Source organism: Salmo trutta, chromosome 29, assembly GCF_901001165.1.
Source record: "Salmo trutta chromosome 29, fSalTru1.1, whole genome shotgun sequence".
In the NCBI taxonomy this organism is placed as follows: Eukaryota; Metazoa; Chordata; class Actinopteri; order Salmoniformes; family Salmonidae; genus Salmo; species Salmo trutta.
The window spans coordinates 28,851,001-28,922,734 of record NC_042985.1 but is presented as its reverse complement, the minus strand read 5'-3'; the positions used below and the strand labels follow the sequence as shown (position 1 = coordinate 28,922,734).

The 71,734-nt window shown below is 44.4% G+C and overlaps 4 protein-coding genes across 6 annotated transcripts in view; 3 read left to right on the top strand and 1 right to left on the bottom strand.

The window, feature by feature from the left end:
- The window catches only part of LOC115167318 (potassium/sodium hyperpolarization-activated cyclic nucleotide-gated channel 3), an 86,018-nt gene extending 79,977 nt beyond the window's left edge, over nt 1-6,041 (top strand). Inside the window, exons 7-8 of the mRNA XM_029721647.1 lie at nt 922-1,086; nt 3,498-6,041. Of these exons, the coding sequence (XP_029577507.1) occupies nt 922-1,086; nt 3,498-5,467 (2,135 nt within the window). The 3' untranslated portion in view covers nt 5,468-6,041. The remainder of the gene's footprint in view (nt 1-921; nt 1,087-3,497) is intronic.
- Nucleotides 6,042-37,241: 31,200 nt separating this feature from the next.
- Nucleotides 37,242-41,701, top strand: dhdh.1 (dihydrodiol dehydrogenase, tandem duplicate 1). Its single transcript, XM_029721646.1, has 7 exons — nt 37,242-37,517; nt 37,694-37,805; nt 37,917-38,080; nt 38,695-38,947; nt 40,246-40,370; nt 40,587-40,737; nt 41,282-41,701. The coding sequence occupies exons 1-7, from the start codon at nt 37,428-37,430 to the stop codon at nt 41,389-41,391; spliced, it is 1,005 nt and encodes a 334-aa protein (XP_029577506.1). The 5' UTR covers nt 37,242-37,427; the 3' UTR covers nt 41,392-41,701.
- A 788-nt stretch (nt 41,702-42,489) lies between these two features.
- Nucleotides 42,490-47,942, top strand: dhdh.2 (dihydrodiol dehydrogenase, tandem duplicate 2). The gene is made up of 7 exons (XM_029721644.1): nt 42,490-42,616; nt 43,136-43,247; nt 43,455-43,618; nt 43,798-44,050; nt 45,943-46,067; nt 46,206-46,356; nt 47,798-47,942. Exons 1-7 carry the CDS (start codon nt 42,527-42,529, stop codon nt 47,905-47,907), a joined length of 1,005 nt encoding a protein of 334 aa, XP_029577504.1. The 5' UTR covers nt 42,490-42,526; the 3' UTR covers nt 47,908-47,942.
- Nucleotides 47,943-48,181: 239 nt separating this feature from the next.
- On the bottom strand, nt 48,182-68,369 carry LOC115167314 (pyruvate kinase PKM). Of its 3 annotated transcripts, none has more exons than XM_029721643.1 (11): nt 68,266-68,369; nt 62,866-63,044; nt 62,147-62,238; nt 55,484-55,615; nt 54,780-54,966; nt 54,317-54,587; nt 53,953-54,103; nt 53,635-53,787; nt 52,331-52,497; nt 50,835-51,016; nt 48,182-49,284 (listed from the first exon to the last, which is right to left on the bottom strand). In XM_029721643.1, exons 2-11 carry the CDS (start codon nt 63,020-63,022, stop codon nt 49,178-49,180), a joined length of 1,599 nt encoding a protein of 532 aa, XP_029577503.1. In that variant the 5' UTR covers nt 63,023-63,044; nt 68,266-68,369; the 3' UTR covers nt 48,182-49,177. The 3 variants fall into 3 exon arrangements, with proteins under 3 accessions (XP_029577503.1, XP_029577502.1, XP_029577501.1); XM_029721642.1 differs by lacking the exons at nt 52,331-52,497; nt 68,266-68,369 and adding exons at nt 51,833-51,999; nt 65,720-66,062; XM_029721641.1 differs by lacking the exon at nt 68,266-68,369 and adding an exon at nt 65,720-66,060.
- Nucleotides 68,370-71,734: the final 3,365 nt, after the last annotated feature.

Here is a 71,734-nt window from a genome sequence, read left to right as displayed (position 1 = left end):
GCTTCAGCTGTGGATTACAGAAAATTCTAATTTGTAATGCTAAAAAGGAGAGACAAAAAACAGTTCAGCACAGGGGTATAGGCATCCCTGGTTCTGGCGTGCCGCAAGCGCTTCATGTTTTTGACCTGGAAGACCAGGTGTGTTGAATTTAGGCAATCACTGAACTGATCGATTAGCTCAGTTGTTCAGGTGTGGTGCCTAGTTGGAACCTAATCCTGCAGTACCTGTGGCACTCCAGGAACACGGTTACCTACCCCTGGTTCCTAATCCTGCAGTACCTGTGGCACTCCAGGAACACGGTTACCTACCCCTGGTTCCTAATCCTGCAGTACCTGCGGCACTCCAGGAACACGGTTACCTACCCCTGGTTCCTAATCCTGCAGTACCTGTGGCACTCCAGGAACACGGTTACCTACCCCTGGTTCCTAATCCTGCAGTACCTGTGGCACTCCAGGAACACGGTTACCTACCCCTGGTTCCTAATCCTGCAGTACCTGTGGCACTCCAGGAACACGGTTACCTACCCCTGGTTCCTAATCCTGCAGTACCTGTGGCACTCCAGGAACACGGTTACCTACCCCTGGTTCAGCGGTTCACTTTTTTGTTCCCCATTTTCACCATCATAAATGGTAAGTGGGACAATAGTGATATTTATCTATTTTTCACAGCAGCATGCGTAATCCCTTCAGGTCAAGTTCACACATGAGAGAATTCAGCCGAGGGGATACATGTCATAGGAAACATTAGGTCTTAATACTTCTGTCAGCCTTCACAAAGATTTCCCTGACGTTTGATAAGAAGTGGAGCAACGTTGACATAACATCAGCCCTGCACGACAACAGGATCTCTACCTTGACCATAGTGAACATGTCATCATGTCGTCATAGTGTCGATTTTCCTCTCTTCCTGTGTCCTGTGCAGAGATCTGTCTGTTGACGCGGGGTAGAAGAACAGCCAGCGTCAGAGCAGACACCTACTGCCGTCTGTACTCTCTGTCTGTGGACAACTTCAACGAGGTCCTGGAAGAGTACCCCATGATGAGACGGGCCTTCGAGACCGTGGCTCTGGACCGGCTGGACCGCATAGGTAAGAGACCACATAGTACAACATTACTTTCAACTCCATATGTATCACTGGAATTGAGCTGATCGTTACAGCCAATCATCTGCCTCTCCATTGTCAAGTATTGTGAAGTATGAATGTATTCAGAGACTTGTTACAGTCCCCAGGTAGCTCTCTGTACTAGATTGCCACTGGTTAAAATCCCGAATGGAACAAATGAAACGTGATGTTGTAGTAAATGGATATGGTTTGGCTGAGTAAATTACAAAGTGAGTCAGCTGCCAGTCACTGTACTGTACATAGAGGTGTCTTTCTGGGAATCAAACACAGACGTGCCAAAGCTGAGGAATCCTCTGGAGGGGAGCCGTTTCCAGCTAAGTGAGCAGCCAGCGAAGAGGAGAGGAGGCCATGGAGTCAGTGTTTGTGTATGTTAGTGACCTGCTCAGGGCCAGTTGGACCAGTAGGCCAAGCAAACAGATATGTCATATTAGCTCAGATGTCTCCACCCCTCCCACGCTGGCCTCCACACATCTGGCACCGTGGGCCCTGGCTGCCAGGGAGGAGGGACGGATGGGCACCACAGAGAGAAGAGAGGAGAGAACTCTCTGTTCTACAGGATGTTGTTTTATCATCGTATGTGATAATCTCTCCAGGCAGGGACAGGGATGTAAGCTAAAGAGAGGAAAACCCCATGATGGTGGTGAAGAACTCACTATATATAGCTCACCTAGTTGACCTAGTGAAAAGTAGTGTATTTAGTTTGGTTAGTTATATACAATTTACATAACAGACAGTGAGAGATAACATGTCCGGTGCTAACAGTAAGAATGGATCAACTCACCTCTGTTGTATTTACCTGAAGAACAGGGGAGGTGTTTGGAATGCAGTAGTTATGGTTAAGTACATAGAATACTGGATCTTTTCATTCTAGCACCATTTCAGTGATGTGTACAGCGTGTGCACTGATATGACACTTCATTCAGTTCTCAACCAGCCCAGACAAGTAAAAGATTCACAATGAACGTCAGCACGCCTCTATCATAACTGAACTATCTCTGCATGCTTCATTATGGCCCTGGGAATGTCTCTAATGAAATGTTGAAAAATGGCTGCAGGCAGGGGGCTCTTTCTTTGGTGAAAATGGTGTTCACCTTTCCCCAGCCCTCCTGCATAATGAAGTCATTCACACAGCGATGCCCTATTAATTAATTACTGTCTTAATGGACCCTGTGCAATCGGATCAGTGCTGGGCCTGCTACGGCGGCGTGCGAGCGGCATCAGGGTCAGGGCGGACCGAGAGACAGCCCCCAGCACTGCTCCCCCTAATCGCTAGCCTCTCATATCTGAAATGGAGAGAGATTGATCTGGGCCTAATTGCATTGACAGTAGTGAGCTGAGCGTGCGGGTACTGTACGATTTCAACCCTTTCAGGATTAGTGCTTTAGAACAAACGGCCGTGCGAATTAACCCTGTCAATGCTGGCACGTCCACCCAAGAGGGATAGGGCCAGAGTTGAGTTCACCTTTTTCCGAAGAAAGGCTATTTGTTACTTAACTCGTCATAGTGAGCTATTTCAGGCCATCCCCATCCTGTCTCTGTAATCTGGTGAGTGGCTGACCCCTGACCCCTCCACCACTGGCCATGGAGCTCTGGCCATCCAATGACAGCAGAGGAGCACTGCCCTACACTGTGAAATCACTGACGTTAGTGTGAACACTGACCAGTCCCTCATTCTTTCCATATCAGTCAGCCATGTCCCCGTTCAGAGACATGGTTCATCTGCATTCACTTTGCCTCTTATCTACGGCTCCACAGTAAGAGCTAGTCAAACAAACACACCCACACACACAGCCTGCTGGAGCTATCATGCTTCCTCTGTGTTATTCCCCTTGGTAGGCTACGTTCCATCCCTCCCTCCCACCCTCCCTCTCTCTATCTCCCTCCTCCAAATTTCAGCCAGGGTTTCTCTTTTCAAGCTCTGTCCTTGTGCTCGGTGCTGTTAGGGAGAAGTGCTTCAGAATGCAGCGACCATGTGAAATAGGAATCAAAGAGGAGTCTGGGAGTAGGCTGATCACAGCCACTCTGACGCCCTTTAATAGTCAATGTGCAGCCTAGGGGCTAAAACTCAGTAACACTCAGTGGCCTTTGTTGGCAAATGTGTTGCTTGTTCACAGGATCAGGGGTGATTATGATGTAGCTGGTTATTGTGCAGTAGGGCCAGGCAGTGTGTGGCTAACTGTAGAGTGAAAAAAATTATCTTTAAATCAGATGCAATTCCAGAGTGTTTAGCTAACTAACTGGACGATCTGTCTGTCTGTCTGTCTGTCTGTCTGTCTGTCTGTCTGTCTGTCTGTCTGTCTGTCTGTCTGTCTGTCTGTCTGTCTGTCTGTCTGTCTGTCTGTCTGTCTGTCTGTCTGTCTCTCTCTCTCTCACAGGGAAGAAGAACTCCCTCCTGCAGCACAAGGTGCAGCATGACCTGAGCTCCGGCGTTCTCAACTACCAGGAGAACGAGATCATCCAGCAGATTGTGCAGCATGACAGAGACATGGCCACCTGCGCCCACCTCCTCCAGAACATTCCTCCACCTCAGCCCCCGTCTCCGGGGCACACCCCCGTCATCTGGGCTCCCCTCATCCAGGCACCCTTGCAGGCTGCTGCCGCCACCACCTCTGTGGCCATCGCCTTGACACACCACCCCCACCTCCCACACCTCCCCGCCGCGCTCTTCCGCCCGCCGGTCACGGTCCTGGGCTCCAGGAACCTCCAGGACCCTCCCCCCGGCCGGCTGAAGAAGTTCCACACATCGGCGCCCACCTCCTTCATGGGGCCTGACTCCCCCTCCAGCACCCCGTCTAAACTGCACTGCTCTGGGATGGACACAGCCCTGCTGGCCTCCTTCCGGGCCCACCACACAACTCAGGGGTCAGGGGCAGCCAGCTCCAGTCAGCAGGCGTCCAGCAGCAGTGGAACCCAGCCTGGGCCTAGCGGAGCCTCCGCCTTTCCCTTTGGGCCTTTCTCCTCCTCCGGGGGCTCTCCGTCCCACAGCACGGCCCAGCTCCACTCACAGCCCCAGACGCAGCAGCCATTCCGCTGCACCACCCCGCCTCTTGCTGCCCTCTTCCAGCAGGGAGCCATGGGGGGAGCAGGTATGGGTGGAGCAACAGGGGGAGCTACTGGGGGGGCTACAGGTTGGTCTTCAGGAGGTGCTACCGGAGGTGAAATAGGAGGAGCAATAGGACGGGCTGATGAGGGGGCCACGGGTGGGACAATAAGAAGGGCCACTGGTTGGGGTAGACGTGGATCTATAGAAGGATATGCTTCTGGTGGGCATATAGGAGGAGCCACTGGGGGGTACTCAGGGAGGGCTAGTGGTGGGCACATTAGAGGAACTAGTGGAGGCCATATAGGAGCTACTGGTGGAGCAATGGGAGGGGCAGCTGGAGGGCATATAGGAGGGGCAATGGGAGGGGCTATAGGTGGAATGACAATTGGAGTTCTGGGTACCTCTAGTTCTGGTTGTAGTATCAGCCCCCAGTCCACTGGTTCATCCAGCAACATTCAGCCCTGTCAACTGCTCCACAGCCAGCTGCCCCTAAAGCCTCCACATGTGGGCTCCCTGCAGCAGTTTGCAGGCGGGGGCAGGACTCCTAGTGGGTTCTACCACTCCCCCCCTCCAGGCTCCCCATCCTCCTCCTCCACCCAGCAGGCCCCAGAGGGCTCCCCGTCTCCCCTGGCCCAGTTCAGCCTGGCAGGCTTACAGTCTGGACTTCAGTCTGGCCTCCAGTCTGGCCTGGTCCCTCAGCTGTCCCTGGAGAGGTCTGCCCTGGCCTCGTTGGCCCAATACGGCTCAGCTAACGGCTCACCCTGCTACACCCCCCTGGGGCCTAGCCCCACGGTCCAAAGCCCAGTCACAGGAAGGACTTTCCACTACAGCGACTCGTCCAGTACCACGGGGTCCCACAGCTCTCTGCTCATGCCCCAGACCTCTCTCCCCAGCCAGCAGCACGCAGCCGGCAGTGAGTCTCTGCTGGGGCTGGGCAGCTTCTCTGAGGAGATGAAACTATTGTCCTGTTCTAACCCCTCCCTGCCCCAGGATGTGGCCCAGGCCATGGGATACTCCTCACTCCCACGTTCCTCACCCCCTCACACCTCGCCCCCACGCCCCTCTTCCATGGAGCCAGGATACTGCCTCTCCTCGCCCTACTCCTCCCCCATCCTAGTGCCCAAACCCTGTAGCTCGGTGTCAGGTCACATGGCTCCTCCTGTCCCTGCCCAGATGTCTCCAGGACACCTGCAGCACCAGACTCAGTCCCCCGTGGCCTCCCTGGCCCTGCCGCCACGGAAAGGCTCGGCAGCCCACTCTGAACTAGAACCTGTCCGCTCCAAACTAACCTCCAATTTGTGAGGTTTGATCACACCCTCCTGTGCACCCTCCCTGGACTAGTACACAAACAATCTTCCTGTATGATGTCATTCTCTTTTAGGCTTCACTGTGTTCTAATCGTTATCATTTCCACCATCTTAATATTACTGTGATTTAAAAGATGACACTTAACCAGGTAACTCCGAGCTCCCTAGACTACTACTCTTTCTTTGTTTTTGTTTTGTCCTCTTCCCTTTTTTATTCATGCGTATATACATAGAAATATATTTAAAAGATATGCTAATCAAGGGACAGGAGGGTGTGAACAGAAAATGATTTCCATTTAAGAGATGGTCATTTCTTTCTTTCTAACTATGCCAAATTCATATGATGGGGTTTGGTTTGATGGTTAGATGGACAACACAATAGTACTTTTTTGCAGGAACCTATGCACTAATACCTGCATGTATAGATGCTTTTTTGTGTGTTTTAAAAGAACAGAATCAACCTTTTCAGCGGAAATACATGCTTCAATAAGAGCAGACTGACATATTTTTTCATCCCATACAGGATCACATATTGTTGATCCTTAATCATCTATTATCAATTAGATTACTTATTTATCCACTGTATAGACTTTACGAAACCTTCCGAGGTGGAGAAGAGATTTTAGGAAACCAAAAAGAATTTGCCTCCCCTTTGGCCTGTGTGTCATTGTTGTATTGTCGTAATATTGGGGGGTGTTGAGTGGGCTACAGGCCCTCCATCCCTGTAGTGAGACAGACATCAAGTATTATGTGTTAGTGATAGGCTTCCTGCAGTGTCTTCAACCCTGTCCTAACAAATTCACTTTGTCTTCCAAGCTCATCATGCCGCAAATGTTTTGGATGGACAAGGACAAGTTGAGCCCTGCAATCTGTGTGCTAGTGGACAGAGTGTGTGCATTTATGTGTGTGTGTGATAGTGACTGAGTGTGAGTGTGTGTTTGAGTGTGTGTCTGTGTGTTTAAGAGAGAGAGAGAGAAAGAGAGGGAGAGGGGTCTAATGCAAGGGAAGATCTTGCCGGACTAACCAAGGGGGGTTTTGCCTTTTCACAAAACTAGGACTACCATCCCAACTTGTGTGTGGACTTGTGTACCTCCAGGACCCTTCAATCTCTCAATGCTAGAAAACACTACACTCACTAGTGCTCCCAGAGCCGTTAATCACACATACTTCACAGTCAGATAATGTAGCAAATACACAGGAAATAGACAATTTGGACATAAGCAATTACGTTTGTTATTGTAATGATATCAGATACCTGTTGAAGTGCTGCTTGAGAGAAAGATCTTACCACTCCACATTACTACCCACAGCTGCTATAAGGTCAACATAGACATTCTCCCACATTGAATGCCAGTGTTGAGTTGAACATGTTGAATGTATGCGCATTTCATTTATTTTTATTTAGAATAAATATGGGTTATGCGGTTTTACATCAAGGAGGTACAGACAGAAAGATGGGTCATGACGGAATAGAAATGGTAGTTGTGGACAATTTCATAGTCCTGTATGTTGAGCTTAATCCCAAGAATGGTTGAATGGTTGAAATGACATCATTCCAGCCAGATAGCGTGACATCATTTCAACTAACCAGCTGTAAGCCTGGCTGTGTGTTCTGTAAAGATAGGTAGCAGTAATCACCTCTGCTTCTCTCCACAGCCCATCCCTCTCCTGCTCTCCTGCCCATCATAAGGAGCAGCATGTTACCCTGGGTTCAGACAGCTGGGTCCATCTCTATCTCAGTCACACCACTCAGCCACAACAATCTTTTTTTAACAGCACAGCCCCTGACCTCTGACCCGTGTTGGCCAGCATGGGCTAGTTGACAGAAGTGCACAGTGATCACACTCTAGTCCCTCATTACTACCTCTCTCAGCAGGCCTGTAACAAGGGCTAACCACACACACACACACACACACACACACACACACACACACACACACACACACACACACACAGGAACGCACGCACATGGGCATGCACACACTCATGCACATGCATACACACACACACAAGCCATGGTAGTCTCCCAGTGCAAATTGCAGTGCTGAATTGAATTAATTTGAACAGGACAGTAAGATTTCTATTGATTAAAAGGGCTTTTAAAATTAGTTCTGTTCTCCCATTGGAGTGATTGCAGATCTAAAGTATCGGTTTTAAATCGTCTCTCTTTTTCTCCCTCCCTCTGTTTGTTGTTGTTGTTTTTGTTTTACACCTGGTCTTCTTCTGCAGCGAGGCGCTATCTATCTAGAAATCTCTGAAATATTTATTCACTGTCGGTGTTTGTCTGACATGTGGCACCTGACTCCCTGACAGGCCGGCTGACGGTGGGAAACTCACAGACATCACCACAGACAGACAGACAGACAGACAGACAGGGAGGGAGGGAGGGAGGGAGGCGTTTATTCTCTCAGAACACTCAGCAGCATGATTGGCAGTGCACAGGGAGGGAACAGGGAAGTGATCAGCTCCAGTGGAGGAATATTAATGTCTGTAGTGTGTACAGTGCAATCGTTAAAGCCTGTGACTGCTGGAGCTGTTAAAACACGAAGCCAATAGACTGCAGTGGCTGTTTCACATCTGAACAAAAAAACAACAAGAACCTCAACCGGTTTGTTTATTTTCCACAATATGACCTTATTAAGTCAAAGAGTTGGGAAATGTGACTACTTTGGATCGGGGTAGAGGGAGCTGGTGGTTGAGACAGATGAGTAAATGTGAGGAGACACTGATAGATTGAAGGAATGACGTGGTTGGACAGACGGTCAGGGCGCTGACAGGTAGACAGGCAGCCCATGGGGTTCGCAGGCTGACGAGCTGCTTGTTTTCTGGGGGACGTTGAAGGCATGTCACCCCTGCCTTATGATTGTTCCTGAGCGCTCGTGTAGGTTCGTGGGAGGGAGGGGGATATTGATTTGTGGGAATTTGAGGCAGCTTTTGGGTGTTGCTGAGGTAACGGTGTGTGTGCCTGTGCATTTGTACGTGTGTGTCTGTAGGAGAGATCGCAGCCTAGCGTGCTCAACCCAGTGCCAGGGTCGATGTCTGGGAGTGGTCGGTGTCTGAAGATGGGTGGGCAGGGGAGGCACAGGTCATGGCTTAAAGAGAGATAGGCATGAGACAGTGATCGATTAGCTGTGTCTGGACCTGACCTGGAAGACCTGGGGCATTATCACAGATAAGGAGGTGCATAGTGTGTCAATCATTCCAGTCTGCCGCTGTCATTCAGGGAGCTGTCAGTTTCCCGTTTGAATGTACATGACTCTGTCTCTCACCTAGGCCACACCTCCCTAACACCGAACTGTCTGGTCTTCCTTTGATGCTATTTGTTCTTCAAGTGGATTGTGTTATCTTTGGCCATGTCCACACTTGACACTTACATGCAACTTCTGCTATCAGGATAGGAAGATCGCATTGAAAAGTCCCATTGTGGCCCGATTGTGTTCAGATCTGGCTGACCACTTCAGGAGGTGGTCAGGGATGTATTGTGTGCAGATTTCTCCTCAGTCTGGACACAATCAGGCTACCGAAAGTGCATGCAGTGGGCGACGTCATCAGCACTCTGCCCATAAGTCTCCAGAAAACGTGTGTTTTGGGTGCGAGAGGCACCTTTTCATAATAATGTTGGAGGAAATACATACCTAGCATGGGAGGAACGTGTTTACTGGCTTCATAAATGCTAGCCAGCTAGCTAATATAAAAAAACACAATGATTTGTTTGGCTAGAGTTATGCTAACCCGTTTGCAATCGCTTTAGCTTTGCTAGCTAGCTTGCTGGCTAGTTACAGAGGTTAGTTGGCTAGCTACAGTAGTTGGCTACTGCCATCAAGTTGTTTTGTTAATATCAGATTTAGCCAGTTCCACCATTTGCAGAATGTATACTGCATTTGAAAAGGGGAATCCGGACACATTGTGGACACGGTAGACGCATTTAAATGTAGGCGTAGACGCATGAGGTGTTCGGAATTGGTCAGAACTCCATGATCAGAATACAAAAGCTGCATAAACTGTCAAGTCTTGACATGGCCTTTGATTAATTGCTGCTGATATATTTGTAGCTTTCTATAGATTGTCTTTAAGGATGTCTGTGGGGAACAGAGGCATAGCAACTTTATGTCCTTGGAGATTACAGAGCTCATCCATAAAGACCATCTATAGTAGACTATAAATAGACTTAATGCTACAAAACAGTGAACCGTGTTTGAATTCTACATATCAGAGACTGACTCAATATACAGTAGAGCTATTTCCATTCCATTTCCCTTTTACCATCCATCCAACATGAGAAGGTTGTGTTGTGGAATGCCAGAGAAAGCATATGAAGGACATATCAAGGACAGTGAGAGCATGGCAACTAAAGACTACTCAATCCAAATACAAACAGCCCCTCCATTCTGAATACATTTCAGGATAGGCAGACATAACCCTTGGATGTTGTCTTTCTGTAATTCAGTAAAAACAGACTAAACAAGTTTACTGTAGAATGGCAGGGTGGAAGTTTGTTCTCCTTCCTTCCTTCCTTCTGCCTGCAGATGCATGTCATTGTGTTCACCTCTGTCCAGATCACTCCAGGGCCTTAGTGTGTTAGCATGCTCTGGTCCTAGCACTTTCCAGGGCTGGAGAGCTGGAGGGAGTGGAGGGAATGGGATTCTGTGCTGCTGTTGTAATGCTTCATACTGGACTCTTGTCTGTATGGGAGACTTGGAGAAGCTCCTGGCATACCCAGCAGCATTTCCAATTCATGGCGGTCTCTGTAACACAACACATTTTGATTCCGTTTGGGCCACTCCCAATTTCCGAACCTAATCTTTGCCTCCCCACTTCCCTTTGTGCTGTATTACTGGGCCGTGAATGTGGGTGGGGGAATCCAGTGGTGCACACTAAAAGGAAATCAGCTGCAGTGATTGAGGATTAGATGTAACAGCAGCAGAATTGAACCTGTTATTTCAGAGGCTGGGGGGAGAAGCCGTTATGTTTACTAGAACCCTTCATAACTCATTTAGAACCACAGATTCATTCTTAACCTTCAACAAACAAACCATCCCAGCCTATGTAGGCATCTGAGGCAGGGACACATGTAGCAACATATTTCAAATCGAGAAATCGCATGTGGTTAAAACTACTGTTTATGGCAGGGCCTGATGCAACTGACCTCTTTTCCCCTCTACTTCGGTCAGATAGAATAACATGAAAATGATGTGAGTTTAATCCCAACGTATGCTGTTGGGAGCAGTTTTAAGGGTGCAACCCGGATATGGCCCAGTTTAGTGAGAGTGTAGCAAATATGAGTGCGTCAAATCAAGGATGGGTGGTACGCATGAGTGTGCAATTCAGAACCGCATCACCTAGCAACACAGAGGCGTCATGGGTGTTAGTCAAACAAGGCTGCTTTGGAGCAAGACCCTCCAGAGTCCTCCTCACTGGCTTAGGGGGGAAAGGGCATACAGTACATGGAGTGGAGGTGAGGGCTCAGAACTCTTACTGTAGCTTTAGTTTTTGCTGAACTATGTATATCTCACATACTCTGATGATACTTAGGATAATATGTCAATGTATATTTACGTATACAGATTTATATATTTCCATAGGACCTATTTATATTTCTGTATTTATTTTAGATTCTTAAGTGGCGTCATCATCACCATGATAAAGATAAGCAATTTTCACCAAACTGTGTGTATGTACAGATTCATATCATTATTATAGTTTTTAAAAGAAACATATTGTTTGCATTGTATAATCTCTTTGACTTTGGTAATGTGCAGGAGTGGGACACGACGCGCTACGGTACTTTCTATCAGATGGCTTTGTTCTGTTTTGTAACCGCAGTGACAGTCCCACAGCTCTCACACAGACACATCTCTGCGGAGGACAGTATTTTTGACTGCTTTGCTATTGATCAATGGATATCAATATATATTTGCTGTGTTTAAAATGGGAACCATGGGATATAGCAATAAGGGAGATGTACAGGTATGTTGTGACTGGCTGTGTTTACCAGACACTGTGCTATCAGCACGACCAGCGCTGTCCACTAACAATGTGGATGATTGGGGGGTAGGGGTGGAGCAAAGCATAAATGGGGTTGTTGATAAGCACACATACTGGATAATATTAAAAAGGTATAGAATAAAATATAAGGAACAACTGCTTTGAGTTTTTTTCCCCATTCATTGTTTTATTCAGTGTTTGCTGTGAATTGTGCCACAAGCAGACACATGCCCTAACCAATAATTCACTGGTACATGTAGCCATACAGTTCAGTACACACTCCTGCCTTTCACATATTCTCATCACCACTCAACACCTCTCTCTCACTTTTTCCCCTCTCTCTTTTACTTTCTCTCTCTCTTATGCACACAGGCAGGCAGTGAGAAGAAGTGAAGCTCCTCAGAATGCTATGCTGCATGGCAGACCGTAAAAAGGGGACTGTCTAACTCTGCCCCTGTGAGCACTCAGCCATCTGTTTCATTAGAATTCCCCCTTGAGGTAACCTTCCCTGGGAGGAGGGGAGAGGAGAGAGAGGGACTCATTGAAAGTGAAGGCCTTTTGTTTTAGATTGTCTCTTTTAATTATACAGAATTCTCCTCTCGTCATATACGCCTGCTGTGAGGAGTGTGCAGAGATTGGCATACGGCTGCCTACTAACACCATGTTCAGAAATGAGACAAAACTCTGCATCGCAAGCAAGTGAGTAGCACTTCTCCGACGTGAGACTCTCATATCCTCCATCTGTGGAAATATATGTGTGCGTCCACAGTGACATCCATCCCACTGCCTCGTAGCCCATCATCTCGGTTTCTCCTGCCGTAGTGGGATGGACAGCTAGTGCTAATGCCTTTTTGTGAAGCATCTGGGATAATCTGTTCTGGGCCTCCTTGGTTCAAACTCAACAGTAATTAATCCCAGTCATTGCCCTGTGAGGCCGAGACTGGGGTAGAGCGGCTGTGTGTGTGTCTGTTTCTCTCAAGTCTTCCCTCCTTTCCAGATGACCATTTAGACTCTCTCTCTCTCTATGCCGGAGCATTCTGTGGTCATGGAGGGGGCGGTAAGCAGGCCTTGACTTTTACATAAATTAAAATGTTTTCATAGTGGCATTTCAGGGGACATGGGGATTAGAGTGGATTTCAACAAACCAGAGGGATGAAATTTAAGTATGCTAAAAGTCTAAGAGCTATGCTACAGTTCTGCTCTGGATCAAAAGGAATAACCTATCATTCTAGAAATTCACATGAGCACAACAAAGGTTCATCATTATACTGTTAAGATTCATCATTATACGGTTCCTCTTGTAAAAGGAGAAGACTGGCTTTGGACCGACTACTCATCCCTTTTTTGCAGATCTTCTCACGCTCGTGCTGAAGCATGCTGGCCTGCCCCGTTGTTTTTTGGCAGTCCCAGACATAGAACACTCAGTAACACACACAGAAACTACAGCACATCTGTATTAGTGTTTTTTACCCCTATAAAATCCTACCGTCAAAGCCTTTTGACATCTGCCAGCATGTTCGCAAATATTGTCAAAAGGCCAACTTAGCAATGCTCCAGCCTTTGATGCACATGGCTGAAAGTTTTTCATTTTTTGGTGTCGATGTGTTTATTTTGTGGGGTAGCTCCTTAGGGTATTAGGGTTCAGGGAAGTGTATGCATGATAAACCTTGAGATTAAGATGGCCACCGGCCATCCAACCCGATCCACAGTTTCACACAAAAATTGTCATTTTTTCCCTATAAAACTTGTCAATGGTTGTGGATGGGTACATGCCTGCCCTATTTAGAATTAGGAGAAAGAGACAAGTGACATAACTGGACTATCTGTGAGTCGGTCCACTTTAGGGAAAAGGTCTTTACTGTTATGACGTGTGCTGCTCTGGGAATTGTGTGACATTTCGCATGAGCATTAGCTCAACATAGGAGCTGTGCCGTAACTCATAAGCTTTATTGTAGGTTAGGGTGTATTTTACTGTTGTACAGGTCATGGGTCAGTATTAGAATCATTGGTGATAGCATCTCTTTGAATGTGCTTGTGCTCAATTCATCCGAGGTCCCAACAGCTACTGTATAGCACTGTCTCATGGACCATTTCAGAAATGATGTTCTGTCTTGAGCTGCATTCCCCTGAGAGATGGCAACACGAGGACAAACTGTTCAAATCATTACCCTCGTGTCTGCTAACAGTCCTCACTGTCTGTTTATGAGAGCCTGCCTGCCTCACTCAGCCAGCACACAATACTACTGTAGCTAGCTAGCTCACTAATGCTAACCCCACAGAATACATTTTTTTGTGGGGGGAGGTTAAATGTACGTTATCCATTTCAAATAATAAGTTTATAAAACATGTACCCGTAGGCTGCCACTCAAAAGAAAAAAACACATTAAGAAATACATACAGAGTTTAAGTGATAAGAAATTCAGTAGAACAGGTAAGAGTTCATTCTGATATATTATGCTAAGCTCACATATTCATGTCTTTCAACCCATGTTCACTACTAAACCTTCCACCCTACTAATCTACACGGTGACCTGTCTGTTAATGCTCGCCTTACATAGCCCGTCTGCCTTTTTTCTAGGAATGCTTCTATATAAACTCTGTCATCCCTGGTACTGTAATGCTTAAACTCGAGTTCTGACTGCCTGTCTGTTTTTTATAACTCATATTGGCTACAGTTAATTTGTTTTGACTATTTTCTTGAGCTCTGGATAATTTCCGTATAATTCAGTCAACTTCTAAAATTGGCTACTTTGGAGTAAAAAATGAAATAGACAAAATTAGTTTGAGAAACATTTTCTTATTTAATTTCACTTCAATAACAATAATCCTTTGCGGCTGGTGATCCCAGCACAGTGTGCTCCTCTCCTCCTCCTCCCACCTTCCTGAGCTTAGCCCTGGACATGGTAAGGAAGGATTTCCCATCTCCATAGCCTTTCTTCTCCCCCATGGCTCTGCTCTGGAAAGATTCCTCTCTTCTGACCCTCCTCTCTCACTCTGTTTGTGGCGGAAGGTAAATGCTACTCAACAGAAGCCTCCACTGTCCCCTGCTCCCAGTTCCCTGCTCATCATATTAGCCCAAGCTCTTGAGCTTCTCTGTAACAGGGTCTTCCTTGAACCGAGCGTGAGAAAACAGACCTGGGTGGCTAGATGGCCATACCATAAATCACGTAGACTCAAATAATTTGAAGAAACCATAAATGGCCTTGTCTTTTACACCAATATCACCTACTTGTGCAGAGCTTTAGGAACACCTGTAAAGGAGGCAGGCTTGTGTCCCTGAAATGGTGCCTTTATCCTTCCTTTATTTCAACTATTCAGGGGAGAAATGGCCTCTTTTCTGTATCTCAACCTCTGAGCCCCAGAAGAAGCAGTTTAGAGCATCTGAGGATAGGATTACCAATCGCTTCTGATACACAGAGCCCACAATTTCCATCTGTCTCTCTTTCACCGCTTATCAGTGAGAAGTGGACTGAAAACAGCACACATTCATCACAATCACCACAGACACACATTTAAGGGCATCAGACGTTCTAAGAGAAATCGAAAGTGACAGACATGCGCAAGTGTCAACACACAAGTGGGGTGAAGAGAGCTTTGAATAAACCCATTGTGTGTTCTTATACAGTCACCTCAAATTATTGTCAGCCTTGATAAAACAATGTATGTTCGGTTTTCTAAGTTAATCTCTTCAGAAGAAACTGTAGTGTGGACTTCCATGGCTTCAATGCGCCAAATACCAAAGGTGTAGACCTTACAGTGAAATGCTTATTTACAAGGTCTTTCCCAACAATGAAAAAAGATGAACAAAAAAAAAAGCTATATACAAGGACTACCAATACCATATAAATGTGCAGGGTAATTGAGGTAGATATGTACATGTAGACGGGGTAACGGGACTAAGCATCGGCTAGATATTAATAAGAGTGAAAGTAGCAGCAGTGTACAGTATATGTGTATGTATACTGTATATGTGTGATAATTTGTGTGTGTGTGTGGTGCCAATATGTGTGAGTGCCTGTGCCACTGGGGTATAAAAATCAGGTAACACGCATGTAAAATCCTTTTGTCATCCATCCCCATGGGAAAAGGCAAAGAATTCATGAATGAAAAGAGACAATGCTTTTTGACCTTAGTATTTTATTAGGATCAAAACAACAAAACTATAGCTATACAACTGCTATTTTAGCTATTGTTTTGTGTACAAACAATATCTAAAAACTAAATATACCACTTACTACTCTTAAGGCAATAATTAAAGGTCATGAAGAGTCAAAATCCTGTTTTTTATTAACTTGGATGATATTTGATGGAAACCAGATCAAAGTATGATGACAAACGTATGATAAATGACTGTTGCTTCTACGTTGATAAAGTTTGAACATAAAGTTACTGGTCCCCTCCCCCATGTCAAATACTTGGATTCATTATTAAGGGGACCAGGTGACATCACCTTACCCCTCATTTTAATACACCAATGGTAACATGATATTCTCTTACCTCATTTAAATAAGTACCACGTTGTAACCAGGGGTGTAGTTTATATAGCTCGATTGCTACTCTACCGGTGACAACATTTTACTGTAGGGTGTCAGCAAATATAATTAAAAGTTTACCCTATTAATCTATGGAAAAGATACGTATAGGTTTCCCCTTTCATCTGTGTCTGGTGTTAGCTAGTTACTGGCTAGCTAGGTCTTCATCTGTGTCTGGTGTTAGCTAGTTACTGGCTAGCTAGGTCTTCAGCCAGCATGAACAACAGGGGTGGACGGGTCGTTCAAAACTCACAACGCAGTTGTCAACTCAACACATCGTCTGTAGTGACACCTGTAGTGCCTTAGACCGCTGCTCCACTCAGGAGGCCAGCCTGTCTTTTTGAACTTTTCAAGACCTATAAGAAGTTTAAAACCACTGGAACAGAGTTAAACTTGCTTGGTAGAGGATGCATGTGTATCTTGTGAGGAAGATGGTTCTGTAGGCAAAGAAAAGTCCAAGTGCCACAGCTGGAGAATTACAGAACTTGGTCGCATCTTGGGGTCACCAAGTCTCTTAATCTGCTATTAGAGGCCACCTCCATGCCAATATGCTCTTTAGAGGGGTTGCTAGAAAAAAAGCCTTTATTGAGAGTAACCAACAAATGTAAACACCTGGAACTTGCTAAAAGGTATTGGCACTTGGATTTGAACCAGGTGCTATGGTGATATGAGACGAAAATAGAGTTCTTAACGGTGGGTATGGTGTCAAAAGATGGATGCATGTGTAGAAATGAACCTCAGATCTACTGTAAAATATGGCGAATATTTGACGTTATGGGGCTGTTTTGCTTCCACTGGTCCTAGGGCCCTTGTTAAGGTCAACGGCATCATGAACTCTACTAAGTAATAGGACATTTTTAGCCAAAGACCTGGTTGCCTCTGTCAGAAGGCTGAAACTTGGCCATAAGTGGATCTTCCAGCAAGACAATGACCCCAAGCACACAAAAATGGTTAGTTAAATTGACCACAAAATCAATATTTTGCAAGGTCCATCTCAGTCTCCGGACTTGTACCCTATTGAAAAACTGTGATTTGAATTGAGAGGGCCATCCATAAGCGCAGACTGAAGGACATGAAGGATCTGGAAAGATTCTGTATGGAGAAAAGATTCATCCCAGTATGTTCTCCAATCTCATAAAACATTACAGAAAAAGGCTAAGGGCAGTTATCCTCGCAAGGGGAGGGTGCACAAAGTATAGAAAGCAGGGAGGCCAAGAATTTTGATACCCTGTCTTTTTGAGAAAAAAATATTACTTGTTAAACAAAATATATTTATCTGAGCAATTATATGAGTATAAAAAAGGTATAAAGGCAAATTGGAGCATACAATACAATAATAATAATAATAATATTGTATGCTTCAATTTGTCTTTATACATTTTGTTTATACTAATATACCCTCCCCTTGAGGATAACTGCACTTAGCCTTTTTCTATAATGTTTTATGAGATTGGAGAACACACTTGGATGAATATAGCTCAGGATTTGTATGCTTTATTTTATACAGTCTTTTTTGCTCATCTTTATCAAGGGAGCCAATCATTTTGGAGGTGACTGTATGTATGTGAATGTCTTTCAGTGTGTGAACCTCTGCCGCCTCATGTGCTGTGATGGAGTGGGGGGAATTGTATGATGTGCAATGTTGTCTCTTTTTCTCTCATGAGACTTGCTATACAGTATATGTGTCATAGAGACGACTTGATTATTAGAACACTTATATAACATAATGGATCAGGTTCCATCTCCCATCAATATTTTTGAATATCAATCTCATGATAAATGCATTTGGATAATGTAGCAGTAAAAGAATTGCATTCATCTTCATTTATAATTTAGTGTTATTTTCTCATTCATTGTTGGCCTTAATTAAGAAATATAGAAATCTAATTTCATTTGAGCCAAGCTAGGGAAGGATAGCAGGAAGAGCTAACCGGGTAATCAAATAATTATCGCCAGTGTGCATCTAGAGGGCCTTAATTACATGTGCAGGGCTATCGGCTCATTGTGCAGAACAATTAAGGTTGTTTGAAGTGCCATCAATGACTCCCATAATTAGTTTGGTAGAAGTACCACACTCTACTGAGCAGAGCAGCAGTTTCTCTTGGAAAGGAGAGGGAGCGGAACCATTTTGTTGTCAGCCAAAGCCAGCGTCATGGATGTCACTGTGGTCTAGTTTGAAGATGACAAAGGTTAAGACAACAGGATTCTAATATCCCATAACTCTTTGCAATGCTAGTTAGCAACAGTGCTGGTCCCAGATTTGTGACGATGTTGTCTTAACCTTTATATTTTTGACCTAGACTGTAATGCACCTCTTGACTCTGTTGCTCAAATTAATAACCCAGCCAGCCAGCCAGCCATCAGGATAGACAAAAAAACATGCTATTTATGTTATGAATCCAAATGCCATAGAGAATTTGATGGGTATTAAAAAAACAGAAAGTAAACCTAAAGGCCTTATTAACTTAATCCACATGGGTCAGAGACCAATTTATTCTGCTCCGTTCATCCTATAAACAAACAAACATCATCCATCCTTCCGAGAGGAGGAGAACCGACCGACGGTGACATTGATGTCGAAAATCTTTTCCCATTTTGATGTGCTCTGAAATTTGTAGCCATGATGTACTTCGTTAACCCAGTCCCACAACATAAACAGACACAGACACCAGAGAGGATGTGATGCGGTGCATGTGAATGTACAGTATGTAGCCAGAGGGAAAGTTTCTGTTCAACGTCATCTTATGTTATATGTCATGTTATATTATGTCAGAGAGCCTAGAAGGGCTCAAATCAAATTAGTTTGAATTGTCTGAGATATTGTTAGGAGTGACTGAAGACCCAGAAACACTTACCGAGAGATGGAGGAGAGAAGAGAGGTGGGGAGGTGAAGGAGAGAGCCTGGTGTTCCGAGGTGGTCACAGAAGAGACAAAAGATGTCTTTATTGACACTGCATACATTCTCCCCCAATAGTGACCGTCGATACTCTTAGGAGTCCAAAATAGAATAGAAAATAGACAGGGAAGTTAAACAGGAGACCTTTCAACGTGAGCAGGCTGTGGAGGAGAAGAGACAGAGGGATGATGAAAGATACAAAATGGATAGGACACGAAGAGAAAGAGAGAGGAGAGACGGTTGAGAGAGAGGGGAAAGACCTTGAGCTAGAGTAACAAGGCAACAGCAAACATGTTGTCCCCCACGAAGGATGCAGCGCCCCCCCTTGGGCCAATTGAGATGTTGCATTTGACTAACAAATTTCAGTTAATCACTGTAACTCCTGCCTAAGACCAATCAATCTGTTTCATTTTGTATATGCCGGATTTCTATGGCAAGACGCATCATTCAACCATGTTTCATTCACCCATCATTCACCCAAGTCAAAACCGACTCAGTGCTGCCGAAGATATTGCGTGTGACAAACAAATGTATGAACAAATGTACAGAGACAGATACACAGTCCTATCCCTGATTTCATTCTGGGGGACAATTAAGTGCAAGGTAATGACTATACAAGGTCTAAATGATGGTATACTAGCTACTGATTGACATTCATTTTATTGACCTAGCCTGGGCCTCTGGCCTCTGTTGCAAAGGGCATTTTGAAATGGGCTAATATGTAATAACCAAACGGTAGTAACTTTTTAGGACGTTATCAATAAAACGTCACAAGAAGGTGCAGATCGGGCCTCCCGAGTGGCGCAGCTGTCTAAGGCACTGCATCGCAGTGCTAGAGGCATCACTACAGATCCGGGTTCGATTCCGGGCCTGTGTCGCAGCCAAACGATACCGGGAGAACCATGAGGCAGCGCACAATTGACCCAGCGTCGTCCTGGTTAGGGCAGGGTTTGGCCGGCTGGGATGTCCTTGTCCCATTGCGCTCTAGCGACTCCTTGTGTCGGCCGGGCGCTTGCACGCTGACCTTGGTCGCCTGCTGTATGGTGTTTCCTCCGACACATTGGTGCGGGTTAAGCGAGCAATGTGTCAAGAGCAGTGCAGCTTGGCAGGGTCGTGTTTCGGAGGACGCATGGCTATCGACCTTCACCTCTCTCGGGTCCGTACAGGAGTTGCAGCGATGGGACAAGACTGTAACTACCAATTGGGGAGAAAAAGGGGTAAAAAAAGGTGCAGAGCGTTCGATTTACCTGCTGGGGGCCAAGGAGTCCTCAGCTACACTAAAACCATTGGCCACTACGTACCGTTTTCAAGGGATTGTTAAATAAATGTTAGAACTATTTGTTGTTAATATCGTCACCTCTTGAAGAGCATAGTCAGAAGAACACTTTTCCACATTTCGCTATATCATTAGAGTTATACAGCAAGTAACGGGAGGCTTTACATTATCAGTAAACATCAATTGATCATTTATTTTCAGATATGTGAGGTTAATCCTATCCATTTGGCATAAAGCTAGCTAGCTAAGTAAACAACATGTGTCATTTAGCTTGCTTAATCAGATTATGCTTTTGGAAAGAGTTTGACATTGGCAAGTCCTCGTCCTGGTAAAGTTGTCGGACTAGTGTCATCACCACTATAGATGGCAAGCAAATTAAACAATATTTGAGTATACAGCCATATAGTTTATCCCCTGAAAGTTTGGGTCCTGAGATCCTCAAAAGGTTCTACAGCTGCAACATCGAGAGCATCTTGACTGGTTACATCACTGCCTGGTACGGCAATTGCTCGGCCTCTGACCGCAAGGCACAACAAAGGGTAGTGCGTACGGCCCAGTACATCACTGGGGCAAAGCTGCCTGCCATCCAGGACCTCTACACCAGGTGGTGTCAGAGGAAGGCCCAAAGAATTGTCATAGACGCTGCTGCTACTCGCTGTTTATCTTATATGCATAGTCACTTTAACTATACATTCTATACTGTACATACTACCTCAATTGGGCCGAGCAACCAGTGCTGCCGCACATTGGCTAACCAGGCTATCTGCATTGTGTCACGCCACCCGCCAACCCCTCTTTTACGCTATTGTTACTCTCTGTTCATCATATATGCATAGTCACTTTAACCATATCTACATGTACATACTACCTCAATCAGCCTGACTAACCAGTGTCTGTATGTAGCCTCGCTACTTTTATAGCCTCGCTACTGTATATAGCCTGTCTTTTTACTGTTGTTTTATTTCTTTACTTACCTATTGTTCACCTAATAACTTTTTTGCCTGTAAGTAAGCATTTCACTGTAAGGTCTACACATGTTATATTCGGCGCACGTGACAGACAAACTTTGATTTGGTTTGATTTGTTAACTAGCCATATTAACATGATCTGCCAATTTGACATGGTCCATCAATCAATGTAGCCTATCATGTCTGTCAGCAGCAATCATGATTAAACACTCTTCAAAACAATGTTGAAAAGGGGATGATGTTAGATAACTTCGCTAAGTAGGCCTAAACAATATCAGCTAGCCATCAGTACATTGGCAAATACACCCTTCTGCTGCTTGACAGCCAGAGCCCACAAAGGATGGGAAACCAATCATACTTGTCAGGTATAGTTCACTTTTATTTTATATCACTCAAATATCCAATGGTGGCTAATAATCAGAGATATCGTGAGGCTAGCTCTCAAAAACTAGAGCCCTCATTCCACCTTCTCCCTACAGTTCTCAGCCATTAGCTTTGCCCATGACTGTCTCATGTAAACTAAAATCCAGAAGCTGTGTTTTAACATTTAGAATCATCAATAATTATCGCTTGCAATAGGGCTTTCAAAACATATGACCAATATCTTTCATCAGTGATAAAGAATCCTTAAAATCTCTAAAGGATTGGACCATTTTTTTCAATTTTCGCCTAAAAAGACATACCCTAATGTAACTGCCTGTAGCTCAGGACCTGAAGCAAGGATATGCATATTCTTGATACAATTTGAAAGGAAACACTTTGAAGTTTGGGGAAATGTTAAATTAATGTAGGAGAATATAACAGATTAGATCTGTTACCATCATCTTTGAAATGCAAGAGAAAGGCCATAATGTATTTTCCAGCCCAGGTGCAATGTAGATTTTGGCCACTAGATGGCAGCAGTGTAAGTGCAAAGTTTTAGACTGATCAAACGAACCATTGTATTTCTGTTCAAAATGTTGTATCAAAACTGCCCAAATGTGCCTAATTGGTTTACTAATACATATTCAAGTTAATAACTGTACACTCTCCTCTAACAATAGCATGGTATTCTTTCACTGTAATAGCTACTGTCAATTGGACAGTGCAGTTAGATTAACAAGAATTGAAGCTTTCTCTGATATCAGATATGTCTATGTCCTGGGAAATGTTGTTGTTACTTACATCCTCATGGTAATCACATTAGCCTACGTTAGCTCAACTGTCCCGCGGGGGTGACACAGATCCTGTAGAGGTTAAAATCAAAAAGATACACTTTCTGTACCAGTTTTGCACAGATCCATACAGCTATGGGGGCCTCCATCCAACAAAACTACACTTCTGCTACACTTTCCGAGTTACGCTTACACACTGGTGTTCGGAGCATGCTAGATAGCTAATTAGCACAGGTAGTGGCCAAGAGACGGAAGACTCTTGTCTTCCGTCTGTTTTCTATAAACAAGCACTGTAACATGGAGATATGGCCATGTGGGAACACTAACCCTAACCCTATCAAGTTGTGTATCAATTTAACCTTTTTTAGGGGGGAAATCATTTCTCGCTGATAACAAGCGATGCATGTTAATGTTCAAGCCGATCATCGGTGTCTGTGAGCGCATGGGCAGCGCCATTGCGGCATCTCCATTTTGAAGTAGTTCATTTTCTTCTTCTAATACTTCTATGAGTTGGCAAACAAACTGAAAAGGTGCATACTGCCACCTGGAGTGTGTTGTTTGAACAGCTATAATGTCAAGGTTGGCGATTTACTGCCACCTGCAGTTATGGAATGTTTGCTCACGAGTATAATTAATTGGCTGATCCCTCTTGATGACCTGGATTAAATTATGTGATCTTTCCTTAACCCATAGGAAGTCTCACCCAGATGGTGAAAGTCCCTAATGACGTTGCCAATGCTAAAACTGGCATTTGGGCACTAGAGTCCTCTGTCTATCTCTATGGAGTAAGCCACCCCTGGTTTAAGTAGACCAGAACTGTGACCAAATAGGAAACTGGGAACTGCTAGCTTGATAAGCTTGCTAACATTGTTAATAATAAAGTTAGCTAGCTTGCTTAACATTAACAATATGGTCAGAATATGGCCACTTGTAATTCTGACTTGAAGGGCCTCATGTGGGTGCTAGCAAGCTACCTAGTATGCTAGGTAGTGAAGCTGTAGGTATCAACAGCCAATCCAGCAGAGGCTGGAAGCTATGGTAAGCTTTGATTGGTCACACGCGCCACGATATTGCAGACTAACTTTAGTCCCACCCTGTTCAGCTCCCTCGCCCATGCTCGCATCGCTAATCGGTCCCCCGCCCACTCAGTTTCTCTTCGCTTTACTTCCATTGAAAATTAATGGCTTCCAATGTTTCACCGCGTGATGCTGCTGTATAGTCAACACCCCCTGTGAGTTCGCCCACCTCGGTGTGCCGCAACCCAATTCCTTGCCTTGAAGCTGATTGATCTGGGTAAATTGTGAGCGCTTACTTTCACATCTGGGTTACAAGCTTTGCCTCTTCCTCTCTGGTTGATTGACTGTATGATCACCCTGAAATGAGCTGGCCAGACCCAGGGATGGACCATTAACATTACAGCATGTATTGCATTGAAATATGAAGATCCTCATTGCATAAAATAGTTAGCTTCAACTATTCTTAGAACTAATATATTCCAAGCTTCCTTTGATGTTACTACTGCTGGTGTTTCTGATGGGCTTCGGGGGTTGTCTTTACTTGCATTACTCATTCAGTAGCATTTATGTTAAACCACACATCTCACAGTATGATGTCTTACTATACCAAGACCCCCAGAGCAATATGAACTGGAGGGCAGGGAGAGTATCAGAACAAAAGGACCCAGAAAATAGAGCAGAGGGGATCTGGGGAGAGAGAGGGAGGTTGAAGGATTGTGAGGGGAACGAGTTTGTGGGAGAATATGAATATGAATATGAATAAGAGAGAGGAGAGAGAGACAGAGAGAGAGAGAGAGAGAGACAGAGAGAGAGAGAGAGAGAGACAGAGAGAGACAGAGAGAGAGACAGAGAGAGAGACAGAGAGAGAGAGAGAGACAGAGAGAGAGAGAGAAGAGAGAAGGAGAGAGAGAGAGAGAGTACAGAGAGAGACAGAGAGAGAAAGAAGGAGAGAGAATAGAGAAGAGAGAGAGAGAGAGAGGAGAGAGAGAGAGAGAAGACAGAGAGAGACAGAGAAGAGACGGAGAGAGAGACAGAGGAGATACAGAGAGAGAGAGAAGAGATAGACAGAGAGAGAGAGAGAGAGAGAGAGAAAGAGAGAGAAGAGAAGAGAGAGAGGAGAGAGATAGAGAAGAAAGAGAAAGAGAGACTGGAAAGAGAAAGAGAAGAGAGAGACGTGGAGAGAGACAGAGAGAGAGACAGAGAGAGACAGAGAGAGAGACAGAGAGAGACAGAAGAGAGAACAGAGAGAGACAGAGAGAGAGACAGAGAGAGAGACAGAGAGAGAGAGAAGAGAGAGAGACAGAGAGAGACAGAGAGAGAGACAAGAGAGAGAGACAGAGAGAGAGAGACAGAGAGAGAGACAGAGAGAGAGACAGAGAGAGACAGAGAGAGAGAGAGAGACAGAGAGAGAGACAGAGAGAGAGACAGAGAGAGAGACAGAGAGACAGAGAGAGAGACAGAGAGAGAGACAGAGAGAGAGACAGAGAGAGAGGAGAGAGACAGAGAGAGAGACAGAGAGACAGAGAGAGAGACAGAGAGAGAGACAGAGGGAGATACAGAGAGAGAGAGAGAGAGAGAGAGAGAGAGAGAGAGAGAGAAAGAGAGACGTGGAAGAGAGAAAGAGAGAGAGAGAGACGTGGAAGAGAGAGACAGAGGGAGAGAGGCTGTGTTTTTGAGCATCCAGTTCTGGTTGTTATTATCCTGCCCCAGCCGTTGGGATTAAAAGGGAGACTGTTAAACTCTGAATATTTCATGATTGTTATGAGTCAACCACACAGGGATTCAGATAATTAATGCACATCCTATTTGTTTCATTTTCTTGAAAGAGAATGCAATGTTTCTGGGTCTGTTGAGGAATGTCAGTTCCATGCCTGTTGCCCCATTCATGTGGTTGTTTCTTTTTTTGATTTACATATTCAAGGGACCTCTTTGTTTTGAAGTGTGATATAGCTCTGGTACTTTGGTGACTGGATTGAAAGAGTTTACACTGTATATTCATACAGTATAAGAAACATACATGTCTTAATGCTTAAATAAACAAGTTGAGAAGACCTTTCCACTCATAGCCCCTGTCATCCCGTATACTGGTTGAAAATGGCAGTTTTAGTCATTAATAAGTGCCTAAATTGGAACACAGTGGCTGTACAGTAACATGCTATACATGATGTCAGAGTTCAGGTTCTCCATTTAACAGTGCTGTATGGGTTTTGACTGACAGCCGTTATAAACTTGAGAAACGCGCACAACAAGATGCCCCTTTCCCTCCAGCTAATTGGGCTACTTTTGCACATTTGTTGTTGTGTGAGTGGAAAACGCTGTTAATCGAGAGGAATCGATAGGTTCTAAAAGATGAGACGTTGAGAATTACAATAAATACAGATTTGATGTCATACAAGCAAGCCACACACCCATGAGTCCAAATGTGCACCTTTCATTTCCATATCATAAAACTCATGTAATTTACACTATCAACATTTATGATCTCTATGTTTTATCCACAGTCACAGGGATGTCATGCCTTATACCCTGGGCTGTCCTGAACAGAATGAGCCTATGTTTGTGGTATTGTGAAGAAAATTAACCACAGAACACACACTTGAATGCACTCATGACTCCATTCTATGCGCCCCAAAATTACAATCTGTCTGAGGTGCCTTTTGAAAGCCTTATACTGTCAGATCGCATTCTATAACTTAGCTAGTCATGTTGGCAATAGAATGAACTTTCAAATGATGCCCACCTAACCCAGATGGCGATTTTATAATGGAACATTTTTGGATTGCGTAAACAACAACAGTAATTGTGTGATGGGCTGTGTTCCAAACAGAAACCACAAACATTTACATATGGCCCGATCCACATAGGCCAATTTCCACGAGTGTAATGGGTTAAGATCCCAAACACATGGGAAGCACCTACGGAAAGTACCTGGATGTGCGTATTTTTTCTACAGCTTTTGTTAAGATCCCAAACATACATTTCTAGCCAAGATGTTATAATAACACATGGGGGATATGATTTGGTGCATTTGTTCCATAGATGAGCTTCAGTCATAAATTTCACTGATTGACTTTTATTATTTCTGTTTGGCACATTTTGCATGATATCTCTCTGGCTTGGCCCACTTTGTTGAGGGACGGTAGCTTTGTAAGACGGCGTGACTAACTTACTATGTCCAATCAGAGTGTGGAGCTAACGTTATCAAATTACCCAGGCCGCCGCTGAGTGAGATAACGAACGATTTCAATAATTCCCACATAAAACACAGCTCACATTTCTGGGTAGATACACTGGAAACAGACTCCAGTTTCTAATCCCTGCCGCAGCTCAGTTGGCAAAAGGAGAGAATTGGTTTTTCCTGTTTTTATCTTGGTCCACAGTTAGTGGGCTCAGGCATTCCATTACAGGCTCCTCTGTGTCCTCTCCCTCTCCCTCCATCCCTCCCCTCTCTCTCTCCCTTTCTCTTCTATCGCTGGTGCTCTCAGTGACACCTCTCCCTCCACCGGCCTCCAAAGCCTTAACTGACTATGACTGTGGACAAGCATACAGTTAATAAAACTGTCAGCCAGCGTGAAGGTGTGTAGTATGTGTGTAGCATGTGTGTGTGTGAGTGTGTGCCAAACCCTGAGGCAGACGCAGTCTCTTCCATGTCAATAGAACATGTACAGTAAACATCCTTCCATCACAACAATCAATCATTAAAACTGTGCAAGTAAATAGCCCACAATGAGCTCTGAAATTATGATTATAGAGCTCTATAAAGCATACGCTTATTTTGAGTATGGATGTTCTGTGATGTGCCATGGGTGAGGTGCTGGGTCAGTGTTTTACTTGCAGGTGCATGAAGCGCAGGTAGGGAGGCAGGCAGCTCCCTCTTTGCTGTCAGGGGTGTATCGAGGCATGACACACACGCAGGGCCACACTCTTCCTCCTATGGCACCCCTGCGCCACAGGACGGCTGATCAAAATATTACAGGCTGTATCAGGCAATTAAACACTGAAACACAGCTAAGTGTGAGGGCTATTTAATGGTTCTCACTCCCACAGAAGGGTTCAGATGAGTGGGCAGAGCAGGAGGACTCCAGAAAGGCTGCAGGAAGAGTACTGACATGCCCAATACAACACCTCTGTACACTACTCTGGACCTTCAAGGGGTTATGGACATTTCCAAAGCACTGGAGGACATTACTATCAACTGGTTGATAGAGATTGACATTAGCCTTGTTTATTGGCACATTATCAACTGGTTGATAGAGATTGACATTAGCCTTTTTTCTTGGCACATTATCAACTGGTTGATAGATTACTGTTTGATATGTTCACATCAACTGGTTGATAGGTTACTGTTTGATATGTTCACATCAACTGGTTGATAGGTTGACATAATGGAAGCTCCCAAAGCTGAAGAGGACATTGTTATCAACCGGTTGATAGGAGTTGGTATTTGCTCTGTGTCTTCTTGGCTCTCCTCATGTCTGACACTCCCTCCTCAGTGGGAGCCTAGTGATGGACTATGTATGTACAGTTTACATACACCAAATACATTTAAACTCAGTTTTTCACAATTCCTGACATTTAATCCTAGTAAAAATTCCCTGTCTTAGGTCAGTTAGGATCACCACTTTATTTTAAGAATGTGTAATATCAGAATAATAGTAGAGAGAATGATTTATTTCAGCTTTTATTTCTTTCATCACATTCCCAGTGGGTCAGAAGTTTACATACACTCAATTAATATTTGGTAGCATTGCCTTTAAATTGTTTGACTTGGGTTAAACGTTTGGGGTAGCCTTCCACAAGCTTCCCACAATAAGTTGGGTGAATTTTGGTCCATTCCTCCTGACAGAGCTGGTGTAACTGAGTCGGGTTTGTAGGCCTCCTTGCTCGCACAAGCTTTTTCAGTTCTGCCCACAATTGTTCTATTGGATTGAGGTCAGGGCTTTGTGATGGCCACTCCAATACCTTGACTTTGTTGTCCTTAAGCCATTTTGCCACAACTTTGGAAGTATGCTCGGGGTCAATGTCCATATGGAAGACCCATTTGCGACCAAGCTTTAAACTTCCTGACTGATGTCTTGAGATGTTGCTTCAATACATCCACATCATTTTCCTTCGTCATGATGCCATCTATTTTGTGAACTGCACCAGTCCCTCCTGCAGCAAAGCACCCCCACAACATGCTGCTGCCACCCCCGTGCTTCACAGTTGGGATGGTATTCCTCGGCTTGCAAGCCTCCCCCTTTTTCCTCCAAACATAACAATGTTCATTATGGCCAAGCAGTTCTATTTTTGTTTCATCAGACCAGAGGACATTTCTCCAAAAAGTATGATCTTTGTCCCTATGTGCAGTTGCAAACCGTAGTCTGGTTTTTTTATGGCGGTTTTGGAGCAGTGGCTTCTTCCTTGCTGAGCGGAATTTCAGGTTATGTTGATATAGGACTCGTTTTACTGTGGATATAGATACTTTTGTACCTGTTTCCTCCAGCATCTTCACATGGTCCTTTGCTGTTGTTCTGGGATTGATTTGCACTTTTTGCACCAAAGTACGTTCATCTCTAGGAGACAGAACGCATCTCCTTCCTGAGTGGAATGACGGCTGCATGGTCCCATGGTGTTTATACTTGTGTACTATTGTTTGTACAGATGAATGTGGTACCTTCAGGCATTTGGAAATTGCTCCCGAGGATGAACCAGACTTGTGGAGGTCTACCATTTCTTTTCTGAGGTCTTTGCTGATTTCTTTTGATTTTCCCATGATGTCAAGCAAAGAGGCACTGAGTTTGAAGGTAGGCCTTGAAATACATCTACAGGTACACCTCCAATTGACTCAAATGATGCCAATCGGCCTGTCAGAAGCTTCTAAAGCCATGACATAATTTTCTGGAATTTTCCAAGCTGTTTAAAGGTGTAACAGTGTAGGTTCCGTCCCTCTCTTCGCCCCAACCCGGGCTCGAACCAGGGACCCTTGCACACATCAACAACTGACACCCCACGAAGCATCGTTACCCATCGCGCCACAAAAGCCGCGGCCCTTGCGACGCAAGGGGAAACCCTACTTCAAGTCTCAGAGCGAGTGACGTCACCGATTGAAACGCTATTAGCGCGCACCACCGCTAACTAACTAGCCATTTCACATCGGTTACACTCACCCCCCCTTTGACCTCCTCCTTTTCCGCAGCAACCAATGATCCGGGTCACGGCACCAATGTAACAGTGTAGGTTCCGTCCCTCTCTTCGCCCCAACCCGGGCTCGAACCATGGACCCTTGCACACATCAACAACTGACACCCCACGAAGCATCGTTACCCATCGCGCCACAAAAGCCGCGGCCCTTGCGACGCAAGGGGAAACCCTACTTCAAGTCTCAGAGCGAGTGACGTCACCGATTGAAACGCTATTAGCGCGCACCACCGCTAACTAACTAGCCATTTCACATCGGTTACAAAGGCACAGTCAACATAGTGTATGTAAACTTCTGACCCACTGGAATTGTGATACAGTGAATTATAGGTGAAATACTCTGTCTGTAAACAATTGTTGGAAAAATGACTTGTGTCATGCACAAAGTAGATGTCCTAACCGACTTGTCAAAACTATAGTTTGTTAACAAGACATTTGTGGAATGGTTGAAAAACAAGTTTTAATGACTCCAATTTAAGTGTATGTAAACTTCCGACTTCAACTGTATCTCCTTACACAATCTGTACTCAGTCAGTCTGCAGATACTAGTGTCTCCACTGTACACTGGGATAGTAGTGACACAGCTGTTTTTATGGAAGGGCTCAAATTGTGTACTGTGTGTGTTTCAGTGTGTGTCTACCTTCAGTGTCATTATTACAACAGTTTCTCTGAGTAGGACAGGCTCCATTTAATGATACAGACAGATACTAGTTGCATCTGTGCTTTGTTAACATTTACTACAGGCTGGTACAAAACATGATAGATAATAAACCACAGTATCACATTTCCACGTCTCTGAGGGAGATGAGAAAAGAGAAGCACCTCTAACCTCAACTCAGGAAACCTCTAGCACCTATCACTACTGCGGAGTCCGGAATATTTATTCCTGTCTCCTGCTATGATGTGAGTGCTGTTATCAGCCTCTGCTGGTGGAAGGACATTCACATCACACCACATCAGGAGAGTGACACCTGACGCGACTCTTCCTGGCCTGCCGTGGATAATGTGCATTTGGGTGAAAACCATATAGGAGTGTCTGCACAGGCGAGTGGCCACAGATAGTAGCAGAGGAGGCTGGTGGGAGGAGCTATAGGAGGATGGGCTCATTGTAATGACTGAAATGGAATAAATGGAATGATATCAAACACATCAAACCTATGGAAACCACACGTTTTCCATGGCAGGCCAGGAAGAGTCGTGTCTATATATGTGGATGTCTTTCCACCAGCCGCAGCTGATAACAGCCCTCACATCATCTATCCCCCACCCACCCACCCTCTCTCTCTCTCAATTCAATGGGCTTTATTGGCATGGGAAACATATGTTTACATTGCCAAAGCAAGTGAAATAGAGAATAAACAAAAGTGAAATAACCAATCAAAAATGAACAGTTAACATTACAAAGTTTCAAAGGAAGATACACATTTCAAATGTCATATTATGGCTATGTACAGTGTTATAATGATGTGCAAATAGTTAAAGTACAAAAGGGAAAATAAATCAACACATATGGGTTGTATTTACAATGGTGTTTGTTCTTCATTGTTTGCCCTTTTCTTGTGGCAACATGTCACACATCTTGCTGCTGTGATGGCACACTGTGGTATTTTACCCAATAGATATGGGAGTTTATAAAAATTTTATTTGTTTTGGAATTCTATGTGAGCTGTGTAATCTGAAGTAAATATATGTCTCTAATATGGTCATACATTTGGCAGGAGGTTGGGAAGTGCAGCTCAGTTTCCACCTCATTTTGTGGGCAGTGTGCACATAGTGTAACGGCCGTCGAAAAGAGTAGACCAAGGCACAGCGTGGTGAGTGCTCATCATTAACGTTTAGAACACTTTCAACAAAACAAGAAAACGAACGACAGCTAAACAGTTCTGTCAGGAACATGAACTAAACAGAAAGTAACCACCCACAAAACCCAAAGGAAAACAGGCTGCCTAAGTATGGCTCCCAATCAGAGACAACGATATACAGCTGTCCCTGATTGAGAACCATACCCGGCCAAAACAAAGAAATACACAAAACATAGAAAAAAGGATAGAATGCCGTAGGCGCCTCTGGAGTGGGGACCCTCGCCGCCGACCCCGGACTGGGGACCCTCGCAGCAGGCCCCAGACAGGCGGGCGACTCTGGCAGCTCCGGACAGGCGGGCGACTCTGGCAGCTCCGGACAGGCGGGCGACTCTGGCAGCTCCGGACAGGCGTGCGACTCTGGCAGCTCCGGACAGGCGAGGGACTCTGGCAGCTCCGGACAGGCGGGTGACTCTGGCAGCTCCGGACAGGGAATGCGCACTGGAGGCCTGATGCGTGGGACTGGCTTTGGAGGTGCCAGGCTGGTAACACGCACCTCAGGGCTAGTGCGAGGAGCAGGAACAGGACGTACTGGACTGGGCAGGCGCACTGGAGGCCTGATGCATGGGACTGGCTTTGGAGGCGCCAGACTAGTAACACGCACCACAGGGCTAGTGCGAGGAGCAGGAACAGGACATACTGGGCTATGGAGGCGTACCAGAGATCTGGAGCTCAGGGCTGGCACACACCGTCCTGGCTGGATCAAATCAAATCAAATCGAATTTATTTATATAGCCCTTCGTACATCAGCTGAAATCTCAAAGTGCTGTACAGAAACCCAGCCTAAAACCCCAAACAGCAAGCAATGCATGTGAAAGAAGCACGGTGGCTGGGAAAAACTCCCTAGGAAAAACTCCTGAGAAAGGCCAAAAACCTAGGAAGAAACCTAGAGAGGAACCAGGCTATGAGGGGTGGCCAGTCCTCTTCTGGCTGTGCCGGGTGGATATTATAACAGAACATGGTCAAGATGTTAAAATGTTCGTAAATGACCAGCATGGTCAAATAATAATAATCATAGTATTTGTCGAGGGTGCAACAAGCACGTCCGGTGAACAGGTCAGGGTTCCGTAGCCGCAGGCAGAACAGTTGAAACTGGAGCAGCAGCATGGCCAGGTGGACTGGGGACAGCAAGGAGTCATCATGCCAGGTAGTCCTGAGGCATGGTCCTAGGGCTCAGGTCCTCCGAGAGAAAGAAAGAAAGAGAGAAAGAGAGAATTAGAGAGAGCATATTTACATTCACACAGGACACCGGATAAGACAAGAGAATACTCCAGATGTAACAGACTGACCCTAGCCCCCCGACACATAAACTACTGCAGCATAAATACTGGAGGCTGAGACAGGAGGGATCAGAAGACACTGTGGCCCCATCCGATGATACCCCCGGACAGGGCCAAACAGGCAGGATAGTCACTATATGGTCACTGGATGGTCACTATATGGTCACTGGATGGTCACTATAGCCCGGCACGGGCGGAGCGCTGGCACAGGGTGAACTGGGCTGTGCTGGGGAATGATGGCTGCCATGCGTAGAGCAGGCGCAGGGTAGGCTGGACCTAGGAGACGCACTGGTGGCCAGATGTGCTGCGCCGGCGCACTTCTCCCTGGCTGAGTGCCAACTCTAGCACGGCAACGCTGAGGAGCCGACCTTTCTCAATAGCAAGGCCATGCTCACTGAATCTGTGCATAGTCAAAGCTTTCCTTAATTTAGGGTCAGTCACAGTGGTCAGGTATACTGACACTGTGTGTACTCTCTGTTCAGGAGCAAAACGCATTCCAGTTTGCTCTGCTTTTTGGTAAATTCTTTCCAATGTGTCAAGTAATTATCTTTTAGTTTTCTCATGATTTGTTTGGGTCTAATTGTGTTGCTGTCCTGGGGCTCTGTGGGGTCTGTTTGTGTTTATGAACAGAGCCCCAGGATCAGCTTGCTTAGGGGACCCTTTTCGAGTTTAATTTCTCTTTAGGTGATGGCTTTGTTATGGAAGGTTTGGGAATCACTTCCTCTTAGGTGGTTGCAGAATTTAACGTCTCTTTTCTGGATTTTGATAATTAGCGGGTATAGGCCTAATTCTGCTCTGCATGCATTATTTGGTGTTTTACGTTGTACACAGAGGATATTTTTGGTGTTTGTCCCATTTTGTGAATTCTTGGTTGATGAGTGGACCACAGACCTCACAACCATGAAAGGCAATGGGTTCTATAACTGATTGGGGTGAGCATCCCTGTCTCACCCCACGGCCCTGTGGAAAGCAATGTGTGTTTTTTTCTTTTTTTCTTTTCTCCCCAATTTCAATCTTGTCTCATCGCTGTAACTCCCAAACGTGCTCGGGAATGGAAGGTCAAGTCATGCGTCCTCCGAAACAGGACCCGCTAAACAGCCCTTCTTAACACCCGCCCGCATAACCCGGAAGCCAGCCGCACCAATGTGTCTGAGGAAACACCGTTCACCTGACTCCCGGCCCGCCACAAGGAGTCGCTAGAGCACGATAAGCCAAGTAAAGCCCAAACCCGGACGTCGCTGGGCCAATTGTGCGCTGCCCTATGGGACTCCCGATCACGGCCGGTTGTGATACAGCCCGGGATCGAACCTAGGTCTGTAGTGACACCTCAAGCACTGCGATGCAGTGCCTTAGACTGCTGCACCACTCGGGAGGCCGAATGTGTGTGTTTCTTGCCAATTTTAACTGTATACTTGTTGTTTGTTTACATGGATTTTATAATGTTGTATATTTTTCCCCCAACACCGCTTAACATCAATTTCTATAGCAGACCCTCATGCCAAATTGAGTCAAAAGCTATTTTGAAATCAACAAAGCATGAGAACACTTTGCCTTTGATTTGTTTGTTTGTTTTTCTTTGTCAATTATGGTGTGCAGGGTGAATACATTGTCTCTCTCTCTCTGTCTTTCTCTCTCTCTCTATGGCTGGCTGTACTTTCTCTTTCCCTGCTGACTGAAGGGCTGCTAAGTGAGCTACGGTATAGTCTCATCCAATGGGTATGTGCTGCAGACACAGATATAATTCCCAAAGGGTTGGCAGAATGCAGAAGCTCAAAGACTGCCATTACATCCTTCTAGCTCGTCTCTTCTCGTCTCTTCCTCAGCTCTATCCTTCTGCTCTATCACACTTTTTTTAATGGAAAGAAAAAACTACAGCCCCCAAACGTCAGTACATCCTGTTCCATTGACAAAATGACTTATTGGTCCCCTGCACACTTTGCTCTCCCCCCCACATTCATCAAGCTCTCCTCCCATTCTCCCTCCACCTCAAACTCCCCTGCCCTTGGCACCTCCTCTCCTCACCAGCCCGGCGCTCGCCTCCCTCTCCTTGCCTGGCTGTCACCGCTCCTCCCTCTGCAGTGACCTTGAGTTACAGATGGAGAGATGGTGGCTCCTTTAGTACAGTGATACTAGTCCCCCCAAATTCACCCAGCTCAAGATATACAGTATATTTCACTTATGGGCAGCTGTGTCTAAGAGGAAATAGAAACCCTTTCAATCAAAACAGGATTATACAGTCTCTCCCTGCATGGACATTTTTATTTCCCATTAAGCTCAAGTCAGAGATGAAATGTTGTTTTGTAGGATGAAGTCTATAGTTGCACAGCTATTGCAGCTCCATAAGAAGGGTACTTCTACTGACAGCTGAAAGCTAAGATGAAGTGATGTGACGGAGTGCAAAGACAAAAGTGTCTTTTGTGATCAGCCACCTTCACACAACAACAACATGGCTCCTGCCATGGAAACCAACCACGGTGACATCTCTGATAGCCACCCAGCCCCCAACACTCCCCCAGCCTTGTCAGTGACAAAGCCAGGGACACAGTCAGACAGAGATGATGCATGAAATTTTAATCAAATAAGCACTCAGTGAGAAGTGATAGGAATGGAAGGCAATCGTCCTGGCTGCTGTGAATTAATGAAGCCCCCGCCTGGCTTCCTGCATGCCAACGTCCTGACTCGGCTCATCTCATCAGCAGTCTCTGTTCCTGGAGCCAACTCCATCTTTACTGTATGACGTCTCGTCTTCCAATCTCAAGCACAATCCCCACAGGGCCCCTGGTCCCACCCCACACCATGCCAACCCTCCTGTCCTTCAGCCCATCTCTGTCAGATCTGTGAGCCTGCCTGATTAGTTTTCAGTTCAGAGGCAGGCATGCCCTCTTCTTGACCTTTAGAGCCATGCTGGAAACAGAGAAAGATGTCTTGACGAGTCTCAGCAAAGAAAGTTTGACTTTTCATTCCCTCTTATGGCTGGCAGTGTCACAGCTTGGAGGGAGAAAGTTGGGTCCCAGTACCTGGCTTCTTCTCTGCACCAGCCCTGTCCAGAACTTCCATAGCAGACCACCTGAGGCTCTTGGCTATTTCTCTTGCCCCATCATCTGCCACTGCCACAGTGCCACCAGGCCCAATCCTCCCCTCCATACATCCAACACCCAGCTGGACCAGGCCTCTCAGGTATGGCCCTGACTAACACTCACTCCTCCTGCTTCTCTCCCTCTCTCTCTTTCTCTCCCTACCCCCCAGGCAGTAACATCACTATGTGCCCCTTTCCTGCTGCACACAAAATTTACACAAAAGTGTAACATTTCACCCAAGGCGGAGATGGGCATTCCCATGGCAACCAGGTCCTGTGGTATATGCAGGGAGATTAGGCCAAGCCTGACGCCATTTGCATACAAATTGCCCAGCTGGTACCTTGTCGTTATGACAACGGCACACAGTTCCCAGAATGCCTTTGGAAGTGAGACACAAAGGCAAAGCAGCCGACCAGCAGTGTCAGTCATTGATAAAAATGTATTTTTTTTCACAATGAGAATTGTTTTCTGGACAATGTTCTCATTTGAATCCAATCTCTAGGTATCTGTTTGAAATTGAATTAAGATAGAGGAAGAAAGTACACTGTGTAATAAATATGTGGAAAAAATATATAGATATACATTTATTTTTTGGCTTATTGGGACATATTATTATCATATTATCATATAAAAAGTGATAATAGTCATAAATACATCAGCCTGAAATACAATAATTGTATAAGTTGCACAACAATTAGAAAACAAAATACATGTATGTTTCTCTCTAATCAGATGCTATGGCCATTTCCAAAAATGTCAACAATTGTTTTTTCGGGTTGACACTTGTTTGATACCTGATGATGCTTTTATAATGTAACACACAACAGTAATCCATTTGAAATTCTCAGAGCTTTGCAGGATCCCTGAACTACACTTATAACATGTTGCCATCTAGTGGTCCGTTCTGGTAATGAATCTGTCATAACTGTTTAATGTTTAGCCCAAGGGCAACTGAGCTCTCTCATTTCCATAGTCATCCTAGCTCAGTGTATTGACCAGCAGCTAAACAGCTGTGCTTGGCTGTACTGTGTGTTCCTATGGGAGCTTGTGAACACTGCGTAGCCTACTTGTTCACCCCAGTGGTCCCTGTGGGGCTCCAGTTTAACCATTGGCCTGTGTGCTGCTGTCAAGCCCTTGCAGGCTAATCAATGCCTAATCACAGCCCCCTACCTCCTTCCTAATAGTTCCAGCTTCCCCGGGTTGACCTGCAGCGTTCTGGGACAGTGATTATGTGAGGGCAAAGGGAGTATGTCTCTACACATTAAACCGTCCAGTTTCCCATAATGCTAATGTTGCTGGAGAATTCCATTGAACTGTTCTGTTACAGATTGTCAGAGACAACCGGTATAAACCGCTTTGGCCTGGTTGTAAGAAACTTGTATCAGCAGCATTACATGACTGTATTAACCGGTGGTGGTGCTCCGAGAGTTGTGTGTGTGTGTGCGCTCGTATGTGTGTGTGCGTGTGTGTATGCTTACGCATATGTAGGAGTGTGTGTGTGATACACCCGCCTCTCGAGGGGCAGCAGAGTGGAGAGCTGGCATTTCCAGCCTCTCCAGCATATAAATGCAGCAGCAGATCTCCAGGGTGAAGCTACCCGCTCTATGGACACGCTGTGGAGCTCCACTACATCTGACCACCCAGCACTCCACAAGGTCACAACCGCTCTCCCCAGCTCTGACCCAAGGCCCAGGCACAGCCCCTCTTACCTGCCAACTACCATCTGTTCAGCATGGCGACCCGGTGGGGACTCTGCGGTGCAGGGAAGATCAGCCACGATTTCAGTGTGGCCATGAAAACCCTCCCTCCTGGAGACCACCAGGTACTCCACTCCACTCCACCCAAACAAACACATTCTATTTTTATTCACATGCTGGATGTCTCTCTTCCTCCTGCCTCTCTCTCTCTCTCTCTCTCTCTCTCTCTCTCTCTCCCCGTCGGCACTGACAGCTTGCCTAGAAGTGATGAATGACTGTGTGTTTTCCCCTCTCGTTCCAGATAGTGGCGGTGGCTGCGAGGAGTCTGGAGCGTGCCCGGGAGTTTGCCAAGAAGCACAGCATCCCCAAGGCCTATGGGAGCTATGAAGAGCTGGCCAGCGACCCAGAGATTGGTGGGTTAACAGCCTCGGAGGGCCTGTCTGTGCAGCCACAGATAATGGCTTGATGACGTAACTGTTTGAAAATCAGCCTCCAGTCTGTGTACTGTGTGACTGTCCCTGCAGACATGGTGTACCTGGGCGTGCTGCACACGGAGCACTGGCGCCTGGGCCTGCTGGTACTCCAGGCAGGGAAGAACATGCTGTGTGAGAAGCCCTTCGCCATGAACTCCAGGGAGGTGGGGGACCTCATTGCTGCCTCCAAGAAGTCCAACGTCTTTCTCATGGAGGTGTGGGAAAGGCTCAATGAGAGTTGGGGTTTCCATAAACGTGTATCTGTCTGTTAACATGATTTATTGCTTGATTCTCACCGTTTGTACTGTTGTCACATTGTTGTAGCAAATATCAGACCTGGGTTCAAATACTATTTCAAATATCTAAATTACTTTCACATACTGTACATGCAAAGTAGGTATTCAGATATCTTTTATTTGAAAAGACCAGTAGCTATGTATTTGGAAATACACTTGGAAAGTATTTGAAAATACTCAAATACACTCCCATACATTTAACCCAGGTATTTGAATATATTATTTGAAAAATGTATTTGAAAATACTATCAAATACAATTTGGTAGACTATTTGGTGTTTACAAATAACCACTGAAATATTCAAATAAAAGTACTTGTTTGGGCTGCGTATTTGAAAATACTCAAATATACAGAAAAAAGTATTTTAATTATCAGATCCTCAAATACACATGTATTTGAACCAAGGTCTGTCAAATATATGGCTGTATTTTGTTGATCATATGAGGGCTGTTGTAGAAATGACCAAGTTGAGGTATAGAAAGGAACTGTCTGTCCACACTGTGAGGTGATGGTCTCTCTCTGTCCTCTCCCAGGCCATCTGGTCCCGTTGTTTCCCACTGCACAGGGAGGTTCGCAGGCTGCTGGCTGAGGACGCCATCGGCGACATAAAGCTGGTGAAGGCCTCTTTTGGCTCCCCTCAGCTTCACATCCCCCGCTCGGTGGAGAAGGAGCTGGGAGGAGGCGCTCTGCTGGACATTGGGGTCTACACCTTGCAGTTTGTGTTGATGGTGTTCAACGGGGAGAGGCCAGAGTCCATCCATGCCACTGGAGTTCTTCTCAACTCAGGTATTAATCTTGGCACCTACTGTACATGTAGTACCAAATATCCTGTGCGTGCTGGCCAGCTAACAATCTATCACAAGATACTACTCACTGGTCATGTAAGCATGTCCCCATTCTCATCGACGGGGCTGTAGTGGAGCAGGTTGAGAGCTTCAAAATCCTTGGTGTCCACATCAACAACAAATTACAATGGTCCAAACACACCAAGACAGTCGTGAAGAGGGCACGACAAAGCCTATTCCCCCTCAGGAAACTAGAAAGATTTGGCATGGGTCCTGAGATCCTCAAAAGGTTCTACAGCTGCAACATTGAGAGCATCCTGACCGGTTGCATCACTGCCTGGTACGGCAATTGCTCGGCCTCCGACCGCAAGGCACTTCAGAGGGTAGTGCGTACGGCCCAGTACATCACTGGGGCAAAGCTGCCTGCCATCCAGGACCTCTACACCAGGCGGTGTCAGAGGAAGGCCCTGAAAATTGTCAAAGACCCCAGCCACCCCAGTCATAGAGTGTTCTCTCTACTACCGCATGGCAAGCGGTACCGGAGTGCCAAATCTAGGACAAAAAGGCTTCTCAACAGTTTTTACCCCCAAGCCATAAGACTCCTGAACAGGTAACCAAATGGTTACCTGGACTATTTGCATTGTGTGCCCTCCCCTTGCCCCCCCCTGCTACTCTCTGTTTATCTTATATGCATAGTCACTTTAACTATACATTCATGTACATACTACCTCAATTGGCCTGACCAACCAGTGCTCCCGCACATTGGCTAACCGGGCTATCTGCATTGTGTCCCGCCACCTGCCACCCACCACCGGCCAACCCCTCTTTAAGCTACTGCTACTCTCTGTTCATCATATATGCATAGTCACTTTAACCATACCTACATGTACATACTACCTCAATCAGCCTGACTAACCGGTGTCTGTATATAGCCTTGCTACTCTTATTTTCAAATGTCTTTTTACTGTTGTTTTATTTCTTTACTTACCTACACACACACACACACACACACACCTTTTTTCCGCACTATTGGTTATAGCCAGTAAGTAAGAATTTCACTGTAAGGTCTACACCTGTTGTATTCGGCGCACGTGACAAATAAACTTTGATTTGATTTGAAGCCAAGTACCGGTCAAGTAAACCAAAGCGGGTGGGACGGGGACAATGAGTTTGGAATTGGGCACAACCCAAGGATCAGATTAGCATTGGGGTCAGTATTAACTAGGCCTACGACAATAATTCATTACTTATTGAAGTGTAAAGGGTTAACTTTCTGTTTGACTTGTTGATGGTTGATAGGAGTGGATGAGTCCATGGTGGTGGTGATGACGTTTCCCAGGAACAGGCTGGCTTTCTGTTTCTTCTCCATCGCTGTTTCACTGCCTAACGACGCCACCATCAGCGGAACAAAGGGCACCATCAGGGTATGTTGCTACAAGAATCAACCTTTTAAACTGCCCAGTCTGTTTTATCTTCATTTAGGGGAAATGTAATATAGTGATGAAAGAGCCAACAAATGCTAAACAATGTCTGATCTACAGTATGTCCCTAATTGAGATTTCATTGAGATGTATTATTTATTCATTCATATGCTGATAAGTATACACATAAAACATAATGTCTGTTTCCTGTCCTCTCAGGTTCTAGGTCCCATGCATTGTCCCACCACACTGGAGGTGAATGGGAAGACGACACAGTACCCCCTGCCTGAGCCCTCCTTACCTCTGAACTTCACTAACAGCACTGGGCTGCGCTACGAGGCTGAGGAAGTCAGGCAGTGCCTGCTCAAAGGTATGGTGGCTCGCAAGGTCTTACCAGAGAAAAACACAATTTCTCTGTTCTAAGACGAGTGTTTGTTTGAACAGATATACAACAACAATCCAATTGCAATGCTGTTGGTAGATCCTAGAAAATCAACATTAAAAACAGTAAAATGAACAATAACATTGTTGTTATACATGCTGCTTCCAACCTGAACCTATGCTTACAATACAGTCAGTCAATTTCTGCTTACAATACAGTCAGTCAATTTCTGCTTACAATACAGTCAGTCAATTTCTGTTTACAATACAGTCAGTCAATTTCTGCTTACAATACAGTCAGTCAATTTCTGTTTACAATACAGTCAGTCAATTTCTGCTTACAATACAGTCAGTCAATTTCTGCTTACAATACAGTCAGTCAATTTCTGCTTACAATACAGTCAGTCAATTTCTGCTTACAATACAGTCAGTCAATTTCTGCTTACAATACAGTCAGTCAATTTCTGCTTACAATACAGTCAGTCAATTTCTGCTTACAATACAGTCAGTCAATTTCTCCTTCTCTTCCGCAGGACTGAAGGAGAGCCCCAGAATGCCCCTGTCTGAGTCGGCCCTGCTCACTGAGGTTATGGATGAGTGCAGGAAACAAGTGGGAGTGGTCTTCAACCAGGACAGCCAATAACCACCCCTCACTCGCCACTCGACCATGGTCCATCTGACCTGTGCCACAGGGCCTGGACATGGACAGAGCTGTTTGAGGCAGGAGGGAGGGATCAAGCCCTGAGTGTATATGATCCCCTCATGACTTAGCCCTATACAGCTTGCACCTGATGTGAGACAAATTTGAACACGATGACAATAAAGACAAGGAAGCCTGAGTTGATTAGTAGGCTACTGTGAGCTGCTAAGACTGACAGGTTAAATTAAGAGTACCAAAGTCTGTCACAGTGAAGTGTATGATTGACGGGTTCAATAAAGGACACTCATTGTCATGGTGAGGTTTATTTCATGACATTTTACATTTACATTTTAGTAATTTAGCAGACGCTCTTATCCAGAGCGACTTACAGTAGTGAATGCATACATTTCATTAAAAAAAAAATTCTGTGCTGGCCCCCTGTGGGAATTGAACCCTCAACCCTGGCATTGCAAACACCATGTGTTGCAAACACCATGCTCTACCAACTGAGCTACAGGGAACTAGGTGAGGTCATGAGGTGACAAGATCATCTTAAGAGGGTGATCATCAGTCAGAATAGATTCAAAATTGGAGAAAAAACTAGTTGTCATAGACACATTGTCGGACCCCCATATTGAAAACTATTGTCTGAGTAAACAATGACTTTGCTACCCAAGGTCATGGGTGGAAAAAAGGCCTGATGAGTCAGCAAGTTTAGATATGGCACATTTCACAACATAGGCTACCTTGGCCAGCTTTTAGGTTTCAGTACACCAAGCAGCACATGGGGAAATAATGTAATTTAAAAGTAATTAAAATATTTTATATTAAAGATTTGAAGTGTTGTAGGCCTAATGCAAAATTTGAACATCATTTATTCATTAGACACAATAGAAATCAGCACCAAACCTCGGTCTGTTATGGGTGTAAAATGGCACGTTGATGCCATCTGTTGGTAAATGTACGTTACTGCAACACCAGTGTTTTATAACGTGTGTGCTTGATATACCCGGATGTTTTTGTAATATTCCGAACACGACTGGTTGGTTACTCGCGTCAATGACGCTGTCTCGTCATTTCATCAAAACAGAGTCTGTCTCCACCTGCTGGCTAATAGTTACATGTTTTCTACGCCAATATGGCAACCAGGTGGGGAATCTGTAGCGCCGGGAAAATCAGCCATGATTTTACAGTGGCACTGAAAACCCTCCCTCCCGGAGACCATCAGGTACTTGTACCCGTTTACAGTAGACAGTGACACCCACCACCACATACTTTATTGTGGTCGTGTTCAAGCCTCAGTTTGCTATCGTCGGCGTGGAGTTTCAAATGGACGTGAATGATCTGAACTGTTGTATGCGTTGTTTGTTGGCAACCTTGCACTTTACGAAGTTTTTTGGAACAGATTCCTGTTGGAACGTTCCACAAATTATACCCACCCGTTTTATGATCAGGAATCAGAAGGTTGCACTGCACCCATGTAGTTAACTTTAAGTAGATTGTAACAGTTACAATGTGGCCCATTGTAATGAATCTTTCGAGTTGCTGACATTACATTATCGTTTACTTCCACACGGTATACTCTGCGCAGATGAATGATTTACCGTAAAACTCGAACTAAATGAGCATAGCGAAATGTAATATAGAAATGTGAAAGTGGCTTATTTAAAAGTGACACAGGCTACAAAAATGTTGCAAATGTAAAGTGATGAATGAATGAAAAAGCCCACCTTTTGGTCTTCCCTAGATTGTTGCTGTGGCAGCTCGGAAACTACAGGACGCTCAGGAGTTTGCAAAGAAGCACAGCATCCCTCAAGCCTATGGCAGCTATGAGGAACTGGCCAGAGATCCAGAGATTGGTCAGTGTCTTGTCGCAAACATAATCTAGCCGTCACCTCAGGTGCTTCATGCCCCTCTCGGCGTGTGTAATATGCGTCAGAACAGTGTTTATTAGTACATTTTATTATGTCATTTTTCTAAACGGCCTCACGTCAGTAATAAAGTGTATTCCTCTTCTAATTCTTTAAAATATATCCTGTCTCCTCATTGTCACTGTGTGTGGGTAGAGGTGGTATATGTGGGCACCATCCACCCATACCACCTGCCAGTTGGCATGCTCTTCATGAAGGCCCAGAAGAATGTGCTGTGTGAGAAGCCTATGGCCATGAACCTCAGAGAGGTGCAAGAGCTGGTGGCCTCTGCTAAGATGAACCAAGTCTTTCTCATGGAGGTAATATAGACTGTTACACCTGTGTCATTATGACCACGTCACATACCCAGCCAGTGTTTCAACAGCACGCAGGTGAAGGCAGCCCCGTGTGAGTGTGTGTTAAAAATAATACTTTATTCATCTTTGTTCATGTATATGTGTTTAACCATAGTGCTCTCCCTCCTGCCTTGATGCTCCAGGCAGTGTGGACCCGCTTCTTCCCAGCCTCTCTGGAGATTCAGCGCCTGCTGTCTCGGGGGGAGGTGGGTGAGGTGAAGATGGTAAAGGCAGACTTCGGGGTGCCCCTCATGCACGTGCCCAGAGCGGTGGAGAAGGAGCTGGGAGGAGGGGCGCTGCTGGACATCGGCATCTACTGCCTGCAGTTTATATGCATGGTGTACAATGGAGAGAAGCCTGAGTTCATCCAAGCCACCGGTGTCTGTCTGGACACAGGTAGCGAGACAGCGATGGGACATTTAGTTGTAGATATTGGGGGTACTAGTGGTGTACCTATTGGGGATAGCCTACTAGTCCTTTAGCTATTGGGGATATATATTACTAGTCCTTTACCTATTGGGGACATATTACTAGTCCTTTAGCTATTGGGGATATATATTACTAGTCCTTTACCTATTGGGGACATATTACTAGTCCTTTACCTATTGGGTATATATTACTAGTCCTTTACCTATTGGGGATATATTACTAGTTCTTTACCTATTGGGGATATATTACTAGTCCTTTACATATTGGGGATATATTACTAGTCCTTTACCTATTGGGGATATATTACTAGTCCTTTACCTATTGGGGATATATTACTAGTCCTTTACCTATTGGGGATATATTACTAGTCCTTTAGCTATTGGGGATATATTACTAGTCCTTTACCTATTGGGGATATATTACTAGTCCTTTACCTGTTGGGGATATATTACTAGTCCTTTACCTATTGGGGATATATTACTAGTCCTTTACCTATTGGGGATATATTACTAGTCCTTTACCTATTGGGGATATATTACTAGTCCTTTAGCTATTGGGGATATATTACTAGTCCTTTACCTATTGGGGATATATTACTAGTCCTTTACCTATTGGGGATATATTACTAGTCCTTTACCTATTGGGGATATATTACTAGTTCTTTACCTATTGGGGATATATTACTAGTCCTTTACCTATTGGGGATATATTACTAGTTCTTTACCTATTGGGGATATATTACTAGTCCTTTACCTATTGGGGATATATTACTAGTCCTTTACCTATTGGGGATATATTACTAGTTCTTTACCTATTGGGGATATATTACTAGTCCTTTACCTATTGGGTATATATTACTAGTCCTTTACCTATTGGGGATATATTACTAGTCCTTTACCTATTGGGGATATATTACTAGTCCTTTACCTATTGGGGATATATTACTAGTCCTTTAGCTATTGGGGATATATTACTAGTCCTTTACATATTGGGGATATATTGCTAGTCCTTTAGCTATTGGGGATATATTACTAGTCCTTTACATATTGGGGATATATTACTAGTCCTTTACCTATTGGGGATATATTACTAGTCCTTTACCTATTGGGCAGCTAGCAATTGTAGAGAACACTAAGGTCATATTTTTATATTCTCCACTTTTTTAGATTTTAACCCTTGTGTCAACTCCCTGCTTCTGATATATATTCCTGTGGTATCAGTGTTAGTCTTCTCCCTGTTGTTTTTAAACATAAAAAATGTACCTTTTATTTACCTAGGCAAGTCAGTTAAAAGGAAATTCTTATTTACAATGATGGCCTACACTCTGTTGTTTGTTCTGTTGCACTCTTTGAGTTCACTCAGAGGTCATTCCATTGCCACTGAGGTTTAAATTACAACAGTCTTCTTTACAACCGTTTAGCTTGAGGTTTACAATGGTTAGCTTGTAAAAGTTGTGCAACAGCTGTTTTAGTATTACCTACTGAATCTGTAAATTCTGTCATTTTTAACCAGGGAGAGGGCGTATGCCAGTCTTTCTTTCTAGTTTTTCTTAGAGGTGAGAGTGAAGCCTAATCTATCACTTTTACTGTAGGAAAATATTTCTTAGTGCTATTCAGGTAGTCCAAAAGTGGAATGTTAATGACTCCCTGCAACGACAGTGCTACTAAGCAAGTTCATGTTCCATACAATGCAGTGCTGTAGACCAGTGTTCACTCTAGTTGGAATGGACGATATGGTCTGTGGAAATGACATGATGGAAGGACTACTGAAATGTTAGAGGGAGGGAAAGTGTGTCAGTATGTGTTGAACATGTTAGCAGGTGTATTTCTTTATCAGCCATGTCATTGTGTTTGTGCTAGGTGTGGATGAAGGCATGGTGGTCACCCTGAAGTTCTCCAGGAACAGAATGGCAGTGTTCACCTGCTCTGTTGCCGTGGAGCTTCCCAACGACACTGTTATCGTTGGCACCAAGGGAACCATCAGGGTAGGTTCTACAAGGGGCCACACTCCTCCAAAAACACGTTTGATACGTTGAATCAATATCGCATCATAGCTAATTCAAACCAGTCTAATTATACAGTATGTATTCTAGTGGTGGTGTACACTGTGTTAATTCACCTAGGTTCCTGAGCACATGTGGTGTCCTACCTCCCTGGTGGTGAATGGGAAGGAGATTCAATACCCTCTGCCTGAGCCCTACCTGCCCCTCAACTTCATCAACAGCACTGGGATGCGCTATGAGGCAGAGGAGGTGCGCCAGTGCCTGCTCAAAGGTACACTGATGAGACCATAGATATAACATTGTTTTTTCTTTATCAACTATTCCCCATGTATGTGTGCGACATGGATTGCCTTTCAACTAGCTCCCCGCCTCCCTAAATGTCGAAGCAGTTACAGACCCATGTCTTGTTTACTCAGTATGAATTCACAAGATGGCAGCAAACCATCTGAAATGCCCTCAATATGTCTCTGACGTTCAGCTAGCTCAAGACTTCTGTAATGTTTCCTGAGACTACTCCACAGACAAACCACTGGCAAATTCAACAATGGGCCTTTTCATGAAATAATTATACAAATATATATTTGTGTGGAGAAACAATATTTGTGAGATGATTTTGTTACTACCCCAATAGATCCAGAGATAATCTCTCTTGTACTCCACACTGCCCTTTCCCACCTGGACAAAATAAACACTTATGTGAGAATGCTGTTCAATGACTACAGTTCAGAGTTCAACACTATAGTGCCATACAAGTTCATCACTAAGCTAAGGAGCTAAGGGACTATACACCTCCCTCTGCAACTGGATCCGGGACTTCCTGACCCCAGGTGGTGAGGGTAGGCATCCTGTATTCCCTGTTTACCCACGACAACGTGGCCGCGCACAACTCCAACACCATCATTAAGTTTGCCGTCGACCTGATCGCCGACGACGATGAGCAGTGTGGTGCCAGGACAACCTTTCCCTCAACGTGGGAAAGACAAAGGAGCTTATCTTGGACTACAGGAAATGGGGGGGTCGAACACGCCCCCATTCACATCAATGGAGCGGGATGAGAGCTTCAAGTTCCCCGTTGTCCAAATCACCAAGGACCTATTATGGTCCAAACACACCACGGCAGTGCCTCTTCCCCCTCAGAAGGCTGAAAAGATTTGGCATGGGCCCTCAGATCCTGACTAGCTGCATCACGGCTTGGTATGGCAACTGCTCAGCATCCGACCGCAAAGTACTATAGAGGGTACTGCACATTTGAGTGGCCCTTTGTTCCCAGCACAAGGTGCACTTATAAAGGTCATGCTGTTTAATCAGCTTCTTGATAATCCATCCGACAGGCGTGGCCTATCTTGGCGAAGGAGAAATGCTCACTAGCAGGGATGTAAACAAATTTGTGCACACAATGAGATGTAAGCTTTTTGTGCATGTAGTCTTATTTCAGCTCATAAAACCAACACTTTATATGTTGAGTTCATATTTTTGTTCAGTAGATTTTCATTTAGCAAATCTTTTACTTCAACTCTGCATTGTTTGGAATGGGCTCGATAAAGTCTACACCGGTTATAGTCAGCGCATGTGACCAAAAACATTTTATTTGATGTGTTCCTCAGTAAACAGGTGTGTCTTCTGATGTAAGCTCTGCCTAATGGCTCCTGGCAATGTGTTAGAATTAGTCTGTCAGACAATGCAATCTCTGGTGATTCTCTTGTGTCCTGTAGGCCTGAAGGAGAGCCCCAGGATGTCCCAGGCAGACTCGCTGCTCCTGGCTGAGGTGATGGATGAGGCACGCAGGCAGGTGGGGGTGGTTTACAGCCAGGACTGCCAGTAACCAAGACCTTTGTTCATTAAAATGATCCACTTAAATTGTCTTTGTCATCAAAACACTTCATGATATTAGGGAAAGTCAATTGAGTCCTTGAAATAATAAGACCACATTAAGAAAATGAACTGAGGCACATTTGTAGTGTACATTCTATGTAGTGTTAAGTTTGTCAGTGGTGAGTAGCTCCAAGCCAGTCTGAGACGGCACGTAAACAGTCCAAAGTCTGACCTTATGAACCCAGTTAAGACTACTGTTATACAAATATGACAGGAACAAGACAGGTGCTCATCTCTTTTAATGATTGAAATCCAGTGGTGAAGGACAATTCATTACACCAGTTAACATGTTACACCCTACCCTCACACGCAAAGAAGCAGTTGGACATTTAGACACACACACTAGGTCACCGACAGACAGGAGCAAGAGGAAAGAAGAGGTTGGGGGGGGTCTAACTCATTCCTTTACCCCCCCCACAGTGCCCTCTGAAAGACCCTCAAAGTACTGAATTCATACATCATTCATTTGAGAACCATGTAGCAGCTTACATACATACAGTGGTTCTTAATTGCCAACTTAGTTATGACCAAAATACAAAAATGTAAGGTTTCTAAGAATACTTCACACACAAAAAAAGTAACTTGTCAAACTATTATAGGATTCCTCTATGGTTAGACAAAATATACGTAGTATTGGATGCCCAGAATCTAAATTCACCTTTCACAAAAGTATAATACAGAATGTAACATTGTCTACAGTAGATTGGGAGTGCAGAGAAAGTATACAGAACACAATGTAAATACAGACAGCTATGTTTGGGGGAAGAGTTTAACTGTGACAGGGCCTTAAAGAAGAGCTGTTCATGTCGGGGTGCCACCATTTTGTTCGAGTTATAGGATTTGGAGTGTTTTTTTTGTTTTTTTTACAAGTTACAGTATAGCATGCTCTCTTAAGGTGTGTTCTACCTTCCTTTCAAAAGTCATACATGGTTTTGTTTGTGAATAAATACAGCCGTTTCTGGTGGGCGCGTACAGATACCCTGGAGACTGGGGCGAACATAGCACACCTACGTGAGGGGAACCCTGGAGAGGAGTGGATTGTAGTGGGGAGATTTCCTATTGGTCGAGTCACCACCACTGGCCTGTTCTTGGGGAGGAAGAAGAGGCCAGGTGTTTGTTGTGGGCTGTACAAGTCTGTCTGAGCCCTGGTGTTGGGACAGGGAGCGGTGAGCAGAGGGACAAGGGGAAGACAGTGGAGGGGTGAGAAGGGTAGTCATAATTCAAGGAACCACGACCACACGCATGGTGTTAGTGTATCCAGAGCCTGGGCGCCAACCGGTCAGGACGATCACCACATCTCCCTCCTTGAAGAACCCTCGCTCCTTGCCTGGAAAACAAAGCACAGTTGTCAACACCATACTCCTACTAGTGTTGTCACCATACCAGGATTTAGCAACACCATACTCCTACTAGTCTTGTCACCATACCAGAATTTTGACTTCGATACCAGGTTTAGTATTGCGATACAGTGGCAAAAAAAATAATCTATAAAGATGATCCAAAGTCAAAGAACGGCACTTGATCCAGACAAACTTGTCTACTACACTGATCTGGTAAATCTCTGGGCATCTCGAGTTCAAGATTACATTTGGAATGTTTAAAAAAAAATGTATAATTTGAGACAGCCATGTATGAATCAATTTGGCTCTGGTGAAAACAATCCAACTATATAAACATGAAGGTAATCATTTATTTGAATAGTAGGTCTGTTGATAAACTGTAAATCAAGATGTAGCCTGCTCACTGGATGCTTTGAGTAGAGCTTCTTCTGGCTGATTTCGGTTTGTCACCTGCGGCTACAATCGGCTTCCCTTCCATTTGGGACTTATTTTAATTGTACTGATCAACATTTGCATAGTAGTAATCTTTAAAAAAGATTAAGACAGTCATTCATTAGGCAAATGCAGTCAGTTCGGCGAGGGAGAGATGATTAACCCAGTGAATGTTTTTGGTGACAATTAGCTTTGGGAAAAATTCTAAATGCATATGATCACAAACAAAAGTTCTAGGGTAGTGAATTGATTTTAACTTAAGCTGTAAGCTAGTATCGGAGTGCATCTTTCACTTTCAAGATGATTCGATACATGGGCTCCGATACATTGTAGTTTGAAACTATTCTGTGCGATTCGGTTTGATTAGAGGAACGAAGCGATACGACACTAACATATGTTGCGTACACACATTCATTTTCCAATATAAATTAAAATCTGCTGCTAATGGACCTCTGAGCTGAACCTGTCAGTTGACTCAAATGCATGCAGTGAAAAACTAAATCTGAGACCAAGAAATTAAGCAGAAAAAAGAATTTGGGAGAAGAGGTTTTATAGGCCGCCCCCCCCCCCCCCCGAGCAGTTTATTAACCATTATAAACTAGGTGGTTCGAACCCTGAATGCTGATTGGCTGACAGCCGTATACCACGTAAACAAAGGGTGTTCTAATTACATTGGAAACCAGTTTATAATAGCAACAAGGCACCTCAGGGGTTTGTGATAAATGGCCAACATACCACGGCTAAGGGCTGTGTCCGCGATGCGTCGTGCGTAAGAACAGCCCTTAGCCGTGGTATATTGGCCATTACCACATCTCCTCGGGCCTTATTGCTTAATTATTTTACCAGGTATATTGACAGAACAGTGCAATATTTTCTCTTGTACACTAATGACATGGAAGAGTTGCAGGGGAGAGAAGAAGTGTGCCTATTTGAAACCTAGGAATTATATTTTTTAAAGTAGCTCTCATGATACAAAGGTTGTAGACCCCTGGTTTAGACCGTTTGGAGTGAGCTTTTCTTCTGGTGAACACTAAAATACCAGAGATATCCAGTAGATCATCTTACAGCTCATTAAAAGATCTTTGTAATGGCTGTGGACTCTCACCCATTTCCATGGCGAAGTTGACCCTGAGGTCGACGTCCTCGGCCCAGACGTCGTGGGCAGGCTTGTTGTAGAAGACGGGGAAGATCCCGCGATACAGGTGGGCCTGGCGGGCGGTCTGGCCGTTACGGGTCACAGCAATGATGGGGGCGCGGGGCCTGTACCTGGAGATCAGGTGAGCTGACCTGCACACAGACAACACAGCTCAGACTGTCAGCCAAGGACACACCCAAAGCCTGCTGCCATTCCCATTTCAGATACTGGCAATATGGCTTGAACAAAGCCTCCACAAATCTATAAAGGGGTATATTTCTGAAAAGTTTTATTTAAATGTATTTATGAAATATTAGGAAATTATTTGATTAGTAGAGGACCTACTATAGTAAAATAAATGTTTGCGTAAACCTATAGCGTCCATTGATGTCAATGGGAGATGATTTGAATTACATGGCAAGTCTAAGGATTTGTCTCATTGTGAACATTAAACAAGCCACAGGCAACATGTCATCCTGTTGGTTCTGTTGGGGTGACAGTCACTCTAGATTGTTTGACCAAAGTCGGCACAATGAGAGTTAAAAATATTAGGAAAATGTCAAGGTTCAGCAGTCAAAAGGGTCAGTTGATGTGAGGGTGAACACAATTGAAGGACTCTTGCAGTGTTGTCAATACAGCCGCAGATATCTCTACCCTGAAACTGTATGGATCTACCAATGTAGGTGTTCCCAATAATGTTGAGGACTCTTAAAATTAATAATACAAATGTTCTTCTTGTATTTATTATCTGTCGCTACAGAGTGGCCTCTGTCTGTGCAACCCATAACACTCCCCACCCACCCTTCTACAGCTCACATTACTGTCTCCACCCACACAGAGGGGTGACATCTGGGTCCATGCAACCGTTCCCCACCAATCTAAAGTAGGGGACTAGGATGTTAAGGGTCAAAGTTGAATGTTCTGTGAGTCCCTTACCTGCTGCTGCCTGTCCCTCTCCTCCCTCTTACCTGCCGGTCTTTGTGAGTACGACGAGGGCGCTAGCACAGCACTTGAATGAGGACTCCACTGCGCCACAGGCCACGGCCTCAGAGGGGTCCCGGGTCAGGTGGGTGGTGCGTCGCAGCTCCTCAAACAGCTGTCTGTGAAAGGTGGCTGCCTCAGCCTCCCGAGCAATCTGAGTGTGAGGGTGTGCCCGAGGCACGGGGGTTACACCGAGTCACACCACCACGAGGCATGCCTCGCACCTGAGAGACATGGCAAACGCTTATCCAGTCCTGGTCCAGTTCATTTCCGGAGTTAGGTGGATGTAACAGCTGTCACAACCAGATATATAGACCATTCTTATAATGGATTCAACTTTTAGTGGTCTCCAGTTTGTTGTGACCGTAAAGACCTGTAAACATGTGCCATGCCCTTTCAATCAGTCCCTGTCTCTCCCTACTCTGGCTTCTCACAAACCTCCTGAGTCCCCCTCCCAAACAGCTGTGCTACAGCCACCTGCCTACCTTCCAGAGTTAGTGAGTACAATGAACGCAGAGGACAAGATCTTAAAGGAGGCCTCCACGGCGCCGATGGCGATAGCCTCGGCCGGGTCGGTGGAGTGTGGTGCGGCGCGCCGCAGGTCCTCGAACACCTGCCGATGAAACATGGCTGCCTCTGCCTCGCGAGCGATCTGGCGAGGGCAAGATGTAGCAGACGGGAAGAACACCAGACAGATGGATAAGGAAAGAGTGATAGGAGGAGACAAGATAGAGGGAGGGTAGGAAGTTAAGGTGAAAGGAATAGGATGAGGAGATGGAGAGGAGGTAGGCAGAGGGAAAGGGCAGAAATGAAGGTTTAGTCAGAGTGCAGTTTAGTGAGACAAGAACAAAACATACATGTTAAAACACATCCAATGGGCCACCGCAGCCAGTCCATTTAGCTATGGCGTCTAACACATCACAGCATTATAAAAACACTAAACTGCTTTTATGATCCTATGGTAATTCTATAGTTAGTATCGGAATATAATTCTACATACCACCCAAACTGACTTTGCACATTCAAACTAGTTAGCTGTGAAGAGGTTTTATGAGATGGGCAGGTGACTATAGCCAACTGGTGTTATAACATGCACGCCTTGCACAGTCACACATGAAGAGATAGTCAAACAGGAAATGAGAGGAATAAGAAACATCTTTCAAAGTCCAATAAAAAAAACTAAACAGAGGGAAACATTTAAAGACCGTAAAATAGAAGCTGTTAAGAGGCAGAGTTAGTCTGAGCATAACGTCAGCCCGTGGAGGACAGTGCCTTCAGGTAACTCACAATGCATTCTTAAGAGGTGAAAACATGTTAAGAGTGAAGGACTTGGTGCTGCAGTGAACTCATAGGCAGCTGCTCAAGGACTGCTGAGTCACTCCTGCCTGCATCCAGAGAGGAGTGCAGCAGCGGAAAGAGTCAGCTGTTAAAGGCCTGAGTAGAAGAAAATGAGGGCAGCGTCAGCCACATTCTCCACCCATGTCCTACACTGTACTATTAAACCCTAGTGAGCAACCATTCTATGGATCATTACAACATTATGAGTCAATATAATACCGGCTGAATCCAGACTGCTTTTGCTGACCCTGACAAACATCACATAAAACATGAACAAATAAAAAAGTGTAAATGAGTATTTGACTTCCACCTGCAACATGACTTCCAGTAGCCCTGACCGTGCTGTTGATATGTCTACACAGTGTAGGTCAGGACTAGTGGTAGTCGAGGGCTAATGAGATCCAGAATGAAGGATAGTACTGGAGGCTAACTGTAGGGGGCACTGTCTCACCATGTGCTGTGTGCGGACAGCCTCCAGGGGGTAGTCTCCCTTGGCGGTCTCTCCACTCAGCATGATGCAGTCAGCTCCATCCAGCACGGCATTGGCCACATCACTGCCCTCAGCACGGGTGGGCCTGGGCTTCTTGATCATGCTCTCTAACATCTGTGGGAAGGACAGGGATTCACAATGTCAGCCTACTAACAGCGTAACCACACACACACACCTTTCACATCACAACAAACTGTAGCATCCCTGTGGAAATAGAAATGCCTCCCGTTTATTTATATTTATATATATAAAAAAAGCTGTCGTCACAGGTAAACTGACCTGTGTGGCGCAGGTGATTGGCTTGCCGGCTCTGTTGCAGCGGCCAATCATCATCTTCTGGGCCAGGAACACCTTCTCTGTGGGGATCTCAATTCCCAGGTCTCCACGGGCAACCATGATGCCATCACTGGCTTCCATGATTTCATCAAACCTGCACAGGGGACAGGAAACTGGATTCAGATGTACTATTCAGATTTAATATTCCCATCGAGTTTACGAAGTATGATGAGACATACTGCATGCCATTTATTATAAATGTGAGTTTAGTGCTGGAACGTAAAGATTTTGGGCACTGGCCAGTCGAGCACAATTTTCTACTAGCCAAGGGCTTGTATTTCTGTGCATTTAATGCCATCACACAGACCTGCGCACTCCCTCGTGGTTCTCCAGCTTGCTGATGATCTTGATGTTCTTGCCCTTCTCTCCCAGCACCTTCCTAACAGCGTGCACGTCGGCTGCTTTACGGATGAAAGAGGCAAACACCATGTCCACTCCTTGCTCCACGCCAAAGGTCAGGTCAGAGATGTCCTTCTCAGAGACAGCAGGCAGGTCCACAGCAGCACCAGGCAGGTTCACACCCTTCTTACTGCCCAGGGTCCCTCCATTCTCAATCTCACACATCAGGTAGTCACCACCTGGGGACAAACATTGGAGAGGAGACATCGTTAACCATTATTTCCAGGCAATAAAGAATAGGAAAGGACCATCTGTTTATCCTCTAACCACCCAAAGGTTCAGTAAGTGAGGAGATTCTAGGGCTCATAGATCCTCAAAGGAATATTCTCTAGTCTATTCAGCTCTTAAGTGGGAGCCAGACATGGACTCACCGATTTCCTTGACCTGGAGGGACACGAGTCCATCGTCAATGTAGATCTTGCTGCCCTGCTCCACCACCCTGGTGATGTTCTTGTAGTCCAGCCACAGATTGTCTTCATCACAGTTCTCCTGGTAGGCATCATCCAGGGTCAACTTGATCATGTTGCCCTTCTTCAGCTCCACCTCAGATGTGCCACTCTGACACACACAAAGGACCATGGATGAGTCTCAATAGGAACCATGACTATGGGGGTTCAACCACTCAATGGCTCATTGAAGAGTTTGAAATTGGTCAAGAAAAATCTCTCAAGCTTGTAGTAGTCCAAGATATCTTTACCACAAGCCGTTCAATATTTAATTTGATCACCTAGTTTCAGGGAGAACTTTCCTGCAATGCAGGAAATGTAAAACGTGTTGTATATTTGAGGTTTAAAAGGCTTATGAAATTTGTAATTCCACTTTAAAATTTCAGGCTTGATTTTGCCTTAAGAAAAAAGGATCAACCCCTACAAAAGTGGCAATTAACTATAATCCACATTTCCCTTTGCTGCAGGACTATTTTCCTGCTGTAGCAACTGGCTCAAATTAAGATCCCACATCTGTACTCAATATTTAGTACAACAAAATGAGTGTAGTAAACATTTGATAGGGCCTCCAATCAGTTGATGTGTGCTGGGAACATGGTAGTTAAGTGTTGTTGTTTGGTTCTACTCACTCCCTTGATAAGTCCAGTCCTGATCTCAGGTCCCTTGGTGTCCAGAGCGATGGCCACGGGGCGGTAGTGGATGCTGCCAGGCTCAAAGCTCTCACAGGCCTCACGCACATTCTTAATAGTCTCACAGTGGTACTGTGGAACAGAGAATATAATAAAAACAAAAATAAACATTCTATAAGAAGAAAATCATTTTTGATCAGGCTTGTACATGTAACACTAAAGCAACAACGCATCAGCCAGAAAGACATTTTATTTCAGTGACAATGTGAGAGATGGCCCAGGCATGGGCCATGTCGGAGGGTAGAAACCTAGTGTAGGTGTAATGAGTCACGCAACTGAACACAATCAGCTGACAGCATATCAGGGCAGGGAAATAAGAAGATTATGCATAATCTTATAACTAGTGGTGTAAAGTACTTAAGTAAAAATACTACTTAAGTAATTTGGCAACTTTTACTTTACTACATTCCAAAAAAAAAAAAAAAAAAAAAAGTGTACTTTTCACTCCATACATTTTCCCTGACACCAAAAAGAAAGTTACATTTTGACAGTAAAATTGTCCTATTCACACACTTAACATCCCTGGTCATTCCTACCACATCTGATCTGACACTCACTAAACAAATGCTTCGTTTGTAAATTATTTCTGAGTGTTGGAGTGCCCCTGGCTATCCATCCCAAAAAATTCAATAGTGCCACCTGGTTTGCTTAATAAGGAATTAGAAATATATACACTTACTTTTGATAAGTACATTTCAGCAATTCCATTTACTTTTGATACTTATACTCAAGTAGTATTTTACTGGGTGACCTTTACTTGAGTAAAAGTAAAGATAACTTGATAGAAAATGACTCAAGTATGACAACTTAGTACTTTTCCACCCACCACTGCTTATAACTACTACAAACAGGGTCATAAACGTGAAAGAAATATGACGCAATCCAGGATGTGGTCTAGACAACTGTTACCAGTAGCGCAAGCAGCCATCTAGCTACCCTCTGTACAGGTACCACTGAGAAAGCCTTAATTGAAAACCATTTTAACTAAGATGTTCTGAAGCGCAATAGAAAAACATTCTCCTCAGATTTCTAGGCAGAGGTCACTAACAACTGGTCATATTTTCAGCTACACACAGTACAGAGTAATTATTTTATGTAAACAGTGAGAGTCAAGGCAGCAAATGCATTTCACAGAGGTTGACATTAACGGTTGCCCGATTACCCTGGGCAGGTAAACTGAACAGTAGAGCAGGAAGAAAAATAAAAATAAACTACTTTGTGGCTACCCGATTGGACAGGTAAAATTGATTCTACTGTTCCATTAGTTAATGTGCATTAGGTGCATTAGCAACTCGCAACAAAAAAAATAAACCAAGGCCAAGCCATTACAGTTATTTCCCCTACAATGCCGACCGCTAGTTCTAGATTACACACGTTCCCATTAGGCCTGCAGAAATACTGCCTATAAAACCTGATGGGATACACAAAACTGTAGACAAGCTACATTCCTTTCCCCTGCATGTCTCACCCGATTCTGACCGCTCCCTCTAGATCACACACACTTATACCTGCAGAAATACTGCCTATAAAACATATGGGATACACAAACTACATTCCTTGCCAAATCATGAACACTATTATAAATAAATGGTCTGTTGGATTGAAGTAGGCCTGTGTTCCAACCACGAGCTGCATTGTTTTGAATAACTGGTGTCTATTTTCCGGTGCCATTAAGAAATTGGTTACAACCCCCCTAAACCTAGGCAGGTTTCAGACTGAAATATGAAAGGAATAAGTCAGAGCGTATCGTTTTGAGAATCATTAGTCTACTTAGTTATTTTTCTCTTTTATAAAAGCCTGCCCACCTAGTTTAAGCTCAAATCAAACAAGTAAAACCAATTACCACCACCAAATCTGGTGAATTTATGCTCTTTATAATGCTTTTAACTGCATGTCTCAACTCCCAATACTAAGGGAAAAACACCCTGTTACAAACGGGAGTAAACAGTGAAAGCTGCACCCATTTCAGTAGCACAAGTCACAGATCAAGTGGCACTTGCAGTCCTTCATTTAGGAAATCACCTCAAGGCAAATGTTTCAGTTTAGACAGAATATTCATTTGATTTAGCTGCCCAGTGTGCTAGCTAGGAAGTGAGAAAAAGGCTTGTGGAAAAAGCAACTCCCTCACGAGCCTCATCATTGATGGGATAGTTTGCCAAACACACAAATTCTCTTTTTTCCACTTGACGACTATTATCATGAATAGCCCTTCTCAGCAAGTTAAGATAAAGCATGCTTTAGGAGTTCTGTGATTTAAACATTGTTTATACTGTCGGCATAACTTTTTGGGGGCTTGTAAAGTCAGTGGCTGGTGAATTATGGCTAGTCCCCATTTCAGATTAGACCACACACTCAGTGCAATACCCTTTCAGTTGTAAACTTGTGGTTAACACAAAAAAATAAAAATCTTACCTTCACAGACAGCATGACCTGGATATTTACAAATAGTTAAATACACTACTACAACCTGCCTGTCCACATGTATATTACAATTATACTAATGGTCTTGAGTGGCAGTGCTAGCGTTGCCCTTGGAGACAGCTGCCCCAGATGGCTCATGCTGCTTCTCCCCATCTGGGTAAAGCAACCTGAGCTTTACCTAAGCACTTATTTGGCAGGTAATCACATAGGGCTTCATTTCCATTTTCTCCTTCCCAGTTATACTGCCGTTACTGTATCACCACAAACAGCCTTGGCATCAAATTGAGCCAATAGTGCACAGTGCCAAATTACACCAAGATAACTACATTCTCAGCATATGCCTTAGCGCAGCTAGTCAGACAAAGCCAGGTCATCTGAGAACTGGGTAGTTTCAGCGAGTGGATGTCATTTCATGAAGCTATAAATAAAGATGTGGAAGTGCCCTTCCTAACATTTTGATAAGCCTCCATGATACAGTAGAGGGTCAGGAGACAGACAGGATGACAAGGTGAGTGGCTCAGGCCCCCTGCCTGAGAGTAGCAGGTTAAGACAGAGGAAGCGTCTTTGGCCTGCTGAGTGACCTCTACTGAACAGGGAATTGAAGCAGGTGACTGTGACGGAGTGGGCGTGACTCCACCTGTTGCTCTAGGCCTGCACCCTGGGCGGGGTGATAAAACTACCAGATGAAGGCACAGATTAAGTATTTATAGTGGCACAAGCAACCTCAGGTAAGGTTTCCACTGCTGTCTGCCTGCCTGCTCCATCTCACAGTTTAGGGCCTACCTTTGATCCTGGGCAGACAACTCCACACTGCCTCTACCCTTGAACTGCACACTCTGGTTGGCACAGAGTACATCTCATATGCAAACAACATCTTCTGAAGTTAACCTGTCTGGGCTAGGGGGCAGTATTTTCACGGCCGGATTAAAAAAAAACGTACCCGATTTAAACTAGTTACTACTCTTTCCCAGAAATGAGAATATGCATATTATTATTAGTAGATTTGGATAGAACACACTGAAGTTTCTAAAACTGTTTGAATGGTGTCTGTGAGTATAACAGAATTCATATGGCAGGCAAAAACCTGAGAGAATTCCAAGCAGGAAGTGGCCTGTGACAATTTGTAGTTCTTTCTAGTCCCTTTCGAAACTACAGTATCTCTGGGGTTACGTTGCACTTTAAGGCTTCCATTGGCTCTCTAAAGCCTTCAGAAAGCGGATTGAGGAGTCTCCTGTCTCTGGGCAGAGTATGGTAGCTCAGTTTGTCAGTGGTCTGCCTGGTGACAAAGAGATTGGATATGTGCGGTCCTGCGACCATGCTGTTTTTTCTTTTCCTCTTTGAATGAATACACTGTTGTCCGGTTGGAATATTATCACCATTCTACGAGAAAAATACCAGGTCTGATGCCATTGACAAAAATGGTAGACACAAACACCATGGTAATCAAAGGCTGGAAAAAGACTGGAGTTTGCATGTGGTGAAATCAAGGATGTGAAAATGAGTAGCTAAAGTTGAAAAGAGTGTGGATAAAGGTGGAACAGAATAACAATGTCTACCATAGACATCTCACTACGCCTGCAGAGAAGAACAAAGTCGGTGATACTGTCGATGTTGTGCATCGCCAAGAAGAAAAAGCAAAACGATTCAAGACTAAGGGGCATCATCCTCTTCACTGCCAGATTCTACAGTGATGCTGTCTGGAAAGCAGTTATGAAGAACGTATTCCTTCAGAGCCATGGTCTGCATGTCGCCAAGCATCTCAGCCCAGAGGACATAGAAACGAGGAACAAGTTGTGGCCAACGATCAAGAAAGCATGAAATACTGCCTACTACGGAGGACAAAGCTTCATCAACAGTTTGGAAATCCATATTCCTCCTTAGAACCTCACCAGCAGGAACAAATTGATGGTTTCACCCATGGTATTCTCATTGTCCTTGCACAGACTACCTAACAAGCCTCGGGTGACAATTAAGCACGACTCAGGTACCTCAATCATTTATTCGTTTTTTTTCTTGTATGACCAGACAGCGGCCTATTTTGTTTACAAACTCAAGACTGAAAGTTGTATTTCCTTTTTTTTTTTATGCATACAGTAACTGAGAGGCATACAGATCTGTTATGACTTACTTTACACTGTTATTGTTCTATGTAGTTATTAATACACAAGTGAGAACGGTCTTAATGTACACACACTACCAGTCAAAAGTTGACACCTACTCATTCAAGGGTTCTTTATTTTTACATTATAGAATAACAGTGAAGACATCAAAACTACAAAATAACACAAAAGGAATCATGTAGTAACCAAGTGTTGAACAAATCAATATATATATTTTATATTTGAGATTCTTCAAAGTAGCCACCCTTTGCCTTGATGACTTTGAGCTTTGCACTCTTATTAGAGCAGCATATATTAGTCTAGAGATACCTTTACAGTAAAATAAGCAAATAGATCGACCAGATGCTTTTCTAAATTCTGTGGAGAAACCGTACCCATTACATTAGGAAAACAGCTGTTATAATGAACACTTATGAGTATGGTGGGCTGAATTTACTGGGCTTACTAAATATACTTAAGATCAAATTGGATAAATCGATTCCTAAGAACTTTATTCCTCATCATGTCTTCTCTACTTTTGGTGGCCTTAACTTCATGTTGGTTTGTAATTATAATATTGACAAAGTTCCAGTGAAACTCTGCTTTTCATCGGCAGGTTTGTCATAATTTCTCCACGCATTACATATATGGAATAAAAATCGGGACATAGTATAAAATTACTTAAATTGTTTTTAGAATATTGGTTTCTGAAATAATATCCTATTGGTGAGCCAACTTGTAAATGCAGAGGGTAATTCTTATCACTTTACAAGATCCCTGTAACACCTCATGATTTTGCAATTCTTTTAGATGCCATTCCCTCAGGTGTTGCTTTATTATTCAGGAACGTGTCAAGACCTGACCCTCAGAACATACCTGCTATTAACCCTGTTGACTCAATCAGTAGCAAAGATGTTCTTCTTTTGGTCCATTCAACAGAGCTATACGAGCCTTGTTTCAGCAGGATGTTGTATCTATACCTTATTGGACATTTTTATTGATAATGGTCTGTTGGGAAAAAGTTTGGATGTTGTCACACACATACCTTCTTATTAACAAAATGAAGGAAGTTCCTTTCTAAATTCTTCATAATTAGTATCCTGCCAACCACCATACAAAGAATTTTAAGAAAAACACTAATTCACATTGCACCTTTTGTAATGACCACCCAGAAATGGTGTTGCATTTTTTTTGGCATTGTATTCATGGAATCAGTAGATTTATAATTGAACACATTTATGAAGATTTTACACCATTATGGAGAGATGTACTGCTTGGATTCTTTACCTACGATAGAAATAAGTTGAACCAATTATGTAATTAATTTCATAATTTTTGGGGCCAAATTTCATATTCAAAATGTAAAATTTACAAACACCACATTCTCTTACAAAAATAAATGTAACTATATTTTAAGACAATTAAATATTCCAACAAAAAAAAGCTGTTAGAATAAGTATTTATGTCCCTTAAGGTCCTTGTGTAATGTGATATAGTACCCCCTAGCCCAATTGTCCTTTGTATGTGTATGACACACACTTGTTAGCACCATGTACTTTTGTATTGATGTGTTGATGTGTTGTTTAATTATTATTTTTTATTTTTTTAAGTCCTTGACCTAAAGATCATCAACATAGCCTGTGAGTTTGTGCTATTCAGTAGGACAGGGAACTGCCAGGGACATTGCGACACGATATCACAATACTTTGGTGCCGATACGATATGTATCGCGATTCGATACTGTGATTTTACTGCAATTCAATGTTTCAAACATATTGCTCACCATATGTCTGCTGCAGAGGGACAAGAGGGAGCAACGAGAAACATGTTTTGATCAGTCATGGAAATATTTGCTCCCAATTTAAAAGCTATGAATGAAAAATACAGATGTTTTGGTGCAGGTTCAGCCAACTAGCGCAAAAATAGAGATTGTCAAAACGACACATTGTGAAAATAATATCCTAATATGTAACTATCGACCCCCCACAGATATACGGTTCAGATCTGGATCCAGTCTGTGTAGAAGTGTGTGATCATCCTCCACTGCAAAAGTCTAGGTGTCTAGACATGCTAGGGAACCCACCTCGTGAGATCCATGGGAGAAGTTCATGCGAGCGATGTTCATCCCAGACTTGATCATCTCCTTCAGCATGCCCACAGAGCGGGAGGCTGGCCCTGTTACGACAGAGGTGGGTTTAAACATCAGCACACACACACACGTGATGTCATACAGTAGGTATTTCACAGCATCATCCTATAGTAGAGGGTTTTTAAAATACTGATGTAAAAATATTATAGGCCTACAGACATTTGAACGCTAGCATCCATTGTGTGTGTGTGTGTGTGTGTGGCGATATACCGTGATACCTTGAGTCACTCACGGTTGTGCAGCACATACCAGGTGATCTAGTTACAGTATGGAATTCACAACTAAATGTTTGCCATCTAGATATCTTATAACTATTAAGTTATTGTCTAAAATGTCCTAAATGCTCTCAAGTTGTGCATTTGGTTTACTAATTTAGTAGCCAGTTAACCATCTAGCTGAAGCTGGGATGTCAGTCCTCCAAATAGTTTAGGTCAGAGGCATTTTTTTTTACAATGCGTTCGCTAGCATTTTCTATGGGATTTTACATGTACCTGTTAGCATTGCTAACCTTCGGATTAGACGCTCAGTGGAGTTTGAAAATAGCAGCCCTTGTGTTCAGTGCCGGTATTACCGAATATCCCAGGATGGCACAAATGTCGGTATGGCAATCTAGATACCGCCCAAGCCTAGTGTGTGAGTGCGTGGCCACTGACCAATTGTGCAGATGATGCCAGTGTTGCGGGCGGTGGTGGGCTCAGAGTCAATGTCCAGCAGGCACATGTGCTCCAGGAAGGTGTCGGCCATGGCAGCGCCGAGCTGCTGCGTCTGGACGAAGGCAGAGCCCATGTCTTGAGACTTTGAACCGGGCATGATGGCAGAATTTGAAGAAGTCCTGGAGGAGGAGAGAGATGAGGTGATATGAAGGGCGTACTAAGACAGTAAGGTGCTAATGGTTCACTCAATTCAGTGCCTCCAATCTCAGGCATTATCAGGTCATGGACTGGACTGCCACATTAGTTCATGAAACCAACTTTAGAGCCACCAGTCTAGGAATTAGCACACAACAGCTTGTTGAGGCATAGTGTGTGGCTTTGAATTAATTGACGTCTGTGCAAATAACCGTTTGTTTGTGGAATGAGGAACCTATTCAAAAGAGGACTACATCTGAAAAAACAGGAAGTGTGATTGAAGCCCTTGCCTGCTGGTTCTCATGCTGCACCATAGACAAAGACATGGGCCTAGATACAATTGATCTATAAGATAGCCTGGGCTACAGAAACATGTTGAGGTTATTCCTAGCCAGTAACATTCTTTCAGTGAGGAGCACATTGAGCTGTTTGCACATTATACATTGTGTTCCCCCCCTCCTCCCCTGGTCTGAGTCACCCATGGCAACCGCAGCCCTGACTGGCACAGTGCTTTCATTATTTCCTCCTAGCCGGGGACAGATCACTTTCAACATGGCTCAATACAGAGCTGTTGAAAACAAGGGGACATTTCGAGAAGGACTGCGTCAAACCCAATAGGTTAATTCGTAGCATCATAAAGTTATCTTGCTCAAGACTCTTCCCTTTTCTAGGGTCTGTCTTGACAGTATTACACAACAGGCTCTTTGTACAGGTTCTGTAGTTCAGGCCAAATTCTCAGTGGCTTTAGGGCAGGCAACAAAAAAAAAGTCAATGTGGTAGCTCTGTGTAAGGTGGCGCATCTCTTTGAGAGTGCTGAGTCATCTCTGCTTCAGGGGCTGTTGCCGTGGTTACATAACTCAGGAATGTGGCAATAGATGTCATACCTTCAGTCTGTGGCATGTAGGCTGGGGGGGGGGGGGGAAGAGAGAGATCACTGGAGGGCTGCCCTAGTCAAGTCAGGGTTACCAAACTGGACAAGCCTAAACACCAACCAGTGAAGAGTTTCATTTAACCCAGTGTAAATTATACAGTGACAGAACATGCTCACTGATTGCTTCTTCAAGGTGGAGCTTCTAGGAAATACTAAGCTTTCTAATAGGCTACATCTGTTAGTCTACCTTGTTGCGGTGAACAGTTTCACTATTCTGGCAGACCTCTAAGACACTACTTAAAACAGATGAGAATCTGCAGAATGCATTGGGACAGAGAGCATGTTATTCTCCTCAGTAGCCCCGCTTACTGCAAAGCACAATCGTATCACATACCTCCCCTTAAAATTGTGGAGATAAAAGATCTGAAGGAAAAATACTGGAGTTTTGGTGCAGGTACAGCCTGCAAAAATAATGTGATATTGTCAAAAATAGTAACCCGATATGTAACTGTATCGAACCCCTCCCCCCGCAGTCACTATTATTTAGGGCAGGCTACCCTCTAGAACCAGGCCTACACACAGCTTCTCTCTTTCAGTGGGTAAATGAGTCGGGACAGGGCCCTGCCAAAAAGCAGCAGTAAAACCCAATAAACAGCAGCTCAGTGACATCACAGAGCCTCAAAGGCAGCAGCCCAGTGTTGTACGTGAGCAAGGTCACATCCTGCTCTCTCCAGACTCCCAACTGCATACACAGCATGAGACAGCAGGGGCAAGGGGTAGTACCCAGACAGAGTAGAGCACAGTGTAGACTGCAGAGGGAGGAACAGAAATCATACAATGCCTTGTCTCAAATGAGGCCTAGATTCTTATCCCTGGAACACACTGTATACAGCAAACTGCAGAAAGCCCAACAGGGTCATTTTATCTGGAGGGGGTGAGACATGGGATGGGCTCTTATGTCCACTGTCAACATAAAGGCTGGTACGGTAACCAACAACAACTGACAATCTCAAGAGGTTGACAATGACGTCTCAAAAATCAACATTTGTAAATTAAATATGCACATTGAAATCAGTGCCATGGCTACATAAAAAGCACATAGTGTAAATTGTATAATGCAATTGCTGTTCATATGGTCACACTGACTTTACTCCTTCCTTCAAATGAACAGGGACATGTTTGGAATTATCCTACAGCCTGAGGGAGTCCTGACATGACCCTGCCTGCTATGCTTCTGCAGGAAAACCTTCCTACCCTGTGACTAACATAACACACAGCTAGGCTGATGGCTTGCAAAAATATGCTCTACAGTCCAAGGCCATGCCAGTCTGATCCACCCTTTATCACTGAGAGACACCATACATAAGCCTGTGACAAAAATGTTTGGGCTGACCTGGGGCCAGTGACACACACCAGTAATAAACCTAAGTGACCCAGATGCATGTCTAACTTTAGAGCTGCCCTGTTGCTATCAATCCTCCCCAATCCCTTCCAACACCTCTCACTGGAACAGAAAATGCTTCCCCACTCTCCATGCACTTCCTCTCTGCCTAGTACTGCCCCCTCCCCTCACTTTCACACATGCATGCACACACTGTGCGATGTCTCCACTGCGCATTGGCAGCATAGCCAGAGGTTGCCTTACAGGAGTGACATCACATGACATCCTAGGAGCAGCCATGACGACCCTGACGTAGCCAATAATCCTACACTGGTGACCTCAGAAGCCCAGCTCTCCCCCTGCGCTACATTGATTGTCTCATCATCCAGCTATGTGGCGTTACGTACCAGTAGACCTTTCTGTTTCTCCTGGGGACGTACAAGAACGTAGCTGCTACAGACCTCCAGAGGATCCCCAGTCTGTGTGACCCCCGGTCCCCACAGAGTGCAGCAGGAACAGCAGCAGAGCTAACCGGACAAGCAGGAACTCCCGGTAGAGTGACTCGCCTGCCTACACGCAGCTCAGGAATAAATCTTCTCTTCAGCGAAGATAACGTGCTGCAGGACACACAGTCCAGGCTGCTGCATCCATGGAGCAGGCTGTGTGCCCTGATACTGCGGCTATACATGAGACCTTCAAACCCACCATTTACCACTGCCATATGCTGGCAGCGCTAGGTCATATTACCCCTAGGGGTCTAAAAATGGTGGATGTGTATTCTAATAATAACACAGGGTAAGCCTGTGTAGAAGACAAAACGCTAGCCTGGGATTAGTGCATTGCATGCTGCCATTGGGTGGCAGTAGTCATACATCACAGGGTGGGTGACACATTTGCATTCTGTGCTGCATTGCATAGCAGATAGTATCCATGTTCTGCTGTGCTGCAGCCTAGCGTTACTCAGAACCTGTAGCCACTATGCTAGTCTCACATTGCCAGACATAGCCAAGAGCAGGAGGCAAGGCTACCACTATGCATGGCAGACTGCATGAAAGTGACACCAGCTGCAGCAGGACTACTGCAGCAAAACAAATGCAGTCAGTGTAGACCTACACCCCTCAACACTGCAGCAGGTTAAGGACAGTTCAGAGGAGCAACGGCTAGATTTCTTCTTACTCAACTCTCAATTGCAGTTGAGTAGGAGACCAGGAGTATGCTGTGCAGAATAGCGAGTCACAGGTGGGGTTTTCAACCCGGGAATTCTGAGTTCTTATTCACCTCATTCAGAGGAAGAGGTGCCTAGTCATTCTCCCTGTGCACCGTTAGGGGCTATTGCATGACATTTGAAACTCTGGAAAGTTACAGCAGGAAATGACTAAGTGACACAATACTGGGAGTATTTTAGACATTTACTGTGGGGCCTGCAGCGTACGTGCTCTCAGCCCAGTACTCCGGGTGTGCAGATAGGGCACTGACGTATACATTATACATTTAGGCCTCACAACCCTACGAGAAGCACTATGTTGGGACATACCATAGTATAGTCACTCCTGTCCCAACTGATAACACATGATTCCTAACCTACTGAGAAGTGCTTCTGTGCCCTAGCATGCCAAAATAGAAGTCGGCTCCCTCAAGTGACCTGGCTGATGCTGTGTAAAGTATAGGGCCAGGGTGGCTTGTATTTCCTCCTACACTCACACAGGGCTCTGGGCCAGAAGAATCTGTTACATAACAATGGCTGAGCATCTCAGGAATAGTCCTAACCAGACGTAGGAGGAGCACTAAACCTTAGTTTGAAGCCTAAATTATTTCTGAGACTGACTAACCACACACATTTCTGATATGAGATTTGCAAATTGTTCAAGTCAGTCTAGACAGGCTTCATCAAAAATAAAACTGAAGGCCTACATGACCATTTGATTTGGGAGGTGGGAGAGATGGAAGAACTGACCAAGGAGGTCAGGGTTTGATGCAGGCTAGCTGATAGAAAGAGCTACAGTATTGATGTATGACTAGTCAATAAACAGGCACTGCAGAAGAGGGATTCTAGAAGGTTGCACGACTCCCCCCCAGTGTCAACAAAGCCAATCAATTCAGACATAGTTAGGGCCCTATAAAAATGTGTTTTTTGCCATCTGCTTTCACGGATTTTATAGGGCCCTAAAGTTTGACAGGTCAGGTAGGCCACACTACTGCAGTAAAGGTGCTTGTTGTAGACTTATTTCCAACAAAAGGACACTAGACACTGAATATCAGTGTGAATAACAGTTTTGTTCAGGCGGCCAGGAGGACTACACATATCTGGATCATTATTATTAAAAACAACCGAGTCATTAAATTGGTAACATGAGAATGGTCAGTCGTCCGTTTGCAGTACAATGCATCCATCCACTGATGCGCCACAGGGCACGTCTCCATTTCTGCGTCACATTTTCACGAATTTAAGATATCGCGAAGAGAAACTGGCCAATGGAATTCCAAGTTCATCGGGCAACCACACCCACCACGCGAGACAAGACAAACGCACTCGTATTGTACAATTTTTTAGACTGATACCATGTTAGTTCATGACAAATAACTCCACTCATATAAAGAGTAGTTAACTAGTAAGTTCACCTGTATGAATAGTTAACTGGAGAAAACTGCATCACACTGAGTTAGTCACTGACAAACGAAACCATTCTTTGTATGACTACAACGCCACATGGTTTGTAAATTTAAACGGTTTAAGATGGTTCAACGTGACCACTACTGTTACCTCTTACTCGGTAGCTAGACAGTTATCTTTTGGAATCCATCCCTTGCCTGGACTATGCCACTAAAGAAACCAGCTGGCAACACAGAATATGATAACGTCAATTGAATAAAATTGTAATTTGGTGAGAGCAGTACAGCAAAACAAACGTACATCATGTCATTAGCTAGCTACAACTCTTGTGATGATACTCACCTTCTATCGATGAACAACTGCTAGACTGACGTATTTTTCTTACACCCAGTAGCTCAAGGTGATCTCCGAAACTAAAGCGGAACTATTTTTGTTCGATGCATCACGTATCCATCCGCGATAAATCAGTCGCTATTTCAAGTTTATAATGAATTCAATCGAAAGATATGATTTCAATAATTCATACATATTTAGAATGAATTTATGTATGATTTCTGATGTATTCTTTGGAGAAAAAAAACCCGGTAAACTAGGGCTTGGAACTATAAACCATGGGGAAGTTTACATAAAGGAACATAATGAAAGTGCGGTGATGCGATACCGCTGATGTCCAATCAGGAACGAGGAGCATCTCTGAAGCATGGGGCCGACATGTGACTCAGGGATGCGGTATAATTTCTTGAACATCTCATCGGAATGGGTACCATAGGGTCTTATATTCAATTACCTGCATTTCAGTGACACTATGCTCAATCTCACTGTATAGTCAATAGTTGCATAAATGTATACCCATCATGGTGGTTGGAGATGTGAAAATCACAGGAAAGACACCTAAAACTGCACGTACATCCTCGAAGCCGCAGTGTCTCATGGGATGCCCATGACTGAAAGGTTATATTATTGTGTAAGTAACAAATGTGTCAGAAAATGATCGTGTCTCACGCTCTCAAACAAATCAGTACTTCAAGCCTTTCCAATCTCCACTCATCTCACCCACACACATAGTATCTGATGATGATGACGATATTTTACATTATTGTAGTTACCATCACGATACTACTAATCATGCAAGGCAGTTCCACAACATGTCACTTTAACAGTACACTTTTTAATTTTGAGAATTCAGAGGGGTCTGTCAGCAGCACAAGTATAAACACAGATAGGAGACAGTATCTTTGGTATACTGTAACAGTTGAGGATGTGATAATTTATAATCAACAGCTCCCTCTAGTGTTCATTATGAAGAAGAGATTAGCTGAGGTTTAGCTTGCTGTGGCTAAACTACAATTTAATATTCCTTCCCCCAGCACAAACCTTTGATCGTTTCCCTCTAACCTTTTCTCTTACTTTTATATCATGCAATATATTTTTGGTAAAGGAGTTATATAAACAAAAACCCTTTCACTCAATCTGACTTGTTGTATTCCTACTCAACTCAAGCTCTTATCACAGATGGGAGTGAGACTACATGTCCTGCCTAACCCTCATCAAGCCAAGTTAGAGGAAAATTCCTACCTGTTGTCACTGGCGAAGTGTTCTAACTGTGTAGGGATTGTCTACATGTCATCATGTACACCATTCAGTCATGGAATGTCACCCCTCCCTCTCTGTCCGCTCCTACGGTAGTCCTCACCTGATCTCAACGGTAACATTGCTGCAGCTGCTGCCACTGTTGGCTTCTCCCTGGCCCCGGACAGACTCTGGCTGTGTCCTGCACTCTGCTCTGCTCCCTCAGACCAATGGACACCTGCCCAGGTGAGGGACATTCCCTCCAACCCAATCACCTGGCCACGCTGGCCAAGCCCCCACCAGTCACAGGGCATTATCGTCTCACACACCACAGCCATGAGGTACAGTAAGATAACCCTCACCCTGGTGAAATCCTCAGTCAAATCCTATAGATATATAGATATTAGATAAGCGGCTGTGATGATATATTCATATTTTGATTTGTGAGATTATATGTTTTCTGACTAAGATGATAGTTTAGTTTCACATAATGTAAAATCTTCTTCAGGTTTTTATAATTTTTCATTGAAGTGATTCCATTTTTGAAAAAGACCTAGAAAAGCAGTATTCACTGCAGAACTATCTATTCTATGTCTATGGCAAGTCTCCCCTGTACGCATGCAGCTAGAGCCATCCTTTGAGAAGGTGTGTACATTTGTCCTATATAATTATGTCTATTGAAAGGGTCATGCACTGTGCAATAGAACTGAGTTGGTTAAATTATTATGGCATACTCCCCCACCACAGGCTCTTGAAGTATAGTGCATTCGGAAAGTATTTAGACCCCTTCTCTCTTTCCATATTTTGTTACTTTACAGCCTTGGATTAAATATAACTTTACCTCATCAACCAACACACAATACCCCATGATGACAAAGCGAAAACAGGTTTTTAGAAATGTCTGCAAATGTATTGAAAAAATATATTTTACATTTGAGATTCTTCAAATAACCACCCTTTGCTTTGATGACAGCTTTGCACACTCTTGGCATTCTTTCAACCAGCTTCACCTGGAATGCTTTTTCAACAGTCTTGAAGGAGTTCCCACATATGCTGAGCACTTGTTGTCTGCTTTTCCTTCACTCTGCGATCTGACTCATCCCATATTCCATACTTTGTCACATTACAGCCTTGGATTAAATGACAATGTTCCTCATCAATCTACACACAATACCCCATGATGACAAAGCAAAAACAGGTTTTTAGAAATGTTTGCAAATGTATTAAAAAAACAAAACAAAAAGACCTTTTTTACATGAGATTCAAAATTGAGCTCATGTGCATCTTGTTTCCATTGATCATCCTTGAGATGTTTCTACAACTTGATTTGAGTCCACCTGTGGTAAATTCAATTGATTGGACATGATTTTGAAAGGCACACACCTGTGTATATAAAGTCCCACAGTTGACAGTGCATGTCAGAGCAAACCAAGCCATGAGGTCGAAGGAATTGTCCATAGAGCTCCGAGACAGGATTGTGTCGAGGTACAGATCTGGGGAAGGGTACCCAAGCATGTCTGCAGCATTGAAGTTCCCAAAGGACACAATGGCCTCCATCATTCTTAAATGAAAGAAGTTTGGAACCACCAAGACTCTTACTAGAGCTGGCAGCCTGGCCAAACTGAGCAATTGGAGGAGAAGGGCCTTGGTCAGGGAGGTGACCAAGAACCCGATGGTCCCTCTGACAGAGCTCCAGAGTTCCTCTAGGGAGATGGGAGAAACCTTCCAGAAGGACAACCATCTCTGCAGCACTCCACCAATCAGGCCTTTATGGTAGATTGGCCAGATGGAAGCCATTCCTCAGTAAAAGGCACATGACAGCCCGCTTGGAGTTTGTCAAAAGGCACCTAAAGGAATCTCAGACCAGGGGAAACAAGATTCTCTGGTCTGATGAAACCAAGATTGAACTCTTTGGCCTGAATGCCAAGTGTCATGTCTGGAGGAAACCAGACACCATCCCTATGGTGAAGCATGGTGGTGGCAATATCATGCTGTGGGGATGTTTATCAGCAGCAGGGACTGGGAGACTAGTCAGGATCGAGGGAAAGATGAACAGAGGAACGTACAGAGAGATCCTTGATGAAAACCTGCTCAGGACCTCAGATTGGGGTGAAGGTTCACCTTCCAACAGGACAACGACACTAAGCACACAGCCAAGACAACGGAGGAGTGGCTTCGGAACAAGTCTCTGAATGTCCTTTAGTGGCCCAGCCAGAGTCCGGACTTGAACCCGATTGAACAT

Coding starts and splice junctions, on each gene's coding strand:
- dhdh.1 (XM_029721646.1), top strand. CDS start 37,428: ATGGCGACCCGGTGGGGACTCTGCGGTGCAGGGAAGATCAGCCACGAT. Junction 38,081..38,694: donor CCAACGTCTTTCTCATGGAG/GTGTGGGAAAGG, acceptor GTCCTCTCCCAG/GCCATCTGGTCCCGTTGTTT. Junction 40,738..41,281: donor CAGGCAGTGCCTGCTCAAAG/GTATGGTGGCTC, acceptor TCTCTTCCGCAG/GACTGAAGGAGAGCCCCAGA.
- dhdh.2 (XM_029721644.1), top strand. CDS start 42,527: ATGGCAACCAGGTGGGGAATCTGTAGCGCCGGGAAAATCAGCCATGAT. Junction 44,051..45,942: donor CGGTGTCTGTCTGGACACAG/GTAGCGAGACAG, acceptor TGTTTGTGCTAG/GTGTGGATGAAGGCATGGTG. Junction 46,357..47,797: donor GCGCCAGTGCCTGCTCAAAG/GTACACTGATGA, acceptor TGTGTCCTGTAG/GCCTGAAGGAGAGCCCCAGG.
- LOC115167314 (XM_029721642.1), bottom strand. CDS start 66,033: ATGGCAGTGGTAAATGGTGGGTTTGAAGGTCTCATGTATAGCCGCAGT. Junction 62,239..62,865: donor TGGCATCATCTGCACAATTG/GTCAGTGGCCAC, acceptor CTGTCGTAACAG/GGCCAGCCTCCCGCTCTGTG. Junction 55,616..62,146: donor TCTCCCATGGATCTCACGAG/GTGGGTTCCCTA, acceptor TCTGTTCCACAG/TACCACTGTGAGACTATTAA.